General features: G+C 48.0%; 2 protein-coding genes across 3 annotated transcripts; one reads left to right on the top strand and one right to left on the bottom strand.

Moving 5' to 3' along the window:
* Positions 1-16360: 16360 nt before the first annotated feature.
* LOC103637140 (probable dual-specificity RNA methyltransferase RlmN) lies at positions 16361-26893 on the bottom strand. Its single transcript, XM_008659395.1, has 5 exons — positions 26852-26893; positions 26307-26410; positions 25862-26001; positions 16574-16710; positions 16361-16480 (listed from the first exon to the last, which is right to left on the bottom strand). Exons 1-5 carry the CDS (start codon positions 26891-26893, stop codon positions 16361-16363), a joined length of 543 nt encoding a protein of 180 aa, XP_008657617.1.
* A 20836-nt stretch (positions 26894-47729) lies between these two features.
* LOC100282267 (actin 1) lies at positions 47730-51960 on the top strand. Of its 2 annotated transcripts, none has more exons than NM_001155179.2 (5): positions 47730-48089; positions 49033-49100; positions 49186-49579; positions 49687-50300; positions 51187-51960. In NM_001155179.2, exons 2-5 carry the CDS (start codon positions 49044-49046, stop codon positions 51250-51252), a joined length of 1131 nt encoding a protein of 376 aa, NP_001148651.2. In that variant the 5' UTR covers positions 47730-48089; positions 49033-49043; the 3' UTR covers positions 51253-51960. The 2 variants fall into 2 exon arrangements, with proteins under 2 accessions (NP_001148651.2, XP_008654957.1); XM_008656735.3 differs by having other exon boundaries at positions 47845-48210; positions 51187-51607.
* Positions 51961-71294: the final 19334 nt, after the last annotated feature.

Here is a 71294-nt window from a genome sequence, read left to right as displayed (position 1 = left end):
AAATATGCTGGTGCATTTGTCAGCCCGAATGACATCACCAAGAATTCATATAGCCCATATCTGGTTGAGAATGCCGTCTTCGGAATATCACTTGCTCGTATTTTGATCTGATGGTAGCCAGAGCGAAGGTCTATCTTGGAAAACACCTTGGCTCCGACCAACTGGTCAAAGAGAACATCAATACGAGGCAAAGGATACTTGTTCTTGATAGTTACCGCATTAAGAGGGCGGTAATCTATACACAGCCTCAAGCTTTCATCCTTCTTCTTCACAAACAGTGCTGGACATCCCCAAGGCGAAGTGCTTGGACGAATGAATCCCTTATCCAGCAACTCTTGCAACTGCTTCTTCAACTCTGCCAACTCAGCGGGTGGCATTCGGTAGGGCCTCTTGGAAATTGGGGCCGTTCCCGGTTGCAACTCGATGGCGAATTCAATATCCCGGTCCGGTGGCATTCCCGGCAATTCATCAGGAAAGACATCTGCATACTCACAGACCACTGGGATCTCCTTCAGGGGTATCTCCGTCATAGAGAAAGCACATGACTGAGAAGAACCCTGACTAGGCAGAATCAAAGTGAAATTTCCGCAGAAAGGAGAATTAACTTCCACGGTACGACTGGCTACATCAAGCACAACTTGGTGCAAGGTCATCCAATTTGCTCCTAGAATAATGTCCACATTTTCCAATCCCAACACAAGAAGAGTGGTTTTGATAATGTGGCTTCCCAGTTGAATAGGCACACTTTGGTTTAATTGATTAGTTGCAATTTTACCCCCAGGTGTGACTATCATGAATGACCCTTTTGAGTGAGAGAATGGCAGTTTGCAATTAGCACTGAACTTTTGGCTAATGAAACTATGAGATGCACCAGAATCAAACAGAATTAAAGCAGGTTGATTATAAACTGAAAAGGTACCGGTCATGATAGGAGCTCCTTCTGGCACTTCCTCTAGAGCAGTGAAGTTGAGCTTCCCTTGCCTGACTTGCACCTTCTGCTTTCTTCCCTTGTCTTGATTTGGTGCTGGCATCTGCCTCTGCTGGTTCCTGGGACAATTCTTGGCATAGTGGCCCACATTGCCACAAGTGAAACACTTGTTCCCATTGCCCTGGCGGAACTGCTGCTGCTGAGGAGGCTGATTGTTCCTTGGGGCGGGAGCTGGATAGCGGTTGGGTGCCGGCTGCTGCTGCTGCTGGGGTGGCCTGATCACCCATCTGCCTGCCTGCTGCTGAAAACCCCTGCTCTAATTGTGAGAAACAATCCGGAACCTCTGAGCCTGAGCGGATGGTGCTGCCATTGGTGCCTTTCTCTTCTTCTCTGCCCGGTGAGCAACAATGCAATCCTCCTGAGAGATGGCCATGTTGACCAACTCATTGAAGCTATCAGCCCGGACAGTGTTGAGTCGTTCCCGCAGCTTGGTATTGAGACCCCTGCGGAAGCGATCCCTCTTCTTTTCATCAGAATCAGCATGATACCCTGCATACTGGCATAAGTCGTTGAAGGCTTGCGCATACTGCAGTACCGTGCGGGTTCCTTGATTGAGGGCCAGGAATTCATTCAACTTCCGATCAAGAATGCCAGCTGGAATGTGGTGTCCTCTGAAGGCAGTCTTGAATTCCTCCCAAGATACTTCATGATCAGCGGGGAGCATAGCACGGAAGTGGTCCCACCAAGTCCGAGCAGGGTCGCGAAGCTGCTGTGCGGCGAAGCGAGCCTTGGAATCATCAGGGCAGTCTCCCGTGAGGAGGGGAAACTTGGACTCGACGACGCGAAGCCACACGTCGGCGTCCAACGGATCCTCTGCCTTGGTGAACAAGGGCGGCTGCGTGCTCAGAAACTCCTGGTATGTTGCCATAGCCGGAGGTCGCTGATGCTGGCCTCCACCATGATGCTGTTGGTGGGGCTGGCGCTGCAAGAGCTGTCGCAGAATCTCATTCTGCTGGGCCATCAGCTCCTGCACTGTGGGAGCTGGAGGAGGTGGCGGGGGAGCTTGCTCATTCTGCCCGCGACGCTGCCTAGCTGCCATCTGAAAACAGAGATTGTCGCCATTGTTATCCCAATCCACATTTCCGAACGACAAGATATCATCTCATATGGAATGAAAATGCCATAATCATAATATTAGGTTCGAAATGAAGATAACATGGTGACAAGGATCCCACAGATATCAAAAGTTTACAGGGTTACATTAATCAGGGGAAGGTACCCACAAGCCTAGTCCAAAATGTGATACTACTAAGCTCGCATAGGTTTCTATCCGCCTAAAAACGTCGAAGCGACTGCTTAACCCTGAGCGGTGGAAGCGACACTGGATACGGGTGAAGGAGGCATCGCGGAGGTAGTCCCATTGGCACCAGGGGCTGGTCCTAGCTCCTCGGGAGCCTCTTCTCCCTCGCTTCCTGCTTCATTGGCCTCCATCTCCAGGTGGTGCATGTCCAAGTGGTCATTTGCTTCCTCGAGTTCCCTCTGCACGTCGTGAAGCTGGTTTTCCAAGACATCAATAGTGTTGTCTTGGATCTCCACTTGCTGCTCCAGGGTAGCGATACGCTGGCTCAGCCTCTCCACCTGCAGATCCTTCTCCACCAACTCTGTGGACAGGTCGACCACAAAATCTTCCCGACTGTCGAGGGTGAGCTTGGCAACCTGAGCGGTGTTAGCAAGAAGTGTCATAGCATCGCTCTGAAGGGCCTGAAGGCGGTACAGCGCACTCATGCACTGAACAGTGACCCTCCCAACCAAGTCAGGATACATCGCCCACACATCCTTCACATGGCTCACGCGGTTACACCACATGGGATCATCCTTCTTCTCAGCAGGGAAGAGTCCCAAGGGGTGCATCACCATCTCCAGGGGATGGTAGCCACAAAAAGTCGTCAGAGTCTTCATGGCTGCTGCCTCAACGGTGTCGTCCGTCCTGAGTCCAATCGTCTCAGAGTCAAGAGAACGCCAACCCGGCTGAAGGGGATGAGCCTCCAAAGTTAGCCAGACCCGACAACGAGGTACCCGATGCTCCTCATACAACTGCACTGTGTATAAAGGGGGCGTAGGGTAACCGGCGGAGTTAAGCACTTCCCACAAGATGGAAGGAAAGCCATCGCGAGAAAGGAAGTCAGAGCTGAAACGAGAGTCTCCTCCACTGGCGGGGGTGGGTGAATTCATCTGCGGAAGGGAATCAAAGATAAAGATTATGGTGGAAGGAAAAAGAAAAAGAGAGCCCGGATGGTTTTAAGGAAAAAGGGTTAGCTCCATTTTAATTCCTCTTGGTGTTTTGTAATGTATGCATGCTGTAAGAAACGTTGCCTCTCACAAGAAAATAGGGTGCCTTTTTAGGGCATCCTTAAAAATATAAGTATTGGCCCACAGGGCCTAATTAATTAGCCACCTATTTCTCCCTCTACGCCTAAGGCCTTTCGTCCTAGGTCTAGCGATCTAGTCCTGACGATCCGTAGTAGTTTCTAGGCAAGTTTTAGATTTTGAAAATCGGTATTCATGGTTTATTGTCCTTCTCTGTGGTGGAATTTGCTCCGATACCAGCTGTGGCAGAACCGCCCGAATTATTCCAGCTTAAGTGCCTAAGTCACGCCTCAGGGGCCGTAACACACTTAAATCGGAATAACCCGTCAGTCCCTCAGATCTAGTCTGATGAAGCCACTTAACCAGGATCAAATTCCACAATCTCACTCGAAGGTGAGTCACAGAAGAAATACAATAAAACAGGAAACCTCAAATTAAGTACTGAGTTATTACATAAATCGGAGTTTCCGAGTAGCAAATAAAGTTCATAAATTAAAGTGCAGCGGATAATCGATGTCGTCGGTAGTGAGGAAATGGGCAAGGCCTAGCCCACTACTCCTCATGCTCCTCTCCTGCCGGAGCAACATCCCACTCGACCGTCCAACCCGGTGGCAGGGTGGTAGGCCAAGTCACACCATCAACCAAATCTTGCATGGTACCTGCAAAAATGGTGCCACAAGCAAGGCTGAGTATACTAATACTCAGCTAGACTTAACCGGTGTGAGGAGTCTACTCCTCTACCTCTAGACTATGCAGCTGTTTGGCTGAGGGGTTTGGTTTGCCAAAAGCACTAGCTGTTTCTAAAAGCAAATTTTAGCTTTTCAAATTCTATCATCATTAACTTAGCTAGGTTTGCTCCTTCTAAGCATACATGGTAACAATCAATTAGTTCAATCAACAAATTATCTCATATAGTCCACATTTCACTTCTTACTCGATGCAGTACAAGGAATCAAGCAGTCTCATTAGCTGTGAGAAGCAGACGATTCGAATCGAGTTTTTAAACCTTGCAAGGTAAACCTAAACACACGTCAAGTCAGGGTACTCCGACCCCACACAAGACAACCGTCCCCATTGATTCCCCGTTCGCGTCCAGGCCTCACCGCCTTGGCATACAATGCTCCACTGACCCCGGCTGCCGCCGTGCAGTGACCGCACTTGTACCCACCATAGCTAGCATGGGAGACCCAGTCTCAGGTCGCATGAGGGATAAAGTCCGCGCCCGGCTTCACTCAGGTACTAGGTTTACCGGTTACCATTTTTCCCGGCATGTGCTTAGTACGTTCAAAAGCTTGACTCAGGTATCCACACATTAATCCTTAATTCATTTTTCCCGTCTCATGGACAAGGCATCCTCCCTGGATCCAAGTCCATAGACCAACATAAATCCCGTTATCAAGATGAATACAATCAATTCCTGACCTCGCGCGAGTGCTAGAAAAATCACTCGACTTCTACCGAGATCCTGATTAGCAAGCAGCTACTCGACCTAGCATACTAGTATTCATCTCAAAAAGGAATCCTAAGTTCATGCAGCTAGAGGTTTCAAGCAACTCCTACACTTAAGTGCACATTGCAATCCTACAAGCATTAAGTGTAGTAAAGTAGCATATAATAACATGGTTATGCATAAAACCGGGGCTTGCCTTCAATTGCTGGGGCTGCGGGGAGATCCTCGATAGCAGCCTCTGAAGCCTGCTCCTGGTCCTCCTCTTGGACAGGTCCTTGCTCGGGGATGAGCACGTACTCTCCGTCGGCAAGATTACAATCTAATGAATGCAATGCGTAAGATATATGCATGATATGATATGTGCTTTTAGAAATTACAACTTTTAAAGGTGTATGATCTTCTTGAGTGTAAACAATTTAACTTTACTTATGTAAAACCCTTGGGTGGTATACTTGGTAAATTGGGTCAAACTTAGTTAAGGTAAGGGGTAGGTTTATTTTTTTTTTGGGGTTCCACTGAATTCTTTTTAAGTCTTAGTGATAAATGATAAGTTCTCAAGTTAGACTTATTGAGGTGGGGTTTATTTCTTCTTTCCTTTTCTTTTATTCTTTTAATGTTTTGGAGTAGGTTTGAACTACAAGTTGCTTTTCTAAAATTCCAAAAATTCTGCAAAAATTACAGTGGCTTGTTACTGGTGTATGATTCTCTGTCTCAAAATTTGGGGATCAGAAAGTGAATAGTTTTCTCTGGATAAAATTACCAAATTTTAGGGCAGAAGGGGTGCTTTGAACTACAACTATTATTTAACAGTGAGTAATTCTCTAAAATTCATTTTTGCTGGCTTTTAGGTGTTATAACATGACTTGATACAAATTTCTAGTCATTAATATCTTTTAATTATTTTCCTATGGTTTTCTCAAGTTTCTAGCCAAATGGGTGCTTTCTACTACCACTATATTTGAAAAACATCAAACAACAGAGTTCTTATTTTTCTTGGTTATTATTTTGTGCAAGAGCAATCATTCTGAAGTTTGGCCTCTTTTTGCTTAAGGGAAGGGGTGGTTTGCACTATTTGAATTAAGTGGTCTTTCTCTTTAATCACTAGCAAAAGGTATGAGTTTACTTCTTCTTCATGGGTTTGCATTTTCTTCTGGTGGATTGTCTCATCATGGACTTAGCTAATTTTTGGTTGCCCATTATCACATTATTTGGGGTTGTTCATGATTTAGTTGGAAAATGTCTTATTATCACTTTGCATTTAATTTCCTTACTTAAAGAGTTGGGCTGGGGTGCTCTGTATTTTTGTAGTGGGGCTTTGTTGGTTATAAGTTCACTGGATTTTTATTAACCCCTTTGGTTATAGTTTTGCAATTCTAATAATTGATTTTCAGTCTATATAAGGCTAAACAAATCATCTTAATTTAAAACTGGTCCAAATTAATGGTCTCTGTATTTTTCCTAGGTTCTCTGTTGCATAAGTAAACTAGGAAAAATATTATTAATCATTGTTCATTAATTTCTAAGGCCTTTCTGATTTTCTCTAAGTTTTGGACAAAATAGCTTTAAATGAATAACTACATCATATTTTCCAATGCTGGTGTTCCTACTATTTTTAAACAGTGTCTAAATAAGGTATAAACATCTACAAATTTTCTTAAGCTCAGCACAAAAGAAAAACTAATTTTCCTTAATTAAACAAGGTTTAGGGGGTTTCTGTTTTTAATTTTAAACTCTAAAATTTAGAACAGAAAGCATAAAGTTCACTATGTTTAAATGACAGATTACAATATTCCAGAGCTAGCAAAATTGGTTTGACAACTTTTTATTAAGATTTCATCAAGTTATGGATTTTCTAAGTTCTCTGGTCATTTTAAAAAGAATAACAGAATTGATTAAGTGGAAATCCACTTTGCACTGGGGTCCCTGGCGGTTTTCTAAGTTTCCTTCGCGAATCAGTCCTTAGGTTACTATTCACATGAGTCGCTGACCTTACAGAAAACCCCTCGGGTTCTACAGAACCTAACCCGAGGTCCTTCTTCTACCTTAAACAGTAGTCGCGGCGAAGAAAAGGGCGGAGGGGCTTACCGGCGGCGAGACTGTTCCGGTGAAGTGGTCGAGGGTGAAGGGGAGGTCGCGGGGATCACAACGGTGTGCGGAACACCGTCGGAGATGGCCGGAGTCGGTCGGTCCACGCGCGCAGGCGGGGATGCTCGTCGGCGACGAGGAGACCGGCCTGGTCACGGCGAGATAGTTCAATCAAATAGGTCAGGGAGGTCCACGGGATGCCAGAGAAGACATGAGCGAAAGGAATTGGGCGGAGACTCACTGGATAGCTCGGTCCACGCGCGGCGGCGGAAGACCGAAGTCCGGTGAGGTCGATCTCGGGCCTCCGGTGAAGTCCGGTCGGGTCCGAGGGCTTGGCAAGCTTCACGGGCTACTGGCGGAGCTAGCCGAAGCACTGGCTTGCCTAGAAGATGGCTGGGGTGGGCTGGCCACGGTGGCCGAAGCTCTGGCGGCAATGGCGGGCGGAATTAAGCTCGCCGGAGCTAAGGGGAAGTGGCTGGCCGGTGAGGGTGAGTGCGGGGCGAAGTGGGGCGCGCCTGGGAAGGCTTTATAGGCGCGGCGCGGTGCACGGGCGGTCGTGGACCGGCGAGTGCGCGAGGGCGTGCACTGGGAAGGCGCGGTGCGCGAACGGGCGTGAACCGGGGGTGTCAGCCGCGGTCGAACACGTGTTCCCGTTGCCTCTGCCCCTGTTCAAGCGCCGATTGGGAGCAAATCTTCGCGAATTTGGGCAAGATCACTGCAAGGGATTTGTTCACCAGACCAAGCTTTGTCTTTTGTGTATGGACGACGTGCGGTTTTAGGCTAGGGATAGGGAGTTGTAGCGTCACCAAGGTGCCAGTGTCAGAATGCCTGATCCCGAGGTTGAGCTGCGCCAAAACCGTGTCAAAAGGATTTGGTTTGAGTTCAAACTTTCTCAGAATGTGTTCAAGGTAATTTGGCACGACTTTGATATTTGGATCTTCTGGCTTTGAGTTTGGAAAAGCAGAGAACACAGGTGATCTTTGAGAAGAGGTCTGAAATTCAGAAATTCAGAAATCTGAATTTCTCTAAGGGTTCATTGATCAAGGGCTGATTTGGAGATTTATTTGAGTTATTTTGGCTAAGCCTTCTCAATCTTTCTTGTTGCTTAACAAATATACTTTAACTTATATAATTGGCTCAACTCAAAATTTTAAACTTTTCATCCTCTTTTCACATCTTCTTGAATTTTGTTCATGGGGTTTACTTAGGGTTTTGAATTAGGGTTGCACATTCTTTTCTTTCAAAAGTCTCAATTGTTTTGATCATGACACTTTTAAGTATATACTTGGTGAATTCTTCCTCACTTAAATTGTTTTGATGTTCATGCTTACTTTGGTTCACATAAAATAATGGTTCTTGGTTTGGCTTTTTAAGAGAAACCCTAAGTGACACTGGGGTGTCACACCTCAGACTCCAGACCACCGAGGGGAGTTCCTTCATCCATCACTTGCCGAACTTGTTGAGGTCATTGTAGATCCGAGGCTTGAGCCCTTGTAGAATCATGCCGTTGGCACGCTCTACTTGCCCATTTGACATGGGGTGAGCCACGGCGGCCCAGTCCACCCGGATGTGGTGGTCCTCGCAGAAGTCCAGGAACTTTCTGCTGGTGAACTGGGTGCCGTTGTCGGTGATGATGGAGTTCGGGACCCCGAAGCGATGGATGATGTTGGTGAAGAACGCCACCACCTGCTCGGACCTGATGCTGTTCAGGGGTCGGACCTCGATCCACTTGGAGAATTTGTCGATGGCGACCAGCAGGTGCGTGTAGCCCCCGGGTGCCTTCTGCAACGGGCCGACGAGATCCAGACCCCACACAGCAAAAGGCCAGGTGATGGGTATCCTCTGCAGAGCCTGAGCGGGCAGGTGGGTCTGCCTTGCGTAGAACTGACACCCTTCGCAGGTGCGGACAATTCTAGTGGCGTCGGCCACCGCCGTCGGCCAGTAGAAGCCTTGCCGGAAAGCATTCCCAACAAGGGCTCGAGGCGCTGCGTGATGGCCGCAAGCCCCCGAGTGTATCTCTCGCAGGAGTTCCTGACCTTCGGCGATGGAGATGCATCGCTGGAGGATGCCAGAGGGGCTGCGGTGGTAGAGCTCCTTCTCATCACCCAGCAAGACGAACGACTTGGCGCGCCGCGCCACCCGCCGAGCCTCGGCTCGGTCGAGGGGTAGCTCTCCTCGGTGGAGATATTGCAGGTACGTGGTCTGCCAGTTTTGATCAGGCGTGACCCCGCTTTGCTCCCCCTCGACGTGCAGCATCTCGCCCTCGGGGGCCGAGGGTACCTCGGGTTGAACCGAGGATACCTCGGGCCGAGCCGAGGGTGCCTCGGAATGATCCGAGGGTACCTCGGGCTAGGCCGAGGGTGCCTCGGGCTGGGCCGAGGGTGTCTCGGGCTCGGGCGTGTCGTCGATCTTGACGGAGGGTTGATGCAGATCCCGGGAGAAGACGTCCGGGGGAACCGTCGTTCACCCCGAGGCTATTTTAGCCAGCTCGTCCGTAGTCTCGTTGTAGCGCCGAGCGATGTGGTTGAGCTCGAGCCCGTAGAACTTGTCTTCCAGGCGCCGAACCTCATCGCAGTAGGCCTCCATCTTCGGGTCGCGGCAGTGGGAGTTCTTCATGACTTGGTCGATGATGAGCTGCGAGTCACCGCGAGCGTCGAGGCGTCGGACCCCTAGCTCGATGGCGATCCGCAACCCGTTGACCAGAGCTTCGTACTCAGCCACATTGTTGGATGCCGGGAAATGGAGGCGTAGCACGTAGTGTAGGTGCTTCCCGAGGGGCGAGATGAAGAGTAGGCCTGCGCCGGCTCCTGTCTTCATCAGCGACCCGTCGAAGAACATGGTCCAGAGCTCCGGTTGGATCGGAGCCATCGGTAGCTGGGTGTCGACCCATTCAGCTACGAAGTCCACCAAGACCTGGGACTTGATGGCCTTCCGAGGAGCGAACGAGATTGTCTCGCCCATGATTTCCACCGCCCACTTTGCAATCCTACCCGAGGCCTCTCGGCACTGGATGATCTCCCCCAGGGGGAAGGATGACACCACAGTTACCGGATGAGACTCGAAGTAGTGTCACAGCTTCCGCCGCGTTAGGATCACCGCGTACAGCAGCTTCTGAACTTGTGGGTAGCGGATCTTGGTTTCGGACAGTACCTCGCTGATGAAGTAGACTGGCCTCTGAACGGGCAATGCATGCCCCTCTTCTTGCCTCTCGACCACAATCGCGGCGCTAACCACCTGAGTGGTCGCGGCGACGTAGACCAGGAGGGCTTCTCCAGCAGCTGGGGGCACCAAGATAGGCGCCTTTGTGAGGAGCGCCTTCAGGTTCCCGAGGGCTTCCTCGGCCTCAGGGGTCCAAGTGAAGCACTCGGCCTTCCTTAAGAGGCGGTACATAGGTAGACCTCTTTCGCCGAGGCATGAGATGAAACGGCTCAGAGCCGCGAGGCATCCCATGACCCTCTGTACGCCTTTCAAGTCCTTGATGGGCCCCATGCTGGTGATGGCTGCGATCTTCTCTGGGTTGGCTTCGATGCCCCGCTCGGAGACGATGAATCCCAAGAGCATGCCTCGGGGTACCCCGAAAACACACTTTTCGGGATTGAGCTTGACGCCTTTCGCCTTGAGACATCGGAATGTCGCTTCAAGGTCGGAAAGGAGGTCATAGGCTTTCCTCGTCTTGACTACGATGTCATCGACGTAGGCCTCGACCGTGCGGCCAATGTGTTCGCCGAACACATGGTTCATGCACCGCTGGTACGTCGCGCCCGCATTCCTCAAGCCGAACGGCATGGTGACATAGCAGTACATGCCGAAGGGTGTGATGAAAGAAGTCACGAGCTGGTCGGACTCTTTCATCCTGATTTGATGATACCCTGAGTAGGCATCGAGGAAAGACAGGGTTTCGCACCCAGCAGTGGAATCCACGATTTGGTCGATGCGAGGCAGAGGGTAGGGAACCTTCGGACATGCTTTGTTGAGACCAGTGTAGTCTACACACACCCGCCATTTCCCCCCTTTCTTTCTCACAAGCACAGGGTTGGCAAGCCATTCGGGATGGAATACCTCTTTGATGAACCCTGCTGCCATTAGCTTGTGGATCTCCTCGCCTATGGCTCTGCGCTTCTCCTCGTCGAATCGGCGCAGTGGCTGCTTGACGGGTCGGGCTCCGGCTCGGATGTCCAGCGAGTGCTCGGCGACATCCCTCGGTATGTCGGGCATGTCCGAGGGACTCCACGCGAAGACGTCGGCGTTCGCGCGGAGAAAGTCGACGAGCACTGCTTCCTATTTGGGATCGAGCCCGGAGCCGATCCGGATCTGCTTGGAGGCGTCGCCGCTGGGGTCGAGGGGGACGGACTTAACCGTCAACGCTGGCTCAAAGTTGCCGGCATGACGCTTCACGTCTGGCACCTCCTTAGAGAGGCTCTCTAGGTCGGCGATGAGGGCCTCGGACTCGGCGAGGGCCTCAGCGTACTCCACACACTCCACGTCGCATTCGAACGCGTGTTTGTACGTGGGACCGACGGTGATGACCCCGTTGGGGCCCGGCATCTTGAGCTTCAGGTAGGTGTAGTTGGGGACGGCCATGAACTTCGCGTAGCATGGCCTCCCCAGTACCGCGTGGTAGGTTCCTCGGAACCCAACTACCTCGAACGTCAGGGTCTCCCTTCAGAAGTTGGAGGGTGTTCCGAGGCAGACGGGAAGGTCGAGCCGTCCGAGGGGCTGGACGCGCTTCCCGGGAATGATCCCATGGAAGGGCGCAGCGCCTGCCCGGATGGAGGACAGATCGACACGCAGGAGCCCGAGGGTGTCGGTGTAGATGATGTTGAGGCTGCTGCCTCCGTCCATGAGGACCTTGGTGAGCCTGACGTCGCCGATGACGAGGTCGACGACGAGCGGGTATTTCCCCAGGCTCGGCACATGGTCGGGGTGATCGTCTCGGTCGAAGGTGATGGGCTTGTGGGACCAGTCTAGATAGACTGGTGCCGCCACCTTCACCGAGCAGACCTCCCGGCGCTCTTGCTTGCGGTGCCGAGCCGAGGCGTTCGCCGCTTGCCCACCATAGATCATGAAGTAGTCGCGGACCTCAGGGAACTCTCCTGCCTGGTGATCTTCCTTCTTGTCGTCGTCGCGGGCCTTGCCACCCTCCGCGGGTGGCCCGACCCTATGGAAGTGGCGCCGGAGCATGACACACTCCTCAAGGGTGTGCTTGACGGGCCCCTGGTGATAGGGGCACGGCTCCTTGAGCATCTTGTCGAAGAGGTTGGCACCTCCGGGGGGCTTCCGAGGGTTCTTGTACTCGGCGGCGGCGACAAGGTCCGCGTCGGCGGCGTCGCGTTTCGCTTGCGACTTCTTCTTGCCCTTCTTCTTGGCGCCGCGCTGAGTTGACGCCTCGGGAGTATCTTCCGATGGGCGGCCCTAGGGCTGCTTGTCCTTTCAGAAGATAGCCTCGACCGCCTCCTGGCCGGAGGTGAACTTGGTGGCGATGTCCATCAGCTCGCTCGCCCTGGTGGGGGTCTTGCGACCCAGCTTGCTCACCAGGTCACGGCGGGTGGTGCCAGCGAGGAAAGCGCCGATGACATCCGAGTCGGTGATGTTGGGTAGCTCGGTGCGCTGCTTCGAGAATCGCCGGATGTAGTCTCGGAGAGACTCTCCTGGCTGCTGTCGGCAGCTTTGGAGGTCCCAGAAATTCCCGGGGCGCACGTACGTGCCCTGGAAATTGCCAGCGAAAGCTTGGACTAGGTCGTCCCAGTTGGAGATCTGCCCCGGAGGCAGGTGCTCCAACCAGGCGCGAGCCGTGTCGGAGAGGAACAGGGGGAGGTTGCGGATGATGAGGTTGTCATCGTCCGTTCCACCCAGTTGGCAGGGCAGACAATAGTCCGCGAGCCACAGTTCCGGTCTCGTCTCCCCCGAGTACTTTGTGATAGTAGTCGGGGGTCGGAACCGGGTCAGGAACGGCGCCCGTCGGATGGCTCGGCTGAAGGCTTGCGGACCGGCTGGTTCGGGCGAGGGACTCCGATCCTCCCCGCTGTCGTAGCGTCCCCCACGCCTGGGGTGGTAGCCTCGGTGCACCCGCTCATCGAGGTGGGCCCGACGGTCGCGATGATGGTGTTCGTTGCCGAGGCGACCCGGGGCCGCAGGCGCGGTGTTGCGCGTGCGCCCGGTGTAGACCGAGGCTTCCCGCATGAATCGGGAAGTCGCGGCATGAGGTTCCAAGGGGTACCCCTGCCTTCGGGAGGCGGAGCTCTCGGCCCGTCGGACCGCGACGCCTTCCAGGAGATTCTTGAGCTCTCCCTGGATTCGCCGCCCCTCAGTGGTTGATGGCTCCGGCATCACGCGAAGAAGCATTGCTGCTGCCGCCAGGTTCTGGCCGACCCCACTGGATGCGGGTGGTGGCCTGACCCTGACATCGTCGGTGATGCGGTGCTGGAAGCCCTGGGGTAGATGACGTATTTCCCCGGCCGGAGGTTGGCCCGCCCAAGCCTGCCCGACGTCCCGATGGATCGGCTCAAGCGCTCCTGCTCCCTCGTCGAGCCTGGCCTGCACCTCGCGGATTTGCTCGAGCTGTGGGTCATGGCCCCCCGCCTGAACGGGGACCACAGCTAGCTCCCGTGAGATGTCAACGCGAGGCACCGACCTAGGGAGGTCACTGTCCTCTGGCATGCCGAGATGGTTGCCTTCGGAGGGACCCCCTAGATCGACGTGGAAGCATTCGCGACTTGGGCCGCAGTCCTCGTCGCCGAGGCTACGGCTACCGTCGGAACAGTCGGAAAGGCAGTAGTCGCATGCGGTCATGAAGTCCCGCATGGCACTGGGTTGCCAAGTCCAAAGAAATCCCAACAGATGCTGGGTTCGCCGTCTTCCTCGGACCCAGAGGGCCCGTAGGTCGAGACGTCCGTCAGCCGGTCCCAAGGTGACCGCATACGAAACCCCAGAGGGTTTGGACTCGCCTCTACAAGAGCGCCCGCCAAAGCAGGGCCGCTAGGCGGGTCGAGGCTGAATCTGAAAGACGTGGGATGGGAATCGGTCGGTACCTTTTGGTCGACGGGCGGCGATGAGGTCACGTCGGGGACTGACTGCGCCGTCGTCTCAGGTACGAGGATGACGTCCAGCAAGCTTTTCGCGAGCGTGCTGGCGTCGTCCGCTTGCTCGGGATTGGCGTGTCGCGGGGGGACGGCGCTCGCCTTCGTCTCAAACGCGAGGTCGACGCCCGGTGCGCCCCCCGTTGGGGCGCTGGGGCCGTCGACTCGCTCGACAGCCGACGAGGCGCTGTCTCCTGCTAGGCCTTGGTTGCCCCGCCTCCTCCTCCGTCGGCGGGGGAGAGGACGGGGCGAGCTCGAAGGTTGTTCTTCCACCATGCGGGGAAGACGTCGCCGATTCCGCCGCCGGCGGGCGGGTTGTCGGCCGCCACTGTCGTTGTCGCACGGCGGTGGAAGGAGTATCACGTCGTAGCTGCCGTCGAGGGACATGAACTCAAGACTCCCGAAACGGAGCACCGTCCCGGGTTGGAGAGGTTGCTGGAGACTGCCCATCTGGAGCTTGACGGGAAGCTGTTCATCAACACGCAGCAGGCCCCTACCTGGCGCGCCAACTGTCGGCGTTCCGAGACCGGGGGGTACCTGAGCCGACGAGTGAATGTCGCCGTGTGCCCCAGCCCAGATGGGTCGAGCGCGAGGGCGAGCGCGAAGGGGGGAGAGCGAGGCGGCCGGAGACCGGCGTGAGAGAGGTGGGAATCCCGCGGCCTTCGTGTTCGTCCCGCGCCCAGGTCGGGTGCGCTTGCAGTAGGGGGTTACAAGCGTCCACGCGGGAGAGGGAGCGAGCGGCTTCCAGCGAGCGCCTGTCTCGTCCTCGTCCCCGCGCGGCCAACCCTCTCTAAGAGGGCCCTGGTCCTCCCTTTTATAGGCGCAAGGAGAGGATCCAGGTGTACAATGGGGGGTGTAGCAGAGTGCTACGTGTCTAGCGGAGGAGAGCTAGCGCCCTAAGTACATGCCGTTGTGGCAGCCGGAGAGATTTTGGCACCCAGCTGGTGTGATGTTGTGGTCGTCGGAGGAGCGATGGAGCCTGGCGGAGGGACAGCTGTCGGAGCGGTTGAATCCTTGCTGACGTCCTCTTGCTTCCGTAAGGGGGCTGAGAGTCGCCGTCGTCACAGAGCATGCAGGGCGCCATCATTGCCTATCTGGTGGAGCGAGCCAGATGGGACGCCGGTCTTGTTTCCTGCGGCCCGAGTCAGCTCGGGGTAGGGTGATGTTGGCGCCTCCTGTTGACGTGGCTGGTCTGCGCCCTAGGTTGGGCGATGTGGAAGCTCCTCCGAAGCCGAGGTCGAGTCTGTCTTCTGTGGCCGAGGTCGGGTCCGAGCCCTGGGTCGGGCGAGGCGGAGTTCGCCGTCTTCTGGGGCTGAGCCCGAGTCCGAGCCCTGGGTCGGGCGGAGCGGAGTTCGCCGTCTTCCGGGACTTAGCCCGAGTCCGAGCCCTGGGTCGGGCGGAGCGGAGTTCGCCGTCTTCCGGGACTTAGCCCAAGTCCGAGCCCTAGGTCGGGCGGAATTCGCCGTCTTCCGGGATTTAGCCCGAGTCCGAGCCCTAGGTCGGGCGGAGTTTGCCGTCTTCCGGGACTTAGCCCGAGTCCGAGCCCTGGGTTGGGCGGAGTTCGTCGTCTTCCGGGACCTAGCCCGAGTCCGAGCCCTGGGTCGGGCGAAGTTCGCCGTCTTCCGGGACTTAGCCCGAGTCCAAGCCCTGGGTTGGGCGGAGCGGAGCTTCCTACGGTGCCTTTGGCCGGGCCTGACTGCCTGTCAGTCTCACTCTGTCAAGTGGCACCGCAGTCGGAGTGGCGCAGGCGGCGCTGTCCTTCTGTCAGGCCGGTCAGTGGAGCGGCGAAGTGACGGCGGTCACTTCGGATCTGCCGGCTGGGGGGCGCGTGTCAGGATAAAGGTGTCAGGCCACCTTTGCATTAAATGCTCCTGCGATTTGGTCGGTCGGTGCGGCGATTTGGTCAGGGTTGCTTCTTGGCGAAGGCAGGGCCTCGGGCGAGCCGGAAATATGTTCGCCGCTGAAGGGGGGCCTCGGGCGAGACGGAAATCCTCCGGGGTCGGCTGCCCTTGTCCGAGGCTAGGCTCGGGCGAGGCGTGATCGAGTCCCTCGAATGGACTGATCCCTGACTTAATCGCACCCATCAGGCCTTTGCAGCTTTGTGCTGATGGGGGTTACTAGCTGAGAATTAGGAGCCTTGAGGGTACCCCTAATTATGGTCCCCGACAGAAACAGAGTAGCTTCATGAATCATAAGCGTTCAGTTTAAAAGGCCAGTGTCAATGTTGTGAATGCAACAGATCATGGACAGTAGGAGTTCATTTATGGTGACTTTCTGTAACAAAGATGGGTTTATAATATCTGAGACAAGTGTGGTAATTCCGTAATTGCCACTCATGACATCAGATGGGCACGGACAGAACGTTCCAAAATTCTCTAGCGTTATGCTTGAACATAAATTAAATGACAATTCCGTATGCTTGAACATGCTGCATCAACCTGATAGGTGTTTGAATTAAGCAGTTATGAGGGTCCGCTCTGTGGAGGGTGATGGTTCAATCTCAAGTAGTGGATTCTTCTGAAACTCATTCCTCAGCTGCCCACAGGCTTCTAAAGCATCAACAAAGGCTTGGACCTAATTTGCAGTATAATAGTGTAAATAAGATCAGTAACTGGTTACGAAATAATAGTTTATATTTGTTTATTATAGGACATAAAGCACACATACCACTTTTCTGTAAGGTCTCTTGTACTCCGAGCCTACAATTGGGTTATAGGGAATCAGGTTCACATGGTAACCACCTCCACACATATGAAGTAGTTCTGCTAGCTCTTCGGCATGCTCCTTTTCACCGTTAATCCCAGCTGGCCACTGAGAGCACCTAGAGGGGGGGTGAATAGGTGATCCCGTAAAACTTGAACACTTAAGCCACAAAAACTTGGTTAAGCGTTAGCACAGTAAATGCCAAGTGGCTAGAGAGGAGTCAAAACACAATAACCACAAGAGATCGATCACAGAGATGGCACGGTGGTTATCCCGTGGTTCGGCCAAGACCAACGCTTGCCTACTCCACGTTGTGGCGTCCCAATGGACGAGGGTTGCAATCAACCCCTCTCAAGCGGTCCAAAGACTCACTTGAATACCACGGTGTTTTGCTTGCTTTTCTTAATCCCGTTTGCGAGGAATCTCCACAACTTGGAGCCTCTCGCCCTTAGACTTGAAGTTCACAAAGAAGCACGGAGCAAGGGAGGGATTAGCAACGCACACAAGACACAAGAATCAGAGTGTCAACACGCACACAAGTTGCAACAAGAGCTCGCAACACAAACCAATGAGTTCACAACTCCACTAGAGCTCTATATGCTATCACAAAGAAACGAATGCGCGAAATCGAGGTCTTAGTGCTTAGGAATGTTGTAGGAATGCTTCGTGTACTCCTCCATGCGCCTAGGGGTCCCTTTTATAGCCCCAAGGCAGCTAGGAGCCGTTGAGAGCATTCAAGGAAGGCTGATATTGCCTTCTGTCGACTGGTGCACCGGACAGTCCGGTGCACACCGGACACTGTCCGGTGCCCGATTTCCTACCAAAAATGGCGCTGTCGACCGTTGGTAGCCTGAGAGCCGTTGGCGCACCGGACATGTCCGGTGCACACCGGACAGTCCGGTGCCCCTTCTAGCCGTTGGCTCGGCCACGTGTCCAGCGCAGATTGCGCGGCCAACCGTTGGCCCGGCCGACCGTTGGCTCACTGGACAGTCCGGTGCACACCAGACAGTCCGGTGAATTTTAGCCATACGCCGTTGATGGTTTCCCGAGAGCGACAAGTTCGCCTGTGAACGGTCCACCGGACAGTCCGGTGCACCACCGGACGGTCCGGTGTATTATAGCCATACACCGTCGTCGAAGTCCCGAGAGCAGCCTGGCGCACCGGACACTGTCCGGTGCACCACCGGACAGTCCGATGCTCCCAGACTGAGCAGAGTCTTGGCTGCTCGAGCCAAGACATTTCCAATTGGATTTTTCCTGTTTCCAGCACTTAGACACAATACATTAGTCCATAAAACAATGTACTAAGTCTGAGAAACATACCTTTATCCTTGATTTGTACTTTGTCCACCTTTTTACACTTAGGCACTTGTGTTGGACAATAAATCACCAAAATACTTAGAAATGGCCCAAGGGCACATTTCCCTTTCAATCTCCCCCTTTTTGGTGATTTATGCCAACACAACATAAAGCAAGTAGAACGAGTACAAAATCAATTCAAATAAGAACTCAAAATTGGTTTGATTCAGTTTTGACATATATGGATCATCCTTTGCCACCACTTGATTTGTTTTTGCAAATCAAACACAAATTTCTATCTCTAAGTCAAACATACTTGTTAAAACATAAAGAGAGTCATTACAAGAGAAATTGATTCAATATTTCAAAAACTCCCCCTTTTTCCCATAATCAACATTTCTCCTCACAAGAAGCCAACTTTTGACAAAAGAGACAATAAAAGAGTTTTGACAAACCAAAAGCTCTAATCTACTATTTTCAAAATTTTTCAAGTGGTAGCTGATCCATTTATCGCTTTGGCCTTTATTTTCTTCCCCTTTGGCATCAAGCACCAAAACGGGATCAATCTTGGCCCTTAAACCCCATTGCCTCTACAAAATCTCCAAATAAGAACACAAAGGCAATAAGAGTACATGAGATGAACTTGGAATAAGTTACCCTCTCATCGGAGTGCAGTGGAAGTCTTTCATGGTCCAAGTCCACCTTTTCCCTTTCAAACCTCCTTTGAGACTAAAACAAGCAAACTCAAGCATATGATTAGTCTCAAAGGGTCAAGTTGTAGCACAACTCCCCCTAAATATGTGCATCACTTGCACAAGGACTTGTGAGGTCCGGGGAGAGATTGTACAACTTGAGCACCATAGTAAGCAACAATATGCATAAGGAACATGATCAAAGGCATAAATACATGTATGCTATGAATCAATCCAAGTTCCGCGAATCTAGGACATTTAGCTCACTATGCAGCCTGCAAAAGGTCTTTTCATCTAAAGGCTTAGTGAAGATATCGGCTAGCTGGTTCTCGGTGCTAACATGAAACACTTCGATATCTCCCTTTTGCTGGTGGTCTCTCAAAAAGTGATGCCGGATGTCAATGTGCTTTGTGCGGCTGTGCTCAACAGGATTTTCCGCTATTCGGATAGCACTCTCATTGTCACATAGGAGTGGGACTTTGCTCAGATTGTAGCCAAAGTCCCGGAGGGTTTGCCTCATCCAAAGTAGTTGCGCGCAACACTGTCCTGCGGCAACGTACTCGGCCTCAGCGGTGGATAGGGCAACGGAAGTTTGTTTCTTAGAGTTCCACGACACCAGGGACCTTCCTAAGAATTGGCACGTCCCCGATGTACTCTTCCTATCGACCTTACATCCAGCATAGTCAGAATCTGAATATCCAATCAAGTCAAAGTTAGACCCCTTTGGATACCAGATCCCGAAGCAAGGCGTAGCGACTAAATATCTGAGAATTCGCTTCACAGCCACTAAGTGACACTCCTTAGGATCGGATTGAAATCTAGCACACATGCAAACGCTAAGCATAATATCCGGTCTACTAGCACATAAATAAAGCAAAGAACCTATCATGGACCGGTATGCTTTTTGATCAACGGACTTACCACCTTTGTTGAGGTCGGTGTGTCCGTCGGTTCCCATCGGCGTCTTTGCGGGCTTGGCGTCCTTCATCCCAAACCGCTTTAGCAAATCTTGCGTGTACTTCATTTGGGAGATGAAAGTGCCGTCCTTGAGTTGCTTCACTTGGAACCCAAGGAAGTAGTTCAACTCGCCCATCATCGACATCTCGAATTTCTGCGTCATCACCCTGCTAAACTCTTCACAAGACTTTTGGTTAGTAGAACCAAATATTATGTCATCGACATAAATTTGGCACATAAAAAGATCACCATCGCAAGTCTTAGTAAAAAGCGTTGGATCGGCTTTCCCAACCTTGAAAGCATTAGCAATTAAGAAGTCTCTAAGGCATTCATACCATGCTCTTGGGGCTTGCTTAAGTCCATAGAGCGCCTTAGAGAGCTTACACACGTGGTCGGGGTACCGTTCATCCTCGAAGCCAGGGGGTTGCTCCACGTACACCTCCTCCTTGATCGGCCCGTTGAGGAAAGCGCTCTTCACATCCATTTGGTACAACCTGAAAGAATGGTGAGCGGCATATGCTAGCAAAATATGAATTGATTCTAGCCTAGCCACAGGAGCGAACGTCTCCTCAAAGTCCAAACCTGCGACTTGGGCATAACCTTTTGCCACAAGTCGAGCCTTGTTCCTTGTCACCACCCCGTGCTCGTCCTGTTTGTTGCGGAACACCGACTTGTTTCCCACAACATTTTGCTTGGGACGAGGCACCAGTGTCCAAACTTCATTGCGCTTGAAGTTGTTGAGTTCCTCCTACATGGCCAACACCCAGTCCGGATCTAGCAAGGCCTCTTCTACCCTGAAAGGCTCAATAGAAGAGACAAAGGAGTAATGCTCACAAAAACTAACTAATCTTGAACGAGTAGTTACTCCCTTGCTAATATCACCCAATATTTGGTCGACGGGATGATCCCTTTGAATCGTCGCTCGAACTTGGGTTGGAGGTGCCTGAGGTGCTTCTTCCTCTTCAATTTGAACATCCTATGCTCCCCCTTGATCATGCGCCTCCACTTGAGGTACATGTTCGTCCTCTTGGGTTGGGGGATGCACCATAGTTGAGGAAGACGGTTGATCTTGCTCCAATTGTTCCTGAGGTCGTACATCTCCAATCGCCATGGTGCGTATCGCGGCCGTTGGAACGTCTTCTTCATCTACATCATCAAGATCAACAACTTGCTCTCTTGGAGAGCCATTAATCTCATCAAATACAACGTCGCTAGAGACTTCAACCAAACCCGATGATTTGTTGAAGACCCTATACGCCTTTGTATTTGAATCATAACCTAATAAAAACCCTTCTATAGCTTTGGGAGCAAATTTAGAAGTTCTACCTTTCTTCACAGGAATATAGCACTTGCTCCCAAATACACGAAAATAAGACACATTGGGTTTGTTACCAGTTAGCAGCTCATATGAAGTCTTCTTGAGGAGGCGGTGAAGATAGACCCTGTTGATGGCGTGGCAAGCCGTGTTCACGGCTTCCGACCAAAAGCGCTCGGGGGTCTTGAACTCTCCAAGCATAGTCCTCGCCATATCGATGAGCGTCCTGTTCTTCCTCTCTACCACACCATTTTGCTAAGGTGTGTAGGGAGCGGAGAACTCGTGCTTGATCCCCTCCTCCTCAAGGAACTCCTCCACTTGAAGATTCTTGAATTCGGACCCGTTGTCGCTCCTTATCTTCTTCACTTTGAGCTCAAACTCATTTTGAGCTCTCCTGAGGAAGCGCTTGAGGGTCCCTTGGGTTTCAGATTTATCCTGCATAAAGAATACCCAAGTGAAGCGGGAAAAATCATCAACTATAACAAGACCATACTTACTTCCTCCTATACTCAGATAGGCGACGGGTCCGAAGAGGTCCATATGAAGCATCTCCAAGGGTCTTGATGTTGTCATCACATTTTTGGTGTGATGAGAGCCTCCCACCTGTTTCCCTGCTTGACAAGCTGCACAAGGTCTATCTTTTTCGAAATGAACATTGGTTAGACCTATCACGTGTTCTCCCTTTAGAAGCTTGTGGAGGTTCTTCATCCCCACATGTGCTAAGCGGCGATGCCACAACCAGCCCATGCAAGTCTTAGCTATTAAGCATGCATCTAGACTGGCCTCTTCTTTTGCAAAATCAACCAAATAAAGTTTGTCGTCTAGTACACCCTTAAAAGCTAGTGAACCATCACATCTTCTAAAGACAGACACATCTATATTTGTAAATAGACAATTATATCCCATATTACATAATTGACTAACAGATAGTAAATTATATCCAAGAGACTCAACTAAAAACACATTAGAGATAGAGTGCTCATTTGATATTGTAATCTTGCCTAAACCTTTCACCTTGCCTTGGTTCCCATCACCGAATATGATTGAATCTTGGGAATCCTTATTCTTGACGTAGGAGGTGAACATCTTCTTTTCCCCCGTCATATGGTTCGTGCATCCGCTGTCGATAATCCAGCTTGAACCCCCGGATGCATAAACCTGCAAGGCAAATTTAGGCTTGGGTCTTAGGTACCCAACTCTTGTTGGGTCCTACAAGGTTAGTCACAATTGTCTTAGGAACCCAAATGCAAGTTTTATCACCCTTGCATTTTGCCCCTAATTTCCTAGCAACTATCTTCCTATCCTTTCTACAAATAGCAAAGGAAGCATTTAAAGCATGATAAATTGTAGAGGGTCCATTCATAACCTTCCTAGGAACATGAACAATATTCTTTCTAGGCACATGATGAATATTTTTCCTAGGCATATCTCTACCATGCATATAGGAAGAACTGGGAGCAAACATAGCATAAGAATCATAGGCATGTGAATCAAAAGCATTACAACTCCTATGAGACTGTCTTCTATCGTTGTACATAAAGGCATGGTTCTTTTTTGTACTACTTGCCATAGGGGCCTTCCCTTTCTCCTTGGCGGAGATGGGAGCCTTATGGCTTGTTAAGTTCTTGGCTTCCCTTTTGAAGCCAAGCCCATCCTTAATTGAGGGGTGTCTACCAATCGTGTAGGCATCCCTAGCAAATTTTAGTTTATCGAAATCACTTTTGCTAGCCTTAAGTTGGGCATTAAGACTAGCCATTTCATCATTTAACTTTGCAATAGAAGCTATGTGTTCACTACAAGCATCAATATCAAAATCTTTACATCTATTGCAAATAACAACATTTTCTACACAAGTTGTTGATTTACTAGCTATTTCTAACTTAGCATTCAAATCATCATTAATGCTCCTTAAGCTAGAAATCGTCTCATGACAAGAAGATAATTCACAAGAAAGCATTTCATTTCTCTTAACTTCTAAGGCATGAGATTTTTGTGCTTCTACAAATTTGTCATGTTCTTCATACAACAAGTCCTCTTGTTTTCCTAAAAGCCTATTCTTATCATTCAAGGCATCAATCAATTCATTAATTTTATCTACCTTGGTTCTATCTAGGCCCTTAAATAAACATGAATAATCTATTTCATCCTCGTCACTAGATTCGTCCTCACTTGAAGAATCATAAGTAGAGTTTCGAGTACATACCTTCTTCTCCCTTGCCATAAGGCATGTGTGACGCTCGTTGGGAAAGAGGGATGACTTGTTGAAGGCGGTGGCGGCGAGTCCTTCATTGTCGGAGTCGGACGAGGAGCAATCCGAATTCCACTCCTTGCCAAGATGTGCCTCGCCCTTTGCCTTCTTATAGTTCTTCTTCTTCTCCCTCTTGTTCCCTTGATCCTGATCACTATCATTGTCGGGACAGTTAGCAATAAAATGACCAAGCTTACCACATTTGAAGCATGAGCGCTTCCCCTTTGTCTTGGTCTTGCTTGGCTGCCCCTTGCGACCCTTTAGCGCCGTCTTGAATCTTTTGATGATGAGGGCCATCTCTTCATCATTAAGTCCGGCCGCCTCAATTTGTGCCACCTTGCTAGGTAGCGCCTCCTTGCTTCTTGTTGCCTTGAGAGCAAGGGGTTGAGGCTCGTTGATTGGACCATTCAATGCGTCGTCCACGTATCTTGCCTCCTTGATCATCATTCGCCCACTTACGAATTTTCCAAGGACTTCTTCGGGCGACATTTTGGTGTACCTGGGATTCTCACGAATATTATTCACCAAATGAGGATCAAGAACGGTAAAGGACCTTAGCATCAATCGGACGACGTCGTGGTCCGTCCATCGCGTGCTTCCGTAGCTCCTTATTTTGTTGATAAGGGTCTTGAGTCGGTTGTATGTTTGGGTTGGCTCCTCGCCCCTTATCATCGCGAATCGTCCAAGCTCTCCCTCCACCAACTCCATCTTGGTGAGCAAGGTGACATCGTTCCCCTCATGAGAAATCTTGAGGGTGTCCCAGATCTGCTTGGCATTGTCCAAGCTGCTCACTTTATGGTATTTGTCCCTGCACAAGGATGCTAACAGCACAGTAGTGGCTTGTGCATTTCTATGAATCTGTTCATTAATAAAAATAGGACTATCCGAGCTATCAAACTTCATTCCATTCTCAACAATCTCCCATATGCTTGGATGGAGAGAGAATAGGTGACTACGCATTTTGTGGCTCCAAAATCCGTAGTCCTCCCCATCAAAGTGTGGAGGCTTGTCGAGAGGAATGGAGAGCAAATGTGAATTTGAACTTTGATGAATACGCGAATAATCGAAAGAAAAGTTTGAGTTAACCGTCTTTCGTTTGTCGTAGTCATTGTCGTCGTTGTCCTTATGAGAAGAAGTGGATTCATCACTGTCGTCGTAGTAGACGATCTCCTTGATGCGTCTCGACTTCTTCTTCCTTCCATCTTTGCGTCTATGGCCCGAGCCCGAGTCGGTAGGCTTATCATCCTTAGGCTCGTTGACGAAGGACTCCTTCTCTTTGTCGTTGATCACGATTCCCTTCCCCTTAGGATCCATCTCTTCGAGCGATTAGTCCCTTTGTGAAGAGAACGGCTCCGATACCAATTGAGAGCACCTAGAGGGGGGTGAATAGGTGATCCTGTAAAACTTGAACACTTAAGCCACAAAAACTTGGTTAAGCGTTAGCACAGTAAATGACAAGTGGCTAGAGAGGAGTCAAAACACAATAACCACAAGAGATCGATCACAGAGATGGCACAGTGGTTATCCCGTGGTTCGGCCAAGACCAACGCTTGCCTACTCCACGTTGTGGCGTCCCAACGGACGAGGGTTGCAATCAACCCCTCTCAAGCGGTCCAAAGACCCACTTGAATACCACGGTGTTTTACTTGCTTTTCTTAATCCCGTTCGCGAGGAATCTCCACAACTTGGAGCCTCTCGCCCTTACACTTGAAGTTCACAAAGAAGCACGGAGCAAGGGAGGGATTAGCAACGCACACAAGACACAAGAATCAGAGTGTCAACACGCACACAAGTTGCAACAAGAGCTCGCAACACAAACCAATGAGTTCACAACTCCACTAGAGCTCTATATGCTATCACAAAGAAACGAATGCGCGAAATCGAGGTCTTGGTGCTTAGGAATGTTGTAGGAATGCTTGGTGTACTCCTCCATGCGCCTAGGGGTCCCTTTTATAGCCCCAAGGCAGCTAGGAGCCGTTGAGAGCATTCAAGGAAGGCTGATATTGCCTTCTGTCGATTGGTGCACCGGACAGTCCGGTGCCCGATTTCCTACAAAAAATGGTGCAGTCGACCGTTGGTAGCCTGAGAGCTGTTGGCGCACCGGACATGTCCGGTGCACACCGGACAGTCCGGTGCCCCCTTCTAGCCGTTGGCTCGGCCACGTGTCCAGCGCAGATTGCGCGGCCGACCGTTGGCCCGGCCGACCGTTGGCTCACCGGACAGTCCGGTGCACACCGGACAGTCCGGTGAATTTTAGCCATACGCCGTTGATGGTTTCCCGAGAGCGACAAGTTCGCCTGTGAACGGTCCACCGGACAGTCCGGTGCACCACCGGACAGTCCGGTGAATTATAGCCGTACACCGCCGTCGAAGTCCCGAGAGCAGCCTGTTCGCTCGAGCCAGCCTGGCGCACCGGACACTGTCCGGTGCTCCCAGACTGAGCAGAGTCTTGGCTGCTCGAGCCAAGACATTTCCAATTGGATTTTTCCTGTTTCCAGCACTTAGACACAATACATTAGTCCATAAAACAATGTACTAAGTCTGAGAAACATACCTTTATCCTTGATTTGTACTTTGTCCACCTTTTTACACTTAGGCACTTGTGTTGGACACTAAATCACCAAAATACTTAGAAATGGCCCAAGGGCACATTTCCCTTTCAGCCACGAAATCCACTCTAGCCATGTTAGTAATGTCGCTGAGTAATATTTTCTCCTGAAACAGATAGAATCATCTGATACCTAGCAGAGTGTACTCGAAGGATACCCTGCGCCTAGTTTCAAGGAAGTAACTCTTGCAGTCATCCATTAGTGCTCCCAAGGGGTAAGACTTGGTGCTAGGAACAATCGTCTCCCGCAGCTTCTGATTTGGGGCATGCAGACTGATTTCAAATACGACAGACTTGTCAACAACAAATTACAGGGGGGAAATGCTGCATCTGCTTCTCGGTTCCTTATTATGTGTTGCTGCTCAACCAGAAGTTATGCAATCAAAGCCTTGAACCAATTATATTGTGGTGACCAGATATCATACTTAAGTGTATTAACAAATTACAAGCTAAAATAGGGCTCAGGTTTTGTGACTGGAGGATCTTCACAAGCAAAAAAAATAAGAGGCCTGCAATATAGCATGGTGACTGACCGCCAGTGCTAATGGTATGTGATATTCAAATTCATAATAACATACCTGACTGCCAGCGTTGACTGAAGCTTGTGAGATGCTAGCATTTTTATTGTATTTGGAACACCAACTGTAGATATTGTCATCTTCCTTTGCCTAATTTTTAGTTCCTGACAGCATGAAATCCACACACTTGTTAAAGTTATAGCTTATATGGAGAGATACTGATGGTAAATTGTCGCATCAAATTAACAGGATGAGAGGAATGTAGCCTAGTTACGAACACCTCCCCCGGCAAGCGCCTCCTTCCTCTCTCTCTCTCTCTTAAGGAGTAGTAGAGATATAGCATGATGGACCAGTTGAATGCTTCAAGTATGGAGTGGAATCTCTCTTACAAGTATTAAAATGGTTATGGCATCTAATAGTACCACCGTTCCTGACCAGGCATGCCTGCCATAGCAAAAAAATCCTCTCTCTCTCGTTTTTGGAAAGAAAAGTATGCTTCAAGTATACCCGTTCTATGCGGCACTTGTACCATTCCTTCGTTTATCTTCTAAGATATGTACATGCCTTCAGACTGAATTAAGAGTCCATAATAAAGTAGAGCTTACACATGTGTTGTTGCGATCAAGTGCCAAAATCGATGGTTCCATTTGATCGTCAGTGTTGTCTTTTCTATCTGCAACTGAATTGAGGGAAGAGAAATGATAAGCATAATAGTATTAACAAACATTTCCGAGCATGAGTCATTCAGGTATGCAACACAAACAACTTATCAAGTATGTGACACTAAAAACAGACATTAGCATGCCATGAATTTTGAAACCTAGTAAAAGAAAAGAAAGGAAGCTTACACACACAAAAGAGTAACTAAGAGATTCGTAACAAAATGAAATAAAGAAATAACAATGTTTAATGTGCTACTGTGCTCAATAATTATCTAACGCATGATTCGGTATGGGATTACAAGTATCCAACATTAAACATGTTGTAGTAGAAACTGGAGAGAACTCATCTGTAATGTAGCCAGACATTATTGAAGCATAGAGACTCAACAAATTAGCTGTGTAGTTACTCACAAACTTCAGAATTTATATATGTACCCACTCTTACTGGTAGTACAGATACTGATAAGAAAAAAATAAAATACCAACAATTACAGCTTAGGAAACTCTTGTGCATGGCATACTGATCCATATTAAAATTTGCAGATAAAAATAAAAGAACGCGTACCAATTTTGTTGTAGACTTATTGACCTTAACTATAGGAATACTGAAACAAGCAGCTCTTGGTTCCAAACATACGTACTCAAGTTACCATCTTTCAAAAAGAGATCAAATAATGGCACAAAACTAACCACGCCAATATCTTCACCACTATTAGATAAACATGAAATAGAAAAGATTCCATATTCAACATAGTACAACACTAATACTTGTTAATATTACCAATGTACAATAGATTGAATTCGATTGTACCACGTCAAATATGCACCATTAAGTAATTAAACCTATTTATGTGCTAATGTTTATGTCTTCTGAAAACTGCTTGGAATTAATTGTTTCTATTAGATGTGTTCGGTACATATTGATCAGGGACTTTATCAACAACCCAATGCATTAAACCAGCGTGACCAAAAAGGTGGTGTTCATGTAAATTTCAGTCAGTATATAATCGTAGAATACAGAAATGGAACAAAGTAGAAGCAAAATGGTATCCTACACCATAGTTGTGGAACATTGAAAAAGTTCATTTGGAAGTGCAAATAAAAATTGAAATACCCATAATAATAATGAACCAATTGTTTGAAAGAGGAGATGCAAGGAAGTCACAAATCCACATAAATATATTTCAAACATCAACAAATGCTAGTTTCTCATATTTGGCTGATGCAGGTTTACAATTTTTGAGGAAAAATTAGTTTACAAATATCACATTATTGCATCCATTGTTTGTAATTCCTAATGTTAGCTAGTTCTTCAGGTGTAGATCTCTATCACAAAGGCAAACTATTTCCTCTAGGATACTCAAGCTGGTGTAGCGAAAGAGCGCCTGGAGCATGAATCGAAGAGCGCACAACGACCAGATGAATAAGGTGCACAAGTAGATTTCGGCGACGAAACGAACCTATACTCATGAAGTCGTTCACCAGATCCTCCATTTCTCATCATCAAATATTTTCTCATAATACAATTGTAAAGCAACCTTGCGCTTCTGAAGAAGTAGCCACTTTCTGTTTACTATCTGAATTGCCCAAAGAAACTACAAAGAACATCATATTTGTCTTAGTAATTGCAAATGGTAAGTTCAGAGAGAGGAACAAGTCAGTGAATAATAAAACAAAATTACCATATGCCCACTTAATATATAATAATCTAAATATAGAATAAAAAAGTTCATGACTCATGCTGCAACACCAACCGATTGTCATTATAATTTAGAGTCATGTTGCTGATAAGCTCTTTGATAGAATTTGCGTTGTGTTCCCCCCAACAACCTTCTAGATCTTGGAGTCCACTTCAACACGGCTATCACTTGTATTTACCTATCATACAAAAAATATTGGTGAATTCATGTCTGCCAAGTAACAGTGAGAAATAATAAATAGTGGAAAAACTAAAAAAATACCTCAGTGGCCTGCAATCCAAGTATGTAACTAACAACTTTAGCAGTTGTAGAACCCACTTAGCAACACAACCTCTATGGCTGCACCGTCAGCTTGTTTCTTTGCCTTACTCTTTTGACCAGAATGAATAAATAGTGCATCCCACCTTTTTAAGCAATCATGAAGTTGTTTGAGTTTGACCTATACACGAAGTTCAAAAAAAATGTTGCTACATGTATGAATTAACTAACATAACTAAAAAGCAGAACTACTCACCATTGATTGATTGCCAACTATATCATTTGGAACATTTGGTCGATATTTCTATCCATTGCATAGGACCACCGTCAATATTCCAAGACTTTCCGGTTGACATGTCGCCCCCTCGTCGGCACCACTGTGTGCAGGCTCCAGCAAGCTTCGTTGGACGGCTCATCTCCGTTTCTTTGGAGCCAGCAGTCTGTTCCTTACAAGCATACAATCCAGTGACTGAGAGAAAAATATAGCTAATATAATTCTATAAATAGCATCAGTCCCTACAGAGATAGACAGATTTTACATGCAACCATAAATGAAGTAGGATTAAATCTTGATGACAAGCTAAATAAGGACTGGAAAGTTCAATTGATTTATGGCATGCAGGCATTGAACAAATTTATGGCCAGAGTAGAATTTATGGCATGCAGGCATTGAACAAACTTATATGAAGATAGGATTGGTAATGTAGCAAAAACAACTTCATAGGGTGAGAGCAGATACATCACAACAATAGATAGCATTGTTGGCTAAACGAATAATGAGATGTTACTTTAACTTTCAAGGATGCTGGAGAAATTAACTGAACATTGAAATGGAGGAAAATGAGCCAGCATTTGATTATGTATTAACTGGGGAAAATATGTGTGCATATGGCAGAGAAAAGAACCTTCAATTCCTGAGTGAAATATGCCCAGGCCTGCCCAATATATATAGCCATTCATTGGTGTCAAATCATACACGTTAAGGTAAACTGGGGTATCATCTGGCGATTGACCAGCCGACTGAACCTTGGGGAACAAAAAGAAACGCAAAGTAGATTTCCTGCTCAATCTGCTCAGTTGTAGAGGCATAAGAGACTTCCATTCTGGCCGTTTTGTCCTTAACTTCATAGCCCTCCCTTCAGATAATCAAATGAGGTATCAGCAAACAGAGGATCTACTTCAAGAACCACAAGAAATTGATAAGATCAGATAAGACAGCTGCCAAAGTTGTTCTCTGAAATCTTTTTTTCCTTGGAAGCAGTTTAAAGACTGCAGTAGACATGGTAGCAATGAATTTGTTGGATTTTGAATAGGCAACAACAAGAGACTGCAAAATAGAAGCATTATAAAAAAATATACTCATGTATCTAGAACATTGCGACGTGGGCTACTCATCCCCAAATTCTTCCAAGGCAGGCATCATTGCGGCATTGTAGAGGTGAGGGGATGGGGATTCCTAGCGAAGGGACACTGGAGGGGTGGGGATGACACGGGCGTACCTTCCTGCAGGGCGATAGGTGGTGCAAGAAAGTCTAGAGGTGGACGCAGCCGGTGCAGAGCTGGAGCGCCTCCTCCTCCGGCATCAGTTGCGTCATGACGACGTCCACGGCCGTGGGATCCTCGGCACCAGAACTGGCCAGTGCATCCACCATGTCACGCGAGGGGGAGGGGGTAGTATTCCTGACGGCGCGGCGACAGTGGGCGCTGCACACAGGTCCCTTGATGTCCTCCTCCTCCTTGGCGGGCTCGGCGGCGGGACGCATCGAGTCATCGTCGTCGTCCATGACATCTGCACAGGACATGGTGGTGAGCGACGCGGGAGCCCAGAATACCTCCTTCTGTGGCGGCTCTTGCTGCTGCGTGGCCTCTGCGTTGCCAGTGTCGAGCTTCACCTCCTCCACCGCTCGTTCTCGCCTCCCCCCGCCCACCATGCTCCTCGACTGTCGCGGTGGGACCCCGGCGAGGCAAGGAGACCCGAGCGAACCCCGGATCTACAGAGACGATGGGGGCAGTGGATCTGGTGCGCAGAGAGTTGGCGGACGGGTGCGCTAAACAGGGTGTCGGGCGGGGGCACGACATCCTACCTTGTTAGGGGGTGGCGACCTCTCCGCAGGCCAACCCGGCGGTTGTAGCGGCGAGGACGAGGGGAGGGCTGGGGGAACGAGGTTCCGGGGGGCAGGGCAGGGATGACGCGACGGAGCTCGTGGAGGGGTGCGGGGTAGGGTTTGGGGAAGGGCGGGGATCTGGCGGCGGACGCGAAGGTGGCTGTCAGGGCGGTGGGGCGGGCAGGAGCATCACGAGCGGAGGCGGGGGCACGAGGTGCAGGACAGGGTTTGGGGGGAAGGGCGGGGATCTCGCGGCGGACGGAGGCGCGTGCATCGAGGGGGAGGGCGCAGCGTCGCGAGGGCAGAGGAGGCAGGGGCAGAGGCACGGGCATCGCGGCGGCAGAGGCGAGGGCATGCGCGGGCATCGCGGGAGCGGGGCTACGAGGGCTTGGGGAGGCAGAGGGAGCGCGGAGGGAGCGCGACGGCAGAACATCGTCGAATGTGGACGCCTACGGTACAAACATAAGGAATAGTAGAGATTGCATAATTGGCTAACAGATAACAAATTATATCCAAGTGACTCAACTAAAAACACATTAGATATAGAGTGCTCGGATGAAATAGCAATTTTACCTAACCCTTTCACCTTTCCTTGGTTCCCATCACCGAATATTATTGAATCTTGGGGATCCTTGTTCTTGACGTAGGAAGAGAACATCCTCTTCTCCCCCGTCATGTGGTTTGTGCATCCGCTGTCGATAATCCAGCTTGAACCCCCGGATGCATAAACCTGCAAGGCAAATTTAGGCTTGGGTCTTAGGTACCCAACTTATGTTGGGTCCTACAAGGTTAGTTACAATAGTCTTAGGGACCCAAATGCAAGTTTTGTCTCCCTTACATTTGGCCCCTAACTTCCTAGCAATTACCTTCTTATCCTTTCTACAAATAGCAAAAGATGCATTGCAAGCATAATAAATTGTAGAAGGTTCATTAATTACTTTCCTAGGAACATGAACAATATTCTTTCTAGGCACATGATGAATATTTTTCCTAAGCAAATCTCTATCATGCACAACATGAGAACTAGAAGCAGTCATAGCATATGAGTTATAAGCATAGGTCCTATACGCATTTCTAGAAAATTTTCTATCACCATAAATGAAGGCATGGTTCTTTTGAACACTACTAGCCATAGGGGCCTTCCCTTTCTCCTTGGTGGAGATGGAAGCCTTATGGCTTGTTAAGTTCTTGACTTCCCTCTTGAAGCCAAGACCATCCTTAATTGAGGGGTGTCTACCAATCGTGTGGGCATCCCTTGCAAATTTTATTTTTATCAATTTCACTCTTGCTAGTCTTAAGTTGGGCATTAAGACTAGCCAATTCATCATTCAATTTAGAAATTGAAACTAGGTGATCACTACAAGCATCAACATCAAAATCTTTACACCTATTACAAATTGTAACATGTTCTACACAAGATGTTGATTTATTTGCTATTTCTAACTTAGCAATCAAATCATCATTTATGCTCTTTAAGCTAGAAATAGAGTCATGGCATGTAGACAATTCACTAGAAAGCATTTCATTCCTTTTAATTTCTAAAGCAAGGGATTTTTGTGCCTCTACAAATTTATCATGTTCTTCATACAACAAATCCTCTTGCTTTTCTAATAACCTATTCTTATCATTCAAGGCATCAATTAATTCATTAATTTTATCAACCTTGGTTCTATCTAGGCCCTTGAATAAACATGAATAATCTATTTCATCATCATCACTAGACTCGTCCTCACTTGAAGAAGCATAAGTAGTATTTCGAGTACATACCTTCTTCTCCTTCGCCATGAGGCATGTGTGACGCTCGTTGGGGAAGAGGGCCGATTTGTTGAAGGCGGTGGCAGCGAGTCCTTCATTGTTGGAGTCGGACGACGAACAATCCGAGTCCCACTCCTTTCCAAGGTGTGCCTCGCCCTTAGCCTTCTTGTAAGCTTTCTTCTTTTCCCTCTTGTTCCCTTGTTCCTGGTCACTATCATTATCGGGACAGTTAGCGATAAAATGACCAACCTTACCACATTTGAAGCATGAGCGCTTCCCCTTCGTCTTGTTCTTGTTAGGCTGCCCCTTGCGTCCCTTTAGCGCCGTCTTGAAGCGCTTGATAATGAGGGCCATCTCTTCATCATTGAGCCCGGTCGCCTCAACTTGCGCCACCTTGCTAGGTAGCGCCTCCTTGCTCCTTGTTGCCTTGAGAGCAATGGGTTGAGGCTCATGGATTGGACCGTTCAACGCGTCGTCCACGTATCTCGCCTCCTTGATCATCATTCGCCCGCTTATGAACTTCCCAAGAACTTCTTCGGGCGACATCTTGGTGTACCTAGGATTTTCACGAATATTGTTCACCAGATGTGGATCAAGTACAGTAAAAGACCTTAGCATTAGGCGAACGACGTCGTGGTCCGTCCATCGCGTGCTTCCGTAGCTCCTTATCTTGCTGATGAGGGTATTGAGCCGGTTGTATGTTTGGGTTGGCTCCTCTCCCCTTATCATTGCAAATCTCCCAAGCTCACCCTCCACCAACTCCATTTTGGTGAGCATGGTGACGTCGTTCCCCTCATGTGAGATCCTGAGGGTGTCCCAGATCTGCTTGGCATTTTCCAAGCCGCTCACCTTATTGTACTCTTCCCTGCACAAAGATGCTAAGAGGACAGTAGTAGCTTGTGCATTTTTATGGATTTGTTCGTTTATAAACATAGGACTATCCGAGCTATCAAATTTCATTCCACTCTCTACAATCTCCCATATGCTTGGATGGAGAGAGAACAGGTGACTACGCATTTTGTGACTCCAAAATCCGTTGTCCTCCCCATCAAAGTGTGGAGGTTTGCCAAGAGGAATGGAAAGCAAATGTGTATTAGAACTATGCGGAATTCAAGAATAATCGAAAGAGAAGTTTGAATTGACCGTCTTTCTTTTCTCGTAGTCGTTGTTGTCATCCTTTTGGGAAGAAGTGGACTCGTCGCTGTCGTCGTAGTAGACGATCTCCTTGATGCGCCTCGTCTTTTTCTTCTTCCCATCTTTTCGTTTGTGGCCTGAGCCCGAGTCGGTAGGCTTGTCCTCCTTCGGCTCGTTGACGAAAGACTCCTCCTTTTCATTGATCACAATTCCCTTCCCCTTAGGATCCATCTCTTCGGGCGATTAGTCCCTTTCTTGAAGAGAACGACTCTGATACCAATTGAGAGCACCTAGAGGGGGGTGAATAGGTGATCCTGTAAAAACTTAAACTTAAAGCCACAAAAACTTGTTTAAGTGTTAGCACAATAATGCCAAGTGGATAGAGAGAAGTCTTGACAAAACACAATAACCACAAGAGATCAACACAGAGATGGCACAGTGGTTTATCCCGTGGTTCGGCCAAGACCAATGCTTGCCTACTCCACGTTGTGGCATCCCAACGGACGAGGGTTGCAATCAACCCCTCTCAAGCGGTCCAAAGACCCACTTGAATACCACGGTGTTTTGCTTTGCTTTACTACATCCCGCTTGCGAGGAATCTCCACAACTTGGAGTCTCTCGCCCTTACAAAGATGTTCACAAAAAAGCTCGGAGTAAGGGAGGGATGAGCAACTCACACAAGACACAAAGATCACAGCAAATACGCACACACAAGACCCGGATTTGAGCTCAAGAGACTATCACGAGTTTCACACTAGAACGGAGCTCAAATCACTAAGAATGTCGAACAAGTGCGCAAGAACGAAGTGTGAGTGATCAACTATGCTCAAAGAATGCTTGGGGAATGCTTGGTGTTCTCTTCCATGCGCCTAGGGGTCCCTTTTATAGCCCCAAGGCAGCTAGGAGCCGTTGAGAGCATTCCAGGATGGCAGATCTTGCCTTCTGTCGCCTGGCGCACCGGACAGTCCAGTGCTGATTTCTTTCCTTGTTTGGCGAAGCCGACCGTTGCTGATTCAGAGCCGTTGGCGCACCGGACACTGTCCGGTGCACACTGGACAGTCCGGTGCCCCAATGTGACCGTTGGCTCGGCCACGCGTCACGCGCGGAATCCTCGGCCGACCGTTGGCTCGGCTGACCGTTGGCTCACCGGACAGTCCGGTGCACACCGAACAGTCCGGTGAATTATAGCCGTACGCCGTTAATCACTTCCCGAGAGCGACGACTTCGCCTGTGAACGGCTCACCGGACAGTCCGGTGATTTATAGCCGTACACTGCCGTCGAAGTCCCGAGAGCAGTAAGTTCGCCAGAGCCAGCCTGGCGCACCGGACACTGTCCGGTGCACCACCGGACAGTCTGGTGCATCCAGACTGAGCAGACTTTGGCTGAACAAAGCCATCTCTTTTCCAACTTGATTATTCCTGTTTCCAGCACTTAGACACAATACATTAGTCCATAAAACAATGTACTAAGTATATAAACATACCTTTACTTTTGATTTGCACTTTGTCCATCACTTGGGATACTTCAACACTTAAGCACTTGTGTTGGACACTAAATCACCAAAATACTTAGAAATGGCCCAAGGGCACATTTCCCTTTCAGTGTTATGATGGCATGTATTTATATAGGCTAGGAGATGGGTGGTTACATAACAGACCTAATCTTTTACTTATCTATTACAATCCTATCCTAGATGGGTGGTTACATAACAGATCTAATCTGGTACTTATATGTTACAATCCTATCCTATATGTTAGGAACTCTAACTTATCTCTTTTATTCTAATACTATGGTTGTTAATTTGTACTAATCATATTAGAACTTCAATTTAAATAAATCTTAGAATATATTTGTATTTAATTTTTAAATTATTTTTTGGTGTTATACGCGAGATGAAGGAGTATTTTCTTAAATATCTTATTGTGATATCCTAATTTGTATCGACTTTACCTAAAGGACGTCGTGTACAAACAAACTAACCAAACATACATCGATCCATTATATTAGCTTATATTTCTATTTTTGCTTTCTATTTTAAATTTAAAATTCAAGTCTAATTTAGAGCTAAGTTAAATTTTCTATTTCAAGCATAAATTGCAACAAATAAAAACTCAACATGAATGCAAAATATTTTTATTAATTAATTTATCCATTTAAGCAAATGAAAAATTAGTAGGAATAATTCATGTAAGATGTTTTACAATAATAACTATTAAAGAAAATAATTCTAACACATAGCCACATTTTAGAAGTACAATAAAATAAATTTATAATCTTCACATATTTATTAAAAGGATATAATTCCTGATGTAAACTCTATATTAAGAGATAGTTTAACTTATTTTTTTGGAGAATAGATCTTTAACACAAAGGATAGTTTACATAAAAATCTTTTAGGTAATATATTATTTGAAAACACGTTTATTTAAATCACGACATGAGTTTCCTAATTTATTCAGGATGTGATTTTGGAGTGTTACAAAATCCGAGAGATAATCACTAGCGTGCTCTTGAGAGAGTTTTGCGCTATCTAAAAGGTACTTGAGTTTAGACATCCATTATATCGGGTACCCAACAGTACTGAGGGTTATTGTGATGCAAACTGGATATCTGATGTTGATGAGATATATGCCACAAGTGGATATGTGTTTTCACTTGGAGGTGGCGCTATTTCATGGAAGTCTTGCAAGCAGACCATCTTAACGAGATCGACTATGGAAGCAGAACTCACAACATTAGATACCGCTTCAGTTGAGGCTATGTGGCTTCGTGAACTCCTTATAAAAAAACATATGTCGGCTATTTACATGAATTGTGATAATCAGACTGTGATAATTAAAATTAACAATTTTAAGGATAATATGAAGTCGACAAGGCATATAAATAGACTTTTGAAATCTGTAAGGAAATTGATAAACTCTGGAGTAATAGCGTTGGATTATGTCCATACGTCTAAAAATATAGCAGATCAATTTACTAAGGGGCTATCACGTAGTGTGATAGATAATGCATAAAGTGAGATGGGCCTGAGACCCACCTAAAGTTTATCATAGTGGTATCATGTTCTATGTGATTGAAGATCCCATGAATTAGAATGGTGAAACAAGCTAGTGGTAGTCTGAGAGAAAAGATTCTTAATAAGGCTCATTTCAGATGCATGTCTTTCCTTACTGTAAGGTAGGTTAGTGTTTGCACCTTAATATGTTCTAAGTGACTTTGTGAAGCAAAGATGTTGTCATAGAACATCTTTAGAGGAACATATCTATATGGGTTATGAAAGTCGCCTAGAGGGGGGTGAATAGGCAAATCTGAAATTTATAAAGTTTAAGCACAACTACAAGCCGGGGTTAGCGTTAGAAATATAATCGAGTCCGAAAGAGAGGGCGAAAACAAATCACAAGCGAATAAGAGCGGATGACACGGTGATTTGTTTTACCGAGGTTCGGTTCTTGCAAACCTACTCCCCGTTGAGGTGGTCACAAAGACCGGGTCTCTTTCAACCCTTTCCCTCTCTCAAACGGTCACCTAGACCGAGTGAGCTTCTCTTCTCAATCAATTGGGACACTAAGTCCCTACAAGGACCACCACACAATTGGTGTCTCTTGCTTCGATTACAAAGAACTTGGGAACAAGAATAGAAGAAGAAGAAAAGCGATCCAAGCGCAAGAGCTCAAAAGAACACAACAAAACTCTCTCTTCTAGTCACTAATGCTTTGAGTGGAATTGGGACTTGGAGAGATTTTGATTCACTCTATTTGTGTCTTGTATTGAATGCACTAGCTCTAGTATTGGGTGGAATGTCTGAAAACTTGGATGCCATGAAGTGTGGTGGTTGGGGGTATTTATAGCCCCAACCACCAAAGTTGTCGTTGGGAGGGGCTGCTGTCGAAGGGCGCACCGGGCAGTCCGGTGCACCACCGGACACTGTGCGGTGCGCGAGCCACGTCACCCAACCCTTACGGTTCGACCGTTGGAGCTTCTGACATGTGGGCCACCGGACAGTCCGGTGGTGCACCGGACAGGTCTTGTTCACTATCCAGTGCGCCTTCTGGCGCCTGCTCTGACTTCTGCGCGCGCAGTTGCACTGTTCACTGTAGACTTTTGCAGATGACCGTTGGCGCATTTAGCCATTGCTCCGCTGGCACACCGGACAGTCCAGTGCTACACCGGACAGTCCGATGAATTATAGCGGAGAGGCAATCCTAGAAATCCGAAGGTGGCAAGTTCGGAGTTGATCTACCTGGTGCACCGGACACTATACGGTGGCACACAGGACAGTCCGGTGCGCCAGACCAGGGCAGCCTTCGGTTGTCTTTGCTCCTTTTTCTTTGAACCCTTTCTTGGACTTTTTATTGGTTTGTGTTGAACCTTTGGCACTTATAGAACTTATAATCTAGAGCAAACTAGTTAGTCCAATAATTTGTGTTGGGTAATTCAACCACCAAAATCATTTAGAAAAAGGTGTGAGCCTATTTCCCTTTCAATCTCCCCCTTTTTGGTGATTGATGTCAACACAAATCAAAGCAAATATATAAGTGCAGAATTGAACTAGTTTGCATAAGGTAAGTGCAAAGGTTACTTGGAATTAAACCAATATACATTTAATAAGATATGCATGGATGCTTTCTTCTAATTTTAACATTTTGGACCACGCTTGCACCACTTGTTTTGTTTTTGCAAATTCTTTTGGAAATTATTTTCAAAGTCTTTTTGCAAACTAGTCAAGGATAAATGAATAAGATTTCGAGAAGCATTTTCAAGATTTGAAATTTTCTCCCCCTATTTCAAATGCTTTTCCTTTGACTATACAAAACTCCCCCTCAATGAAATTCTCCTCTTAGTGTTCAAGAGGGTTTTAGATATTAATTTTGAAAGAGGTCATACCAATTTGAAATTATACCAAAAATAAGATACCAATTGAAAAACTTCTTTTAACTTCTTTTAATACAAATTGAAAAGACTACATTTTTTGAAATTGGTGGTGGTGCGGTCCTTTTGCTTTGTGCTAATACTTTCTCCCCCTTTGGCATGAATCGCCAAAAACGGATACTTGTGAGTGAAATATAAGCCCTTTTACTTTCTCTCCCCTTTTGGCAAACAATATATGAGTGAAGATTATACCAAATTGGAGAGCGGTGTGGAGTGACGACGAAGTGGAGATAATTTTATGGACTGGAGTGGAAGCCTTGTCTTCGCCGAAGACCCCATTTCCCTTTCAATCTATGACTTAGCATGAAATGCACTTGAGAAACACATTAGTCATAGCACATGAAAGAGATATGATCAAAGGTATATAAATGAGCAATGTGTGCAAAATATCAATCAAAATTCCTAGAATCAAGAATGTTTAGCTCATGCCTAAGTTTGGTAAAGGTTTTCTCATCTAGTGGTTTGGTAAAGATATCGGCTAATTGTTCTTTGGTGCTAACATAAGCAATCTCGATATCCCCCTTTTGTTGGTGATCCCTCAAAAAGTGATACCGAATGGCTATGTGCTTAGTGCGGCTATGTTCAACGGGATTATCTGCCATGCGGATTGCACTCTCATTATCACATAGAAGAGGAACTTTGGTTAATTTGTAACCATAGTCCCTAAGGGTTTGCCTCATCCAACGTAATTGTGCGCAACAATGGCCTACGACAATGTACTCGGCTTCGGTGGTAGAAAGAGCTACAGAATTTTGTTCCTTTGAAGCCCAAGACACCAGGGATCTTCCCAAGAACTGACAAGTCCCTGATGTGCTCTTTCTATCAATTTTACACCCTGCCCAATCAGCATCTGAATAACCAATTAAATCAAATGTGGATCCCTTGGGGTACCAAAGACCAAACTTAGGAGTATAAACTAAATATCTCAAGATTCGTTTTACGGCCCTAAGGTGAACTTCCTTAGGATCGGCTTGAAATCTTGCACACATGCATACGGAAAGCATAATGTCCGGTCGAGATGCACATAAATAGAGTAAAGATCCTATCATCGACCGGTATACCTTTTGATCTACGGATTTACCTCCCATGTCGAGGTCGAGATGCCCATTGGTTCCCATGGGTGTCTTGATGGGCTTGGCATCCTTCATTCCAAACTTGGTGAGTATATCTTGAATGTACTTAGTTTGGCTGATGAAGGTGCCCTCTTGGAGTTGCTTGACTTGAAATCCTAGAAAATACTTCAACTACCCATCATAGACATCTCGAATTTTTGAACCATGATCCTACTAAACTCTTCACAAGTAGATTTGTTAGTAGACCCAAATATGATATCATCAACATAAATTTGGCATACAAACAAATCATTTGCAATGGTTTTAGGAAAGAGAGTAGGATCGGCTTTTCCGACTTTGAAGCCATTAACGATAAGAAAATCTCTTAGGCATTCATACCATTCTCTTGGGGCTTGCTTGAGCCCATAAAGCGCCTTAGAGAGTTTATAGACATGGTTAGGATACTCACTATCTTCAAAGCCGGGAGGTTGCTCAACATAGACCTCCTCCTTGATTGGTCCATTGAGGAAGGCACTTTTCACGTCCATTTGGTAAAGCTTAAAGCCATGGTAAGTAGCATAGGCAAGTAATATATGAATGGACTCAAGCCTAGCTACGGGTGCATAGCTTTCACCGAAATCCAAACCTTCGACTTGTGAATATCCCTTGGCCACAAGTCGGGCTTTGTTCCTTGTCACCACACCATGCTCATCTTGTTTGTTGCAGAAGACCCACTTGGTTCCTACAACATTTTGATCAGGACATGGAACTAAATGTCATTCCTCATTTCTCGTGAAGTTGTTGAGTTCCTCTTGCATTGCCAACACTCAATCCGAATCCCTTAATACGTCTTCCATTCTGTATGGCTCAATAGAAGACACAAAGGAGTAATGTTCACAAAAATGAGCAACATGAGATCGAGTGGTTACCCCTTATGAATATCGCCGAGGATGGAGTTCACGGGGTGATCTCGTTGTATTGCTTGGTGGACTCTTGGGTGTGGCGGTCTTGGACCCTCATCATCTTCCTTGTCTTGATCATTAGCATCTCCCCCTTGATCATTGTCCTCCTCTTGAGGTGGCTCCTCTTGATCTTCATTTTCATCATCTTGAGCTTGATCCTCATCTTGAGTTGGTGGAGATGCTTGCATGGAGGAAGATGGTTGGTCTTGCGCATGTGGATGCTCTTCGGATTCCTTAGGACACACATCCTAATGGACATGTTCTTTAGTGCGAAACATCGAGCCTCTTCATCATCTAGCTCATTAAGATCAACTTGCTCTACTTGAGACCCGTTAGTCTCATCAAACACGATGTCACAAGAAACTTCAACTAGTCCAGTGGACTTGTTAAAGACTCTATATGCCCTTGTGTTTGAGTCATAACCAAGTAAAAAGCCTTCTACAGCCTTAAGAGCAATTTAGATTTTCTACCTCTTTTAACAAGAATAAAGCATTTGCTACCAAAGACTCTAAAATATGAAACATTGGGCTTTTTACCGGTTAGGAGTTCATATGATGTCTTCTTGAGGATTCGGTGAAGGTAGAGACGGTTGATGGCGTAGCAAGCGGTGTTGATTGCTTCCGCCCAAAACCGGTCCGAAGTCTTGTACTCATCAAGCATGGTCCTCGCCATGTCAAGTAGAGTTCTATTCTTCCTCTCCACTACACCATTTTGTTGTGGTGTGTAGGGAGAAGAGAACTCATGCTTGATGCCCTCATCCTCAAGGAAGCCTTCTATTTGTGAGTTCTTGAACTCCGTTCCGTTGTCGCTTCTAATCTTCTTGATCCTTAAGCCGAACTTATTTTGAGCCCGTCTCAAGAATCCCTTTAAGGTCTCTTGGGTTTGAGATTTTTCCTGCAAAAAGAACACCCAAGTGAAGCGAGAATAATCATCCACAATAACTAGGCAGTACTTACTCCCGCCGAAGCTTATGTAAGCTATCGGACCGAATAGGTCCATGTGGAGTAGCTCAAGCGGCCTGTCAGTCGTCATGATGTTCTTGTGTGGATGATGAACACCAACTTGCTTCCCTGCTTGACATGCGCTACAAATCCTGTCTTTCTCAAAATGAACATTTGTTAGTCCCAAAATGTGCTCTCCCTTTAGAAGCTTATGAAGATTCTTCATGCCAACGTGGGCTAGTCGGCGATGCCAGAGCCAACCCATGTTAGTCTTAGCAATTAAGCAAGTGTCGAGTTCAGCTTTATTAAAATCAACTAAGTATAGCTGACCCTCTAACACCCCCCTTAAATGCTACTGAATCGTCACTTCTTCTAAAGACAGTAACACCTATATCCGTAAAAAGACAGTTGTAACCTATTTTGCATAATTGAGAAACAGAAAGCAAATTGTAGTCTAAGGAATCTACAAGAAAAACATTGGAAATAGAATGGTCAGGAGATATAGCAATTTTACCAAGTCCTTTGACCAAACCTTGATTTCCATCCCCGAATGTGATAGCTCTTTGGGGATCATGGTTTTTCTCGTAGGAGGAGAACATCCTTTTCTCCCCAGTCATGTGGTTTGTGCAACCGCTATCAATGATCCAACTTGAGCCCCCGGATGCATCAACCTACAAAACAAGTTTAGGCCTTGTTCTTAGGTACCCAAACGGTCTTGGGTCCTTTCACATTAGAAACAAGCACCTTGGGTACCCAAACACAAGTCTTTGAGCCCTTGTGTTTGGTCCCAACATATTTGGCAACTACTTTGCCTGATTTGTTAGTTAAAACATATGAAGCATCAAAAGTTTTAAATGAAATGTTAGGCTCATTTGATGCAGCAGGAGTTTTCTTCTTAGGCAATTTAACATGAGTGGATTGCCTAGAACTAGATGCCTCACTCTTATACATAAAAGCATGATGAGAGCCAGAGTGAGACTTCCTAGAATGAATTCTCCTAATTTTGTGTTCGGGATAACCGGCAGGGTATAAAATGTAACCCTCGTTATCCTGAACCATGGAAGCCTTGCCCTTAACAAAGTTAGACATTTCTTAGGTGCATTAAGCTTGACATTGTCTCCTTTTTGGAAGCCAATGCCATTCTTAATGCCTGGGCGTCTCCCACTGTAGAGCATGCTTCTAGCAAATTTAAATTTTTCATTTTCTAAGTCATGCTCATTAATCTTAACACTAAGTTGAGCTATGTGATTATTTTGTTGTTTAATTAAAGCTAGGTGATCATGAATAGCATCAACATTAATGTCTCTACATCTAGTACAAATAGTAACATGCTCAACGGTAGATGTAGAGGGTTTTCACACATTTAATTCATGAATCTTAGCATGTAACATGACATTTTCATTTCTAAGATTGGAAACAATATCATTGCAAACATTTAAATTTTTAGCCTTATCAATCAATTTATCATTTTCTATCTTAAGGCTAGCAATGGATTCATTCAACTTGTCAATCTTAGCAATTAAACTAGCATTATCATTTTTAAGGTTGACAAGAGAATCATCACTAACATTTAATTTCTCAACCTTAGCAATCAGTTTATCATTCTCAAATCTAAGGTTGCAAATAGTGTCATGGCAAGTGCTTAGCTCACTAGTTAATTTTTCACATTTCTCTACTTCCTGAGCATAAGCATTTTTGACCTTAACATGTTTCTTATTTTCCTTAATTAGGAAGTCCTCTTGGTTATCCAAGAGTTCATCCTTCTCATGAATGGCACCTATCAATTCATTTAATTTTTCTTTTTGTTGCATGTTTAGGTTGGCAAAAAGGGCAAGGAAGTTATCCTCATTATCACTAGAGTTCTCCTCATCACTAGATGTAGCATATTTAGTGGAGGCTCTAGATTTTACCTTCTTTTTGTCGTCCTTTGCCATGAGACACTTGTGGCCGACGTTGGGGAAGAGGAGTCCCTTGTTGACGGCGATGTTGGCGGTGTCCTCGTCGGAGGAGGAGTCGGTGGAGCTCTCGTCGGAGTCCCATTCCCGACAAACATGGGCATCACCGCACTTCTTCTTGTAATACTTCTTCTCCTTCCTTCTTCCCTTCTTGTCGTTATCCCTGTCACTATCACTAGACAAAGGACATTTAGCGATAAAATGACCGGGCTTACCACATTTGTAGCAAACCTTCTTGGAGCAGGGTTTGTAATCCTTCCCCCTCCTTTGCTTGAGGATTTGGCGGAAGCTCTTGATGATGAGCGCCATCTCCTCGTTGTCGAGCTTGGAGGCGTCGATGGGGAGTCTACTTGATGTAGATTCTTCTTTCTTCTCCTCCGTTGCCTTGAATGCGACGGGTTGCATCTCGGGTGTGGAGGAGACGCCTTGCTCGATGATTTTCTTAGAGCCTTTGATCATCAATTCAAAGCTCACAAATTTTCCTATAACCTCCTTGGGAGACATTAGCTTGTATCTAGGATCACCACGAATTAATTGAACTTGTGTAGGATTAAGAAAAATGAGTGATTTTAGAATAACCTTGACCATTTCATGGTCATCCCATTTTGTGCTCTTGAGGTTGCGCACTTGGTTCACCAAGGTCTTGAGCCGGTTGTACATTGCTTGTGGCTCCTCCCCTTGATGAAGCATGAAGCGACCGAGCTCCCCCTCGATCGTTTCCCTCTTGGTGATCTTGGTCACCTCGTCTCCTTCGTGCGTGGTCTTTAGCACGTCCCAAATCTCTTTGGCACTCTTCAACCCTTTCACCTTATTATACTCCTCTCGAGTTAGAGAGGCAAGGAGTATAATAGTGGCTTGGGAGTTGAAGTGCCGGATTTGAGCTACCTCGTCCGAGTCATACCCTTCATCCCCCACGGATGGTTCCTGTGCACCAAACTCAACAATGTCCCAAATGCTAGCGTGGAGTGAGGTTAGATGGTGCCTCATTTTATCACTTCACATACAATAATCTTCAACATCAAAAACCGATGGTTTGCCTAGTGGGACAAAAAGTAAAGGAGTGCGTTTGGAAATACGAGGATGGCGTAAAGGGATCTTACTAAACTTCTTGTGCTCATGGCGCTTAGAAGTGACGGACGGCGCGTCGGAGCCAGAGGTGGAGGGCGATGAAGAATCGGTCTCGTAGTAGACCACTTTCTTCATTTTCTTCTTCTTGTCGCCACTCCGGTGCGACTTGACGTGGGGAGGTGATTCCTCCCTCTTCTTGTTGCCAGACTCCCCCGATGGAGCCTTCCCGTGGCTTGTAGCGGGCTTCTCGTCGGTCACCATCTCCTTCTTGGCGTGAGCTCCCGACATCAATTCGAGCGGTTAGGCTCTTAATGAAGTACCGGGCTCTGATACCAATTGAAAGTCGTCTAGAGGGGGGGTGAATAGGCAAATCTGAAATTTATAAAGTTTAAGCACAACTACAAGCCAGGGTTAGCGTTAGAAATATAATCGAGTCCGAAAGAGAGGGCGAAAACAAATCACAAGCAAATAAGAGCAGATGACACGGTGATTTGTTTTACCGAGGTTCGGTTCTTGCAAACCTACTCCCCGTTGAGGTGGTCACAAAGACCGGGTCTCTTTCAACCCTTTCCCTCTCTCAAACGGTCACCTAGACCGAGTGAGCTTCTCTTCTCAATCAATTGGGACACTAAGTCCCTACAAGGACCACCACACAATTGATGTCTCTTGCTTCAATTACAAAGAACTTGGGAACAAGAATAGAAGAAGAAGAAAAGCGATCCAAGCGCAAGAGCTCAAAAGAACACAGCAAAACTCTCTCTTCTAGTCACTAATGCTTTGAGTGGAATTGGAACTTGGAGAGATTTTGATTCACTCTATTTGTGTCTTGTATTGAATGCACTAGCTCTTGTATTGGGTGGAATGTCTGAAAACTTGGATGCCATGAAGTGTGGTGGTTGGGGGGTATTTATAGCCCCAACCACCAAAGTTGCCGTTGGGAGGGGCTGCTGTCGAAGGGCGCACCAGACACTGTGCGGTGCGCCAGCCACGTCACCCAACCGTTAGGGTTTGACCATTGGAGCTTCTGACATGTGGGCCACCGGACAGTCCGGTGGTGCACCGAACAGTCCTGTTCACTGTCCGGTGCGCCTTCTGGCGCCTGCTCTGACTTTTGCGCGCGTAGTTGCACTGTTCACTGTTCATTGTAGACTTTTGCAGACGACCGTTGGCGTATTTAACCGTTGCTCTGCTGGCACACCGGACAGTTCGGTGCTACACCGGACAGTCCAGTGAATTATAGCGGAGAGGCAATCCCAGAAACCCGAAGGTGGCAAGTTCGGAGTTGATCTCCCTGGTGCACCGGACAGTCCGGTGCGCCAGACCAGGGCAGCCTTCGGTTGTCTTTACTCCTTTTTATTTGAACCCTTTCTTGGACTTTTTATTGGTTTGTGTTGAACCTTTGGCACATGTAGAACTTATAGTCTAGAGCAAACTAGTTAGTCCAATAATTTGTGTTGGGCAATTCAACCACCAAAATCATTTAGAAAAAGGTGTGAGCTTATTTCCCTTTCAGGTTAACTGTTAGTCACAGTTTATGAGATTTAGGTGGTCTCTAGACACCCATGAAAGGATATGGAGTTTGACTTATATGCTCCAACAAGAGGGGATGTGTTCGGCAATCTAGTAGTGGTAAAGAGTTTAGATGAAACACATTCCACACAAAACTACCAATTCAAGGTTTAGTCCATTGTGCAGTTGTGGTTAAGTGTATTATATGCTCTAGGTGGATGTTCAACTTCACAGTCTCCATCGAAACACCAGTATATCAACGTTTGAGATGATGAGAGCATTTTCGTGTGACTTAGCATTTGGTGGGGATTATTGGATAAATGTGGGCATGGCCCATTAATATTCAATAATAATCAATGCTAATGACCCACTTAAAATGATATGATGTACTAATAAATTAGCACCATATTGAAAGTTTAATTGACAAATCGATCAACTTTAAAAAGTGGACAGTTGGTGCATCTATTGAGAAGCTGAGAAAAGGATGAAGGACTGCCACACACGCGCGCCGCCACCACCGGCCGGGTTGGGCCGTGGCTCGTGGCTTACTATCGTCAGTTTTCAAATCTAATGGCTCGATTGTTTCTGTTCGTTGTCCTTCTCCCCCTTCTGACGATCTATAAGAATTGAGAGGGAGGACTCTCTTCCGTTATACGCGATATCATCTCTCGTGAATTGCAAACAATATATCCACGTACTATTTTCTGTGAGCACATAGAGAGTGGGAGAGCAGGCCTCCGAAATCGCAGTTCGCAGAGATGTACTTGCACGAGTGTGCGGGCGATTTCAGATTTTTGGGAAGCGTATTCGCAACTTCTCTCGTGATCTGTTCCTGTTCTTCGTCGTCTTCCCCGGTTCTGACGACCGTCCGAGTGACTGCACGACGCACATCTTCCTGCATCGACTTTGTACGGCTACATCGAACATACACACGAGGTGTCTCATGTGAATGGAGCCACTGATGACTTGAGCATCGGTCCCTCCGTAGGGTACATTCTGTTTTTCGTATTTTTATATGTTTTATTGATGTTTACTGCTTATATAAATAATTATACACACATGCACATAAATGTCATCACCTATATTATACTGTTTTTAGAATAAATTAAAACTTAAAAGGGTTTTTTAAAGTGGTGCCATCGGTTTTGCGGATGTCCTTATTTTTATCTTTAGTTGTATTTTTTTCTCAGTTTACCCTTATGTTCTAATTTCTATAGCACTGAAAAGATAAAACTAAAAACACAACTAATAATAAAAATAACAATACCAATAAAACTGAGAGCACTACCTAAAAAAAAACTCAACTTAAAACACCTAAATTTCTAACACTACTTTGGGCACCGAAAGTTTCCTACGACGGCGACGGCTGCACTAGACCGTTGGAGAGGCTTTCGGTCCCTTTGTCCCATTGTCCGCCGGTATCATCAGGCCGGCCCAGAGACACAGAGACGAGTCCTGCACGTCTCAAGCTGCGGGTACGCTCCGACGTGTCGATCGAGAACGACACGTGCCGCGGCTGGGGAGCAAAAGGTACGGGACCAGTCCCCACGGCCGTCACGCTCGCAGCACCGGCCGTTTTCTACGGGCGGTGCAGTGGACGGGAGTAGTACCCTTTCTTTCTCTTCGAAGAAAATGCGGCGGCGTGTGGTATAAACCCCGCCCGTCACGCCGGGCCGTCCGTGCGTTTCCTTTTGTCTTCGCTTGCTTCCTTTCGAAAGTCCTTGCGTCACACTCGCCGATCGATCGAGTCTCTCCGGATTCCAGAGAGGCCCAACTGCCGAAGCCATCGATCGCCGCCACCTCTTCGAGCAGGTGATTATTCTCCCTCTTGCTCTTCGATCTCATCTTCTCTGTCTCCGCGGAATCGTACTAATCTCCCGACAGATCGCCTCACCAAGTCACCAGTCACCAGGCCTTTGACTGGTGTTGTCCGGTAACTTTTTTTTTTTGTGGTTTCTACGTCTGGCGCGCTGCTGATTTTTCCGCGGTTCTGTTTGGTTTGTGGTGATTTGCTGCAAGGGTAAAGGAATTCGAACTTTGCTGGGATGGTAGGATTATGCTAAGGCATGCTGGCTAGCTATGTTTGGATTGTGCTATGGCGCAGTGCCGACAGTACCCGACTTTGCTGCCAGTGGTGTCTCCTATTATATGATTTTTTTTTTCAAATAACAAGCTACGAATTTACTCGCTGCCCAAAAACCAAAAACAAATCGTAGAAACCGCTGTCCGCTGAGCTTGTTGGTTCCCCGTTGACCTCTAGTTGCCAGGGTAGTAAGTAGGAGGCGTAATTTTTTTGATTAGAAATGTCCGTCAAGCAGAGTTCCACCAAGCATATGTTGATAGAGCAGGATAGTGCTGGTTTTATTGCTTCGGGCCACAGCAGCAGCAAGGCCAGATGGGAAAAAATATCCCAAAAGGAATTATTTTCCTATGAAGTTGTGTGTGACCAATGGTGATATCCGCTTTATTTTGTAGAAAACTGAGATCATCGGGGAGCAGAATTTCTCTGACTCCGCATCTACATCTATACGCTCGAATACTTAGATCTTTGGTATTTTAAGGCTGCTGTACTGCTGTAGAAACATAAAGCTTTTCCCTATGCATAGAAGTCACAATTAAACGACAGACAATTATCAAAACATAAAGCTTTTCCCTTAAACCATGAGCAGAAAGTGTATTTTGATTCCCCGACCAGGCTGCATAACTGCATTTTTCTATGAATGTGTACTGAACGCTGAACTTTGGTCTGTTACAGAATAGTTGAGAATGGCTGACGAGGATATCCAGCCTATCGTATGTGACAATGGCACTGGAATGGTCAAGGTTGTTATCTCGTTCAGAAGTCTTTTCCAACAAAGCAACTCTACTCCTGTGACCTAATTGTTGCTCAACTCCTCAATATTTACAGGCCGGTTTCGCTGGTGATGATGCGCCAAGAGCTGTCTTCCCCAGCATTGTGGGAAGACCACGCCACACCGGTGTCATGGTCGGCATGGGCCAAAAGGATGCCTACGTAGGTGATGAGGCTCAGGCCAAGAGAGGCATCCTGACACTGAAGTACCCGATTGAGCATGGCATTGTCAACAACTGGGATGACATGGAGAAAATCTGGCATCACACCTTCTACAACGAGCTCCGTGTTTCGCCTGAAGATCACCCTGTGCTGCTGACCGAGGCCCCTCTCAACCCCAAGGCCAACAGAGAGAAAATGACGCAGATTATGTTTGAAACCTTCGAATGCCCAGCAATGTATGTTGCTATCCAGGCTGTTCTTTCGTTGTACGCTAGTGGGCGAACAACTGGTAAGATGGCTGTCGCCTCAGATATATATAGTGATATGCACTACAAAGATCATACATACATACGGCAATCCTGACACGGTCTCTTTGTCAAATATCTCTGTGTGCAGGTATTGTGATGGATTCCGGTGATGGTGTGAGCCACACGGTTCCAATCTATGAAGGATACACACTTCCTCATGCTATTCTCCGTTTGGATCTTGCGGGGCGTGACCTCACCGACCACCTAATGAAGATCCTCACAGAGAGAGGGTACTCCCTCACTACGAGCGCTGAGCGGGAGATTGTCAGGGACATAAAGGAGAAGCTTGCCTACGTTGCCCTTGATTATGAACAGGAGCTGGAGACTGCCAGGAGCAGCTCCTCTGTCGAGAAGAGCTACGAGATGCCTGATGGTCAGGTCATCACCATTGGGTCAGAAAGGTTTAGGTGCCCCGAGGTGCTGTTCCAACCATCCCTTGTTGGCATGGAATCGCCTGGCGTCCATGAGGCCACGTACAACTCCATCATGAAGTGTGATGTTGATATCAGGAAGGATTTGTATGGTAACGTTGTCCTCAGTGGGGGATCTACCATGTTCCCTGGGATTGCCGATCGTATGAGCAAGGAGATCACGTCCCTGGCTCCTAGCAGCATGAAGGTTAAAGTGATTGCGCCACCTGAAAGGAAGTACAGTGTCTGGATCGGTGGCTCTATTTTGGCTTCTCTCAGCACTTTTCAGCAGGTCTTCTCTTTCTTACTTTATTCTTTCATAAGCAGTAGGCTTTTATCATTCAACTCCTCTTCATGAGAACCTACAGCAGCCTTGACCATGTTGGGTGTGTGTGCTTTTTTTGTAGTTAAAGTGGAAATAACCCATTATATACCAACTCAATTTAGGTTAAACTGGCTTGTGATGCACTCTTTTTTACCTAAAAACGCAATTGGAATACAAATATATTCTTGCTTTAGTCAGTTACTCCAGTTTTCTAGTATCAACTTCTCTTAGGGCCCATTTGGAACGAAGGAAATATGAAGGATTTTTGAAGGATTCATTCCCTACATAGAAGTTTCCTATGTGACCCTTTGGAACACAGGATTTAATCCTATCAATTCCTTTGAAATTTCTATGGATTGCTTTCCTCCATACAAGTTTTGGAGGAAAATAACAAGAGCTCCAATCTCTTGGAAAATTTCCTATGACTCTTATCTCTCTATTCAAATTCATGTATAGCACCCAAAGGCTAGGTGAGAAATTTTGCTACGTTCTCAATTTCTGTAGGATTGCAATTCATAGGCAATTATAGTCATGTGTTTTCTCTATTCCTGTGTTTTCATATTCTTCTGTTCTAAAGGGGGGCTTAGTAGGCACTGCACATGTTGCTCCATCCTCCGCGTTGTTGTTTAATCATTACGTTGTTTAATCATTACAGACATAGATTTAAATTTGATAGTAACATCTTTTTGAGGAAATGAAAAGATTTTAAGGCCTTTTTCTTCACGATAGATATAAGCGGGATGTGGAAATGGAATTACTAGTGTGATAGCACCGAATATTTTTCTTGCATTGCCATTACTTGCACTCATTATTTTAATTTCATTTCTTTGACAATGGGCAACTGTGTTGGCAGATGTGGATCTCCAAGGGAGAGTATGACGAAACTGGTCCGGGCATTGTCCACATGAAGTGCTTCTAAGTTTTTTTGGGAAATTTTTCCAAAAAAAAAAAGAAGTTTCTGGGGAAGTTCGACATGGTACGTCAGGCGTTACCGGCTCATTGTGAACCAATACATGAACTGCCATGATAAGGTTATAAGCAGAAATAACAGTAGCACTGGCTCCAATTCCTGAAGATGAGTCTGGTGCGCCCTGCTGTATGAAATGGATCCCACTCGTATATTCGTCACCGCGCCGCACTGGTGTAACGTGTTGCCTCAGAGTTTGCTTTTAGCTGGTTCCTTTTTTAAAAATAAGTACTGTTTTTGGTTGGCTACCAGTCATTTTGAACTTCAGTAGCAAATTATCTTATTTAATGCTTGCTTTTTCATATTTGATGTTTGATCCGTCATAGCAACCCGCATAAAGAAACTCTTCAGCACATCACCTTGCTCTGCTCCCCTATTTTTCCTCGCTACAATGTCTATAGCAGAGATGACAATGGGATTTTTTCTGGGAAATTCTGGGACAGAAAAGATTCTTCCATAGGGATGTAAATGAAAAAAATAGGGATGTAAATGAAAAAATCTCCTACGGGTAAAACGAGGGTAAAAGGGAATGGGAAAGATTTTTTATCCTAGCATTTTTCATCATCATTTTCTTTTTCTATGGAGACCAGTTAAACTTACATGTGACAAGATTTTCGTGTAATAATTTGTTAAGAGATTATTCATTGTATAAATATTATAATTTAAGTAGTCTTGCAAGTTGGGTCGGGTCGTGCTGATCTGGCACGGGTCCGTCGTGCTTCGGGCTTAAATATTTCGGGCCGCCCTAGCATGAATTGCATTCAGGCTGGACTAAATTGTGCTCACTACTAAAATGTAGGCCCAGCAAGTTGCATCGGGCCGTGCTGGCCTAGACCCGGCCCAAACCCCTCTCAGGCGCCATCGTGTCGCTGTTCGCGGCGGGCGAGGGCGAGCTCGTGGCCAAGTCGGCCGACGGCGCGAGGGCGGGATCATGGCCTCGCTTAGCTCCCCTGCTTGGGCTTTCACGCCGTCGCGGGAGGGGAATTCCTCGAGTTCGCGCCCGGCGGCTCGCTGGTCGACGCGGTGGGCCAGAACGGGGGCCACCTGGAGGAGCCCGTCGTGCGAGCGTACGTGCCGCAGGAGGGAGTTCCTCGAGTTCGCGCACGGCGGCTCGCTGGTCGACGCGGTGGGCCGGAGCGTACGCGCCTAGAGGAGCCCGCCCTGTGAGCGTACGCGACGGATGTGGTCGTGCCAGCGAGCGGTGGACAGCGGCGCAGCTGCTTGAGCACCCGTTCTTGGTCGCGGTCGCGGAAGAGAACGAGCAGAGGAACCGAGGGAGAGCCGCCGCCACAGGAACCGAGAAGGCGCTACCCTAAACCGAGAGCCGCCGCCACAACCACAGCCACAACCACAGGAACGACTGACACTAAATATCGCGCGAGACGCTGTCTCTAACCCTAAATCGTGCCGGGCTGGCCCGAGAACGACCTACGATGGCGTGCCGGGCTACTTGGGCCGTCGGGCCACCAGCCGGAGCACAGCCCAGCCGTCTAACGTGCCGTGCTAGCCTGGTTTTTTCTATTTCGTGCTGGGCTGGGCTGCGTGCCATCCATTTTGTGCCGGGATCGTGCTGGCCCAGCAAGCACGGCCCAAACTTACAAGACTAAATTTAAGTGGGAACAAAGATCTTCGTTGAGGATTTATCTCCGTGAGAAATAGGGAATGTGGAACAAAGTTGAGGATTTATCTCTGTGGTAAATAGGGGATGTGAAACAAATGTTCTCCGCAAACGTTCGTGAGTTCTCACATGAAAAAAATTCATCATAGAGATGAAGATGTGGAGTTATTTCTCGGCGGCGAATTCGCCGTTGCCATCCTTAGTCGTTAGCCCTTGATTGTACCATCTTTACGTTGTCTTCGTGGATCGTATAAAATAAAGAATGTGACAGTGTAGATGATATTATTTGATAATGTTTGTAGAGTAAAGTTTGAAATAAGAGATGAGGTAGAAGATAGTTAGTTATTCGCTTGGTTTTAATCGAAACAGCGTCTACTATTTTTACAATGTTTTGTCATTATAGATTACAGCTGTAACAGTTTGAACAGTTGACTTTAATCTAAAGCAAACAACCTAGTATAGGATATGGATAGGATATGGAGCTGCTCTAGACAGCCTCAACCTCAACCCGCGTCACTGCTCGAACAACACTTGCTCTCACTCCAACCGTAGCCCTCGCTTACGCCACCACATCTCTCACCGCGCTAAAACTGCCTTCAACTTAAACATGTGAACGAATCGATATTCAAAAGGGAGTGATTGAATTGCACTAGTTTAAATTCAGGTGAACCTAAAGGCTAGCATTTAGTTTTTCATCTTTTCTGTCTAGTAGTGTTTTTAGTCTACAACACAAAAAATTGCAAGTTTGTTTCAACCCTGGACTAATGATATCATTTTAGTAATGTAAATAGTGAAAGAAAATTCTCAAATATACAGGAGAAGGCATAAAACTTCGCAACTTTGTTCCAGTCCTGGACTAACAAGACCATTCTAGTAATATAAATAACGAAAGTAATTTCTCTAGGATCAAACAAAAAAATAAATTCTCAAATATTAATTGTAACTTTGTTTTAACCCTAGACTAACGAGATCATTCTAGTAATATAAATAATAAAAATAAATTATCAAATATAAAGGAGAAGATACAAAGTTCTGTAACTTTGTTCCAACCTAAACTAACAAGACCATTCTAGTTGTAAATAATAAAAGTAAATTCTCAAATATAAAGGAGAAGGGTTAAGAACATAATGATATTTGTTTTACGAGGTATGGAGAGTTGGCACTCGTTGGAGCGCTCTGTAGGGTATTGGCCCTTCCTTGGTCTATGTAAGGACTAATTGTTTTTACGGGTTAATGTTTTGTCACTTAGGCATGGTAAATCACCATGCCCCTTTATACCATGACTTCGACCTCTCACAAAGTCACAATATTAGTAAGAGTAACAAGTTCTTAACCTAAACAAGTCTAATGAGAAAGATGGGTGCATAGTTGATATTGCAATAATAAAGTCCTCGATGCAATCTTGTAATTAGAAAATTCAAATCACTCTACTTGCCTTGAGCTCACCCTTGCTCTCAAATATGTTCAAGGCACTAGTTTGAATGGAAAGAGAGTTTCCATGGCTAAGGTGGAGGTGCATAAATACTTCCAATTATTATTGTCTTAGAGCTATTAGGGAGACCCAATGAAACTTTTTTGTTTGCATGGTTGATCATATGCTAGGATTATGTAAAGCCCAAAATTTGTATTAATAAATAAATAAAATTATAAATTCAGATATCTCAAATTATACTTGAGCTTTGAAAATTGAGGACTGAATTTCGAAGCCAGGAATTATTTTAGAAAAGAAGTAATAGAAAGGTTTTCTATTCAACTAAATGATTATGTGTTTAATTAAATGATACACTATAAGCATTTATCTAAATGAGTATTAAATTTAGATGACTCAAATATAGACTAGACTTTCTTTTTATGTTTAACACGTAAAATTTAAACTCGGGAAAATAAATAATAGAAGATATTCCATTGATTAGATCTCCTCATAAAGTATACATACTCTTAAAACAATTAAGAAACCCTTAAATGAAAGTATATAATACCTTCTTTCAAAATAAATAGATAATGAATATTTACTTTGAAATAACTTTTAATTCTTATCCCATATTCAAAATGCTATTTTCCTAAAAAGAAAGGAATAATAGGAGTGTGTTCCATATTTCAAACGTCTACCAAACAAATAAATTAATTAAAATAAATATATATTTATTGCATCATAATTGATTTTTGAGTATGTATTAAAAAGTTAGAATTCTTAAACTTTATCTTGGATTTGAATTTGAAAGTTGTAAATCAAAAAGGGAATAGAAAAATAGAAGATGAGAAAGGAAATTGTAATAATCATTTATCACTCCTAGAATTAAATAATGGTTATGAGAATAAATAATAATATTAAATTTAGTGGGATTTGTAATAACAATAGGACTATGTGGAGGTTTGAAATTCTAAATTTAAAACAAGGATTTGAAATTGGTTGGATGTTTCAAATTGGAAAAGGGAAAAAATAGGAAATAAAAAGAAATAGAAAAGGAAAACATGTACCTGAGCCGGCTTCCCCACCTCCTGGCCCAAACCGCGCTACTGCTCGGCCCGCGCTAACTCGTTTTCCTCTTACTGGTGACGCTTACACATGGGCCCCCTGGGCGGGTCTTCCGTCGCCCACACTTAAGCACTCGTGGTCGCTGACTCGCGGGCCCCCGGTGTCAGCATCCTCTCTATCCTATTCAACCCCCGACCGGTTTCTCTGCTCGCAACAGAGTCTGGTTCAACAGAAAAATCCCCACCGTCCGCCGATTGTGAGAGACGTGCGTCGGGTCCCTGGCCATAAATACATGGGTCGCGCCCGCCTCTGACCTTGCGCGTCCCAGCCATACTCGCCCTCTGTGTGCCGTCGTGGAGAGACTCGGAGAAAAGGATGGTCGGCCACCGCCGCGGTCCGGCTCGTTCGTTGTTGGCATCAGCTAGTACGCATACTGCTAGTGGTGCTCCTCAGGGAGGTCAGGGTTTGGAGCCCGGGGCCGTGGAAATGTGCAGAGCTTCCGACTGCGGGGACCATGGGCGCGCGGAGGAATTTCTGCCATGGGTGTTCGTCCACGGTGGGCCCGCTTGCCGCCGTCAAGATCCCTTACCTTCACCGGCATTCGGAGTACTCGACGCAGTCATGGGTGTTCGCGGGTCTCGGTGCCGTAGATGTCGGTGAGTCGTCGTGGGAAATTTCGGCTCCCCTTCCTGGTGAATTGCTCACCGGTGGGCAAGCATCACCGCGGGTCCGCTCCTCGCCATGGTTGCTCTCGTCACCGAATTTCTGGTCAGGTAAGTTGCCTCCCTATGTCTGCCACCATCTCCATTTCGTATGGCACCGATCGTTGTGGAGTTTAGCGTCCCGGTGCCTCGTATAGCGCAGCTCCGGTGAGGAACCACCGTAGTCACTGGGTGGCACTGCCGTACCAGGTTCGTGTGGAGAAGATGCGCCGGGGCCACTGATCACGTGATTGACGTCGCAGATTAGAATCTGGGGCATCGTTTCGTATGAGTGGATATGATTCGTCCGATCCCGATCCTGCGCGTGCAGATCGATCTCACCCGTATAAAACCTAAACCGTTGGATGGCGATCTGACGGCCAGGATAGGGTACCAGTTCGGGTAAAGAGTGATCTAATCTGTGCCATTGAATTTTGATCCAACGGCCCACATATGGCGATACCCCATCGCCTTGGCATTTATGCTAAAGAGCCTCTGCAAAATCAAATAACCCACCCGCAGTCTATTGTTCTGTTTGCTGAGTCTTGGGAACATTTGTGCAGTAGCCCCTGACCTTCCCTGTATTTGACGCCCAACCCAGAGATCAGAAAATTTAGAAAAGTAATTATAGAAATTGATTTGTAATACAAAAATAAATCCAGAAAATTGTTTAAGTCATATTAAATTCATTTCAACTCCTTTTTAGTCCATTCTAGTTTTTATAATTTTTTATTAATATTATCTATTACTTGGTAACACTGTTTTAATATTAAACCATACTAGAATTGATTACACAATTAATTTTGCATCAAACACAAACAAACTTCGGAAATTCATAACTTCTTCGTTTTAATTCCGATTTGACTCGTTGCAGTTGTGTTAGTTTCGTGTAAGTATTTACTACACGGTAATAACAGTAATTATACTATATTGCATAATTTATAGTTAGATATTTATTTATCCTATGTCTACTAGATTAGCTCTTCCAAATCAAGACTAACATGACCACAATTATAATGTAGTTAAAACATGATCTCTAGTCAAGTATAACCTAGATTAAAGTTGAATTGATTATTTAGAGTATATTTTCTCATATGATGTATAATAATTAATTTATAATATAATTTGATATTCAACCACATAGATCTTTCGTAAATATAACTTCATAACCCTGACTCCGATCTTAGTAGATCTCGGACCCACGATCTCGTAGCAACGCGTAGGTCATTATTATGCAGTTTGTTCTTATGTTTGGTGTGATGTTAATTTTGTTTATACCATGTTTGTTTGTATTGCTACGACTAGCAGTGCGGTCACGAGGATCTGAAGAATCACTCTGGTACCTGGAATCTCAAGTGCCAGGCAAGTTGTGCCCTTGATCACTTCTATTTACCCAATAATGTTCTTTAATATCACTTATTCATGCATAGGTTTAATGTTGATGGGACCCAATAGGTCACCCTAGTCTGTTTATCCTTTTTACCTTGTTTATCCTTGAATCATTTGGATAGTTATGCTATTGCTTTACATGGTTTTGGGTTAATATTTCATCATATCCATGTTCCAATTATTCTGTTATGTTATTTATGTTCATGTCAAGATCATTATATTATTTTAATTAGAACATGGAGCTTAACTTGAGAAACACGTGTGTCGGAGAGGAAATCTCCGACCGGGTGGCGGAGTGCACCCGCCCTAAATCCTAAGATGAGGAGGGGCTTAGGCGTTTTGCTTGATCGTTGGAGTGAAGGGGAAGAACTCAAGAACACACGATGGTTTAGAGTGGTTCGGGCCGCCGGAGCGTAATAGCCTACTCCACTGTGAGTTGTATTGCTTGAGAGATTGTATGAGCTAGCGAGTCTAAGATTGCGTGTGTGTGTAACGTTGCATGCCTCCCCTTTTATAGCTGAAGGGGGGCATGCACAAAGGGACTGGGCCCTGACATGTGGGCCCAGGAACATAAAGAATATAGCATTTGGAGCTACTAATGCCTGTTGTCGAGACAATCTTCTCGTCCCTGACGCCCAAGATCTGCGTATCCTTGGCGTATAGAGGAAGCTTCTTGTAGGAGGGATGTTGAGTACAGTGTGCTGCATGGCACAGTCGTACTGTTCGCCAGCAGACCCAACAGGCGCGCCGCCTGCTGGATGACCTTGACACCGCCTGCCAGCGGATGGGATGGGACGCATTAAATGCTGAGAGGGCACGTCGCCCGTCAGCGCGGTGGTAGGCGGCGTGTCCTTTCTTCAATAAATGCAGGGGCTGCACGACCTTACGTCAGGTTCGGCCCGATAGCTTATGTCATGGGCCACAAGCAGCGGGTTTCTGCCTGAGCAGGACGTGAAGGGCAAGGCCCAGACACGTGTCAGCACTGGACCCCTGCTCATACCAGGGTTCTCCTCGTTCCAGGACCCTGCTAGGGTTCAGACCTCCCGGGGGCTCCGGACTTATATATGTATAGGGGTCCGGTGTTGTCGGCGTTTCGGACCCGCGAGGACCCTCAACCGACCAGTGAATTTGTCGTTGCGTGTCCCTGCCCAGATGGGTTGATGCAAGATGGAACACAAGAGGGGGAATGAGGATTATATTATCTTGCACCGGGGTGCTCGTAGTAGGGGTTACAAGCGTCACGAGAGAGAGAGAGAGAGGGTTAAGTCTTGTGGTGAGGTGTCTGAGTCGGTCCAGATGTACAATGAGGGTGTAGCTATGTGCTAACGTGGCCGGCGGAGAAGTGCTTGAGGCCTGTGTACGTGCTAACGTGGCCGTCGGAGAAGTGCTTGAGCCCTGTAGAAGCGCAGCTGGCGGTGCGGCATGGATCCTGCTGACGTTTCCTTGCTTCTGTAGGGAGTTTGAGAACAACCGACGTCATGGACACACGCAGGGAACCATCATTACCTATTACCAGAGTAATCTAGATGGGCACCGGTCTTGTTCCTTCGTAGCCTGAGGCAGCTAGCTAGGGGTAGGGTAATGATGTATCCCCTGTGGCGCGGTCGGTCCGAGGCCGAGGTCGGGCGAGGCGGAGACTTCGCCTGAGGCCGAGGGCGAGGTCGGGCGAAGATGTGACCCCTCCCGAGGCCGAGGCTGAGGCTGAGGCCGAGGCCTGGGGTCGGGCAAGGCGGAGACCTTCTCCCGAGGCCGAGGCTGAGGCCGAGGCCTGAGGTCGGGCGAGGCAGAGCTCCCTGTTGCGCCCGAGGCTGAACCCGGGGGAGGTTGTGACTTACTGGTGTCAGTTTTACCCGGGTGGTTGGCACAGTAGTCGGAACGGGGTGAATAGCGCTGCCTTCCTGTCAGAACGATCAGTAAAGGGACGAAGTGACTGCGGTCACTTCGACCTTGCCGACTAAGGCGCGCGTGTCAGGATAAGGTGTCAGGCGATCCCCGCATTAAATGCGCATGCGATACGATCAGTTGGTAAGGCGACTTGGCCGAGGTCGCTGCACGACAAAGTTTGCCCGAGCTTAGCCTCGGGTGAGCCGGGGGTGTGCCTACTGCCTGAGGAGGTCCTCGGGCGAGGCGTGAATCCGTCCGGGACTACTGTCCTTGCCCGAGGCCAGGCTCGGGTGAGACGAGTTCGCGTCCCTCGGCTGACGGGGCCTTGACTTGAACCGCGCTTATCAGTCTTTGCAGTTTGTTCTGAAGATGTTTTCCAGCCATGTTAAGGAGTATTGGGGGTACCCCTAATTACGGTACCCGACAGTAGCCCCCGAGCCTCGAAGGGAGTGTAGGTACTCGCTTGGAGGTTCTGTCGGATTTTTTTGCAAGGGGACCAGCCCTTCCCGGTCATATTTTGTTCTGATCGGTGCGCCCGAGCGCACCCGTCGGGTGTAGCCCCCGAGGCCTCGGAGGAGTGATTTGACTCCTCTGAGGTCTTAATTCTTTTTGTGATTCCTCGGTCGGCCTTATTGTTCCCTCATGCGGCCTGGCCGTAGCCCGGGTGCACGGCCAGGCTCCGAGTTTTTAAGCTGGTTTGTTGACGTGGTCAACAGTTTGGCCGTAGCCTGGTGCGAGAGCAGCCCCCGAGCCTCTGCACGGAGCGAGAGGACGATCAAGGACCGTCTCGACTTTTATTGTACGCCCCTTCGTCACCTTTCCGCAAGGAGGAAGGGGGGGGGGGGAAAGCACCATGTTACCCTCGGAGGGCACCGAACACGGTGTTTCCAATGAGTTGCTAACGGGTGATCCGAGTGGACGCCCGAGCCCCGTTCGATAAGGGTCGGCTAGTGGCCCAGAGGCGCGCTCCAAAAGTACCTGCAGGGGATTTGCTGGACCCGGACCCATTTGATAGGGTCCGAGGGCTCGGTGCCTCCCTCCGGTGGGATTTCATTACAAATCGTTCCCGCTGGTCTCGGAAATGTCCTAGGGTACCTCGGGAGCGTAGCCCAAGCCTCGGTCATGTAACAAACGTACCCAGGGTCATCCCTGACTCTGCGTGCTCTGGGGCGGCTGTCGAACCCTTCCGAGGGGCCAGCCTTCGAACCCCTGATCAGTAAAGGGCTTGGAGCCCGAGTGCTCTGGGGCGGTTGCCGAACCCCACAGGGCGCAACCTTCGAACCCCTGATCAGTAGGAGGGCTCAGGGCCCGTTTCCTTCGCTGAGAAGGGTCCTTTTCGAAATATCCCCTTTCCCGGTCCCTGTGGCAAGAGAGAGAGAGGAAAAGGATATGAATTTAAATAATGTAGCGCACCTTTTTTGACGCGGTCATCATGACGGAGGTGAAACGGTGCCCGCTTTGCCTGCCAGAGGTGTCGCTTGCTCTGCCAAGGAGTTAATGCGACAGGACGGGCGATTCGTGGGGCATCTGTTGCGCGTGCGCGAGCCGTTCGAGGAATGGAACACGGGTGCGTGGTCTTTTATGCTGTGGGAGAGGGCTCCCCTGCCATTTCAGGAGAGGATGCGAGCTTGGAGGTGATTGGATCGCTGCTTCCGCGCGTCTGTTGCTGCAATTACTGTCGGTCCGCCTCTGGTCATATCAACTCGTGCTTATCCCCGTGGCTGAGCGACCCGTGATCGTCGCACTTAATTGGCACTGTTGGGTCACCCAGGGCTGCCTCGAGTCGCTGTACTGGTTCTGCAGTTGAGAAGACGCGGCATTGGCGCAAGTGGCAGTGTGGTTTCCTTGTACGTAGTAACCGACATGCCGGTTACATGACATGTGGGCCTAGGCCTCCATGCTGGACCACCGGATGCGACGAAGCCGTAAGGGTGCACAACCGTGGTGCGGTTGCATGCTTCTCGCGTGGCGGTCCGCCCTTTCGACCGCTGGTTTCAGCGAGGACGAGGGAATGCTTATGACCGCGGGGCGGTTACATGCTTCGCGTGCGGCGGTTTGCCTTCTTCGCGTTTCGGGTCAGCTCGTATGACATGTGGGACCCAGCCCCCGTGTCGTAGGGGGGGGAACCCTGGAACACGTCGGTGGAGACTTTGCCTGTGATGCTTGGGGTGCGAGTGAGGAGATCTGGCTTTAAAAAGGGGTCGATCCCCGGGCAGTAGCCATGCCTTCGCACTCCTTGCATTCATCGCGTCTTTCCACCTTCCGAGCCCCCAGATGGGGTGCACCTGTGTTGCCTTCTTCTTGCTGCTGTTGGAGGAGCGCGACCTCGTGGGGGTTGGCGCTCTTCAGTAATCGCTCAACTTCAAGGATTTTCATCAAGCAGCCCGGCTGCAGTCCCCCGCCGGCAGTCACCCAGGATGATGACCGTAGGCCTCGTGGTGGGGAAGAGCAAGCCGGGCCGTGGCCTCTCCCTTGCCCTCAGCTTCAAGGATGTTCATCATCCGTGCTGGGGAGGAGGGCGAGCCGAGTTGGGTCCCGCCTCCGCGTGGGCGGCGGCCCGCTCCTTCCCTCAGTGTTCGGGGGAGAAGGGCGTTCGCCGTCCGTGGCGCTGTCAGCTGCCGTGTGTCTGGCTCCCCGGCCTGAGTGGCTCTGGTGCTGCTTCCGGTGCCGCCTCCTACCGCTGGGGCGGAGCGTGGCTACCCCTCCGCCGCACGGGTGTCGGTCGCGCCGCGCGCGGGCCGGCCACGTCCGGGTCCTTCCTGCGCCGCCGGCTGCACCGGGGGGGCGCACAACATGTCGTACGCCGCGAGGGTGGTGTTCGTGTTCTGGGACAGTCTCGTCCTCGCTCCTGTGGCGAGGACGGGAGTGAGGACCTGCTTGTGCGGGCTACGGCGGCCGCCGTTTGCTGGTGCGGTGTTGGTGGGCAGGTGGCCGCTGTCGTCGGTGCTGAGGTGGTGGTCGCCATAGGTGACGCTTCCCCCTGCAGAAGCGGTTGCTTCCGCCGACGAGACCGTCAGTGCCACCTGCGCTCCGGACCTCCGGCTCTTTGGCTTTAATGGCTGGTTTTCGTCCCTCGTAGGGGGACGTGCGCGAGGGCCTTTTCACAGTAGCATTTGCCCTGAGGCAATCGCTGCTGCTGTCTAGCCGCCCGAGGCGGAGGTCATTGTCGCTGCTGGTGCAATGGTCGCCAGCGAGCCGCTTGGAGTTTGTTATCTCGCAGCCCCTCTGGTGTGGAGGTAGTTCATTCCTGTGGGAATGGAGCTGGAGTCCCGTTTGTAATGGTATTTGCCTGAGAGCAAAATGTAACTACTTCAAGTACTAAGACATCTGCCGAAGGTCGGGAAAACCGCCGAGGGCGCTGCCGACGTCTAAGTCTAGATACCATAGTTATCCCAAGTATGTGTGTTTGTTCTTTGTGGCTGCTGAGGCCTGAACATTTGGGTACTCGAGTATAAAGCTGTGCTTCTTTCCTCTTATTTCGAGCCTTAGTACTTGCTTGTTGGTAGCAGAACCACTTAACCGAGCGCGAGTTACTTTTCGCGGAAGGTGACGAGTGAGGTATCCGTATCCTGGAGGCGTAGGAGTCCCTCGGCTCGGTCGGCCTTGCCGTTCAAGGTCTCTCTCGCTCAGTTTTAGGACCTTCGGCTGCTCTGTGATGAGCTGAAGCTGGAGGCAGCGGTGGCGCGGACAGAGGCGGTGTCGGCTCGAACAGAGGCTTCGTCAGCCCGGGAGCATGTGGCTTCCTAGGCCGAGGAGATGCAGCAGCGGCAGCTAGAGCTTGGCCAGGTCATCCGCGAGCGGGACCAATCCCGAGGCCAAACTGCTGAGGCCGTGAGCCGGGCCGAGGCCCTCGGGGGACAACTAGCTGAGGCTACGGAGCGGCTAGCCGGGGCGTCCGCTCGGGCCGGGACCCTTGCGGAGGGCCTGGCTATGGCCGTCGGGTCTGTTTTATCTGCATCGTGATTTTGTTCTTGTCTTCATTCTTCTCCTTGTGTTTGAAGAATTTTGTCCGGCTGTCTGCAGGGTTCGAGACGGCTCTTAACGAGTCCGTCAAGAACTGCAAGGCGCTTGCTCAGGCGGCTGAGCAGAATGAGGCCGACCGTGGGGCCATGTCTGAGGCTATCTCAGCTTTTTGCTAGGCCTTCGGCCTCGACGGCGTCCCCTCGGGTAGCTCCCCCCAGAGTCACCTGCGGGCCTTGGGTGGCCATGTGCGCAGCAGACTCCGCGGGGCACTGCACCACGACGTTAGGCGGGCCTTCGCCGTGCTCGCTTCCCACTACGACGTAGATCTGGAGCGGGTCAGCGAGGGGTACTGCTTACCCGACGAAGAGGAGGCCGCCTTAGCCGAGGTCCAGAGGCTTGACGCGGCTGTCGAGGGCCCAAGCGCGGCGCTGACTTCCTTCTTTGAGGTGGAGATCCTTCCGCTCATGTCGCCGTCTGAGGCCGGGCCAGATTCTGCCGAGGGTGGAAACGACGCCGAGGGTGCTGCTCCTCCCCCTGCCGACGTCTGAGCCTGCAGGAACAGTTTGTTTTAAGTATGCGTATGTTCTTTGCGGCCGCTGAGGCGTAAACATTTTTATTGTCGGATTATAAAGCTGCGTTTTCTTTTCTCTTGTTTCACGCGTTAGGACTTGTTCGGTAGCAGAATCTCTTATCCAAGCGTGAGTTACCTTTCGCGGAAGGTGATGAGTGAGGTATCCGTATCTCGGAGGCGTAGGAGTCCCTCGGCTCGGTCGGCCTTGCCGTTTAAGGTTCCTCTCATCGTTCTTAGGATTCCGTTATCGATATAGTCGAAAAGCACGAAAGTCGTTTTGGTAGAAAACTTTTTCGAGGAAAATTTTGACGCAGAGGGGGTTCCCCCCTTCTAGCACCCTAGGGAGGGTTGGGCTTTGCCGAGGCAAGGCTGATCCTTCCTTGATGGTTAGACTTTATTTATGCATGTAAAGAAAGCGAGATACATGAATGACTTGAAACATTTTAAGGGTAGAAGCGATGTAGCTGTTGGATGTTCCAAGCGTTGTTGTAGACCTCGCCTCGATCGTTGGCCAGCTTGTATGTCCCGGGATTTAAAATCTTGGCGATGATGAACGGCCCTTCCCAGGGAGGAGTAAGCTTGTGGCGCCCTTGGGCGTCTTGTCGCAGCCGAAGTACCAAGTCTCCCACTTGGAAGCCTCGGGGCCGAATCCTTCGGGCGTGGTAGCATCGCAGAGACTGCTGATACCGCGCCGAGTGTAGTAAGGCCACGTCCCAAGCCTCTTCCAGCTGGTCCAATGAATCTTCTCGGCTGGTCTGGTTGCTTCGGTCGTCGTATGCCTTTGTCCTCGGGGAATCGTATTCTAAGTCCGTGAGTAGGACGGCCTCGGCCCCATAGACTAGAAAGAACAGCGAGAAACCCGTGGCCCGGCTCGGCGTCGTCCTCAGACTCCAAACCACCGAGGGTAGTTCTTTTATTTACCGCTTGCCAAACTTGTTTAGGTCATTGTAGATCCTCGGCTTTAGTCCCTGCAAAATCATGCCGTTGGCGCGCTCCACCTGCCCATTTGTCATTGGGTGAGCAACGGCTGCCCAGTCCACACGGATGTGGTGTTCCTCGCAGAAGTCCAGGAACTTTTCCCAGTGAACTGCGTGCCATTATCGGTGATGATGGAGTTTGGGACCCCAAAGTGATGGATAATATTTGTAAAGAACGCCACCGCCTGCTCAGACCCGATGCTAGTTAAGGGTCGGACTTCGATCCACTTGGAGAATTTGTCGATGGCGACCAGCAGGTGCATGAAGCCCCCGGGTGCCTTCTGCAAGGGATCGACGAGGTCCAGACTCCATACGGCAAACGACCAAGTGATAGGTATTGTCTGCAGGGCCTGAGCGGGCAGGTGCGTCTGTCTCGCGTAGAATTGGCACCCTCGGCAGGAGCGTACAATCCTAGTGGCGTCGGCCACCGCGGTCGGCCAGTAGAAACCTTGTCGGAAAGCGTTTCCCACGAGGGCTCGAGGTGCTGCATGGTGACCGCAAGCCCCCGAGTGTATTTCTTGTAACAGCTCTTGTCCTTGGGCGACAGATATGCATCGTTGGAGAATGCCCGAGGGGCTGCGGTGGTACAACTCTTTTTCATCACCCAGTAAAACGAACGACTTGGCGCGCCGAGCTAGTCGCCGAGCTTCGGCTATGTCGAGGGGCAGCTCTCCTCGGAGGAGATATTCCAGGTACGGGGTCTGCCAGTTTAGGTTTGGCGTAACCCCATGCTACTCTCTCTCGACGCGCAGGGCCTCATCCTCGGCGGCCGAGGTCTCCTCGGGTTCGGGCGCGTCGTCAAGTTTGACGGATGGTTGATATATGTCCCTGGAGAAGACGTTCGGGGGAACCGTCGTCTGCCCCGAGGCTATTTTAGCCAGCTCATCCGCAGTCTCGTTGTACCGTCGAGCAACATGGTTGAGTTCCAACCCGTAGAACTTATCTTCCAAGCGCCGAACTTCGTCGCAATAGGCCTCCATTTTTCGATCGCGGCGTTGGGAGTTCTTCATGACTTGGTCAATAACAAGCTACGAGTTGCTACGAGCGTCGAGGCGCCGAACCCCTAGCTCGACGGTGATGCGCAACCCATTAACCAAAGCCTCATACTCGACCACGTTGTTTGACACCGAAAAATGGAGGCGTATCACGTAGCGCACGTGTTTTCCGAGGGGTGAAATGAAGAGCAAGCCAGCACCTGCCCCGGTTTTCATAAGCGACCCATCGAAGTACATGGTCCAAAGTTCGGCCTGGATTGGAGCTGTTGGCAATTGGGTGTCGACCCATTCAGCCAGGAAGTCTGCCAAGACTTGAGATTTTATGGCCTTCCGAGGGGCAAATGAAAGTGTTTCGCCCATGAGCTCCACTGCCCATTTTGCTATCCTACCCGAGGCCTCTCGGCACTGGATGATCTCTCCCAGGGGAAGGATGACACCACAGTCACCGGATGAGACTCGAAGTAGTGTCACAACTTTCGCCGTGTCAGAATCACTGTGGACAGTAGCTTCTGGATTTGTGGGTAGAGGATCTTGGTCTCGGATAGCACTTCGCTGATGAAGTAGACCGGCCTCTGGATGAGCAGTGCATGCCCCTCTTCTCGTCTCTCGACTACGATTGCGGCGCTGACCACCTGAGTGGTTGCGGCTACGTAAATCAAGAGGGCTTCTCCCGCAGCGGGGGGCACCAAGATGGGCGCATTAGTAAGGAGTGCTTTAAGGTTTCCGAGGGCTTCTTCGGCCTCGGGAGTCCAAGTGAAGCGCTCGGCCTTCCTTAAGAGGCGGTACAAGGGCAATCCTTTCTCGCCGAGGCGCGAGATGAAGCGGCTCAGAGCCGCAAGGCATCCCGTGACCCTTTGTACTCTGTTTAAATCTTTGATTGGTCCCATGTTGGTGATGGCCGCGATTTTCTCTGGGTTGGCCTTGATGCCTCGTTCGGAGATGATGAACCCTAGGAGCATGCCTCGAGGGACTCCGAAGACACACTTCTCGGGATTGAGTTTTACGCCCTTCGCTCTTAGACACCTAAATGTCATCTCAAGGTCAGAGAGGAGGTCGGAGGCTTTCCTTGTCTTGACAACGATGTCATCGACGTAAGCCTCGACCGTTCTGCCGATGTGCTCTCCGAACACATGGTTCATGCACCTTTGGTAGGTTGCACCTGCATTCCTCAAGCTAAATGGCATAGTAGTATAACAATACATGCCAAAAGGTGTGATAAAAGAAGTCGCGAGCTGGTCGAACTCTTTCATCTTGATTTGGTGATAGCCTGAATAGGCGTCGAGGAATGACAGGGTTTCGCACCCAGCAGTGGAGTCCACAATTTGATCGATGCGAGGCAGAGGGTAGGGAACCTTCGGACATGCTTTATTCAACCCAGTGTAGTCTACGCACATCCTCCATTTCCCACCTTTCTTCTTTACAAGCACAGAGTTAGCTAACCATTCTGGATGGAATACCTCTTTGATGAACCCTGCAGCCATTAGCTTGTGGACCTCCTCGCTTATGGCTCTGCGCTTTTCTTCATCAAAATGACGCAGATGCTGCTTCACGGGTCAGGCACTGGCTCAGATGTCCAGTGAGTGCTCGGCGACATCCCTCGGTATGTCGGGCATGTCCGAGGGACTCCACGCAAAAAATTCGGCGTTTGCGTGGAGAAAGTCGACGAGCACTGCTTCCTATTTGGGGTCGAGCTCGGAGCCGATCCTGACTTTCTTGCCAGCATCGTTGCTGGGGTCGAGAGGGATGGACTTAACTGCCTCGGCCAGTTCGAAGTTGCCGGCGTGGCGCTTCGCATCTGGCGCCTCCTTGGAGAGGCAATCTAGGTCGGCGATGAGGGCCTCGGACTCGGCGATGGCCTCAGCGTACTCCACGCATTCCACGTCGCACTCGTAAGTGTGGCGGTACATGGATCCGACAGTGATCAAACTCAATTGTAATCGAGGCAAGAGACACCAATTGTGTGGTGGTCCTTGCGGGAACTTTGTGTTCCGTTTGATTGAGAAGAGAAGCTCACTCGGTCTAAGTGACCGTTTGAGAGAGGGAAAGGGTTGAAAGAGACCCGATCTTTGTGACCACCTCAACGGGGAGTAGGTTTGCAAGAACCGAACCTCGGTAAAACAAATCATCGTGTCTCACTCTTTATTTGCCCACGATTTGTTTTTCACCCTCTCTTTCGGACTCGTTTATATTTCTAACGCTAACCCGGCTTGTAGTTGTGCTTAAGTTTATAAATTTCAGATTCGCCCTATTCACCCCCCTCTAGGCGACTTTCAATTGGTATCGGAGCCCGGTGCTTCATTAGAGCCTAACCGCTCGAAGTGATGTCGGGAGCATCCGCCAAGAGGGATCTCGGGACTGGCGAGAAGCCCGCCACAAGCCATGGGAAGGCTCCATCCGGAGAGTCCGCCAACAAGGTGAAGGGATCCCTTTCACACAACAAGTCGGGTCAGAGCGGTGACAAGAAGACGAAGATGAGGAAGGTGGTCTACTACGAGACCGACTCTTCGTCGCCATCCACCTCCGGCTCTGACACGCCGTCCGTAACTTCTAAGCGCCATGAGCGCAATTAGTTTAGTAAGATTCCCTTACGCTATCCTCGCATTCCTAAGCATACTCCATTACTTTCCGTCCCATTAGGCAAACCACCGATGTTTGACGATGAAGATTATTCTAGGTGGAGTGATATGATGAGATATCACCTAACCTCACTCCACAAAAGCATATGGGATGTTGTTGAGTTTGGTGTACAGGTACCATCCGTAGGGGATGAAGATTATGATGAGGACGAGGTGGCCCAAATCGTGCACTTCAACTCCCAAGCCACCACTATACTCCTCACCTCTCTAAGTCGAGAGGAGTATAACAAGGTGCAAGGATTGAAGAGTGCTAAGGAGATTTGGGATGTACTCAAGACCGCGCACGAAGGAGATGAGGTGACCAAAATCACCAAGCGGGAGACGATCAAGGGGGAGCTCGGTCGGTTCTGACTCAACCAAGGCGAGGACCCTCAAGCCATGTACAACCGCTTGAAGATCTTGGTGAACCAAGTGCGCAACCTCGGGAGCACAAAATGGGATGACCATGAAATGGTTAAGGTTATTCTTAGATCACTTGTCTTTCTTAACCCTACACAAGTTCAATTAATTCGTGGTAATCCTAGATATACACTAATGTCTCTCGAGGAAGTGATAGGAAACTTTGTGAGCTTTGAATTGATGATCAAAGGCTCAAAGAAAATCATCGAGCTAGATGGCCCCTCCACGCCCGAAGCACAACCGGTCGCATTCAAGGCAACGAAGGAGAAGAAGGAGGAGTCTACATCAAGTAGACAACCCATCGACGCCTCTAAGCTCGACAATGAGGAGATGGCGCTCATCATCAAGAGCTTCCACCAAATCCTCAAGCAAAGGAGGGGGAAGGATTACAAGCCCCGCTCTAAGAAGGTTTGCTACAAGTGTGGTAAGCCCGGTCACTTCATTGCAAAATGTCCATTATCATGTGACAGTGACAGGGATAACGACAAGAAGGGCAAGAGGAGAGAAAAGAAGAGGTACCACAAGAAGAGGGGTGGCAATGCACATGTGTGCCGCGAGTGGGACTCCGACGAGAGCTCCACCGACTCCTCCTCCGATGAGGACGCCGCCAACATCGCCGTCACCAAGGGACTCCTCTTCCCCAACGTCGGCCACAAGTGCCTCATGGCAAAGGACGACAAAAGGAAGAAGGTAAAATCAAAATCCTCCACTAAATATGAAACCTCTAGTGATGGGGATAATTGTAGTGATGAGGAGGATAATTTGCGTACCCTTTTTGCCAACCTAAACATGCAACAAAAGGAAAAATTAAATGAATTAATTAGTGCTATTCATGAGAAGGATGAACTCTTGGATTCCCAAGAGGACTTCCTAATTAAGGAAAATAAGAAGCATGTTAAGGTTAAGAATGCTTATGCTCTAGAAGTAGAAAAATGTGAAAAATTATCTAGTGAGCTAAGCACTTGCCATGATGTTATTACCAACCTTAGAAATGAGAATGCTAGTTTAATTGCTAAGGTTGATTCAAATGTTTGCAATACTTCAATTCCCAATCTTAGAGATGACAATGTTAAGTTACTTGCTAAGATTGAAGAATTAAATGTTTCTCTTGCTAGTCTTAGGATTGAAAATGAAAAATTAATTGCTAAGGCTAAAGAATTAGATGTTTGCAATGTTACAATTTCCGATCTTAGAGATAACAATGATATTTTACGTGCTAAGATTGTTGAACTTAATTCTTGCAAACCCTCTACATCTACCATTGAGCATGTTTCCATTTGTACTAGATGTAGACATATTAACATTGATGCTATTCATGATCATATGGCTTTAATTAAACAACAAAACGATCATATAGCAAAATTAGATACTAAAGTTGCCGAGCATGACTTAGAAAATGAAAATTTTAAATTTGCTAGAAGCATGCTCTATAGTGCGAGACGCCCCGGCATCAAGGATGGCATTGGCTTCCAAAGGGGAGACAATGTCAAACTTAATGCCCCTCCTAAAAGATTGTCAAACTTTGTTAAGGGCAAGGCTCCCATGCCTCAGGATAACGAGGGTTACATTTTATACCATGCCAGTTATCCCGAGAGCAAAATTAGGAGAATTCATTCTAGGAAGTCTCACTCTGGCCCTAATCATGCTTTTATGTATAAGGGTGAGACATCTAGCTCTAGGCAATCAACCCGTGCTAAATTGCCTAAGAAGAAAACTCCTAGTGCATCAAATGATTCCAACATTTCATTTAAAACTTTTGATGCATCTTATGTTTTAACTAACAAATCCGGCAAGGTAGTTGCCAAGTATGTTGGGGGCAAGCACAAGGGATCAAAGTCTTGTGTTTGGGTACCTAAAGTTCTTGTATCTAATGTCAAAGGACCCAAAACCATTTGGGTACCTAAAATCAAGAACTAAACTTGTTTTGTAGGTTTATGCATCCAGGGGCTCAAGTTGGATCATCGATAACTGGTGCACAAACCATATGACAGGGGAGAAGAAGATGTTCTCCTCCTATGAGAAAAACCAAGATCCCCAAAGAGCGATCACATTCGGGGATGGAAATCAAGGTTTGGTCAAAGGATTGGGTAAAATTGCTATATCACCTGACCATTCCATTTCAAATGTTTTTCTTGTAGATTCTTTAGATTACAACTTGCTTTCAGTTTCGCAATTATGTAAAATGGGTTACAACTGTCTTTTTACGGATACAGGTGTTACTGTCTTTAGAAGAAGTGATGATTCAATAGCATTTAAGGGAGTGTTAGAGGGTCAGCTATACTTAGTAGATTTTGATAGAGCCGGACTCGACACTTGCTTAATTGCTAAGACTAACATGGGCTGGCTCTGGCATCGCCGACTAGCACATGTTGGAATGAAGAATCT

This window comes from Zea mays, chromosome 8 (assembly GCF_902167145.1).
Source record: "Zea mays cultivar B73 chromosome 8, Zm-B73-REFERENCE-NAM-5.0, whole genome shotgun sequence".
Classification (NCBI taxonomy): domain Eukaryota; kingdom Viridiplantae; phylum Streptophyta; class Magnoliopsida; order Poales; family Poaceae; genus Zea; species Zea mays.
This window is presented reverse-complemented; position numbering and strand designations above follow the sequence as displayed.

Excerpts from the sequence above, each read along its gene's own strand:
- LOC103637140 (XM_008659395.1), bottom strand. The coding sequence starts at position 26,893 with ATGGAACCATCGATTTTGGCACTTGATCGCAACAACACATGT. Across the intron at positions 26,411-26,851 it reads TTGATCGCAACAACACATGT|GAACTAAAAATTAGGCAAAG; the intron begins GTAAGCTCTACT and ends TCATGCTGTCAG. Across the intron at positions 16,481-16,573 it reads AGAGACCTTACAGAAAAGTG|GTCCAAGCCTTTGTTGATGC; the intron begins GTATGTGTGCTT and ends ACTGCAAATTAG.
- LOC100282267 (NM_001155179.2), top strand. The coding sequence starts at position 49,044 with ATGGCTGACGAGGATATCCAGCCTATCGTATGTGACAATGGCACTGGA. Across the intron at positions 49,101-49,185 it reads ATGGCACTGGAATGGTCAAG|GCCGGTTTCGCTGGTGATGA; the intron begins GTTGTTATCTCG and ends CAATATTTACAG. Across the intron at positions 49,580-49,686 it reads CGCTAGTGGGCGAACAACTG|GTATTGTGATGGATTCCGGT; the intron begins GTAAGATGGCTG and ends CTCTGTGTGCAG.